The 71,478-nt window shown below is 45.7% G+C and overlaps 4 protein-coding genes across 5 annotated transcripts; all 4 read left to right on the top strand.

Moving 5' to 3' along the window:
• The first annotated feature begins 37,276 nt into the window (after window positions 1–37,276).
• LOC109774447 (protein GLUTAMINE DUMPER 3) lies at window positions 37,277–38,146 on the top strand. Of its 2 annotated transcripts, XM_045227218.1 has the most exons (2): window positions 37,277–37,874; window positions 37,982–38,146. In XM_045227218.1, the coding sequence occupies exons 1-2, from the start codon at window positions 37,389–37,391 to the stop codon at window positions 38,039–38,041; spliced, it is 546 nt and encodes a 181-aa protein (XP_045083153.1). In that variant the 5' UTR covers window positions 37,277–37,388; the 3' UTR covers window positions 38,042–38,146. The 2 variants fall into 2 exon arrangements, with proteins under 2 accessions (XP_045083153.1, XP_020188755.1); XM_020333166.4 differs by having other exon boundaries at window positions 37,277–38,146.
• A 2,427-nt stretch (window positions 38,147–40,573) lies between these two features.
• On the top strand, window positions 40,574–42,310 carry LOC109774442 (transcription termination factor MTERF15, mitochondrial). The gene is made up of 2 exons (XM_020333161.4): window positions 40,574–42,107; window positions 42,200–42,310. The coding sequence occupies exon 1, from the start codon at window positions 40,834–40,836 to the stop codon at window positions 41,803–41,805; it is 972 nt and encodes a 323-aa protein (XP_020188750.1). The 5' UTR covers window positions 40,574–40,833; the 3' UTR covers window positions 41,806–42,107; window positions 42,200–42,310.
• Window positions 42,311–52,916: 10,606 nt separating this feature from the next.
• On the top strand, window positions 52,917–57,466 carry LOC109774441 (probable N-acetyl-gamma-glutamyl-phosphate reductase, chloroplastic). The gene is made up of 15 exons (XM_020333160.4): window positions 52,917–53,245; window positions 53,329–53,439; window positions 53,937–53,999; window positions 54,087–54,227; window positions 54,513–54,620; window positions 54,745–54,831; window positions 54,983–55,033; window positions 55,121–55,192; window positions 55,463–55,582; window positions 56,020–56,080; window positions 56,172–56,252; window positions 56,354–56,433; window positions 56,559–56,648; window positions 56,768–56,896; window positions 56,995–57,466. The coding sequence occupies exons 2-15, from the start codon at window positions 53,383–53,385 to the stop codon at window positions 57,100–57,102; spliced, it is 1,248 nt and encodes a 415-aa protein (XP_020188749.1). The 5' UTR covers window positions 52,917–53,245; window positions 53,329–53,382; the 3' UTR covers window positions 57,103–57,466.
• Window positions 57,467–63,255: 5,789 nt separating this feature from the next.
• LOC109774446 (uncharacterized) lies at window positions 63,256–65,214 on the top strand. The gene is made up of 5 exons (XM_020333164.3): window positions 63,256–63,814; window positions 63,906–64,127; window positions 64,223–64,288; window positions 64,388–64,453; window positions 64,553–65,214. The coding sequence occupies exons 1-5, from the start codon at window positions 63,320–63,322 to the stop codon at window positions 64,643–64,645; spliced, it is 942 nt and encodes a 313-aa protein (XP_020188753.1). The 5' UTR covers window positions 63,256–63,319; the 3' UTR covers window positions 64,646–65,214.
• The last annotated feature ends 6,264 nt before the right edge of the window (window positions 65,215–71,478 follow it).

Here is a 71,478-nt window from a genome sequence, read left to right as displayed (position 1 = left end):
TTGCTAGACAACAGTGAACCTACGAGCTATGGAGAAGCGATGGTGGGCCCGGATTCCGACGAATGGCTTGAGGCCATGAAATCCGAGATAGGATCCATGTATCAGAACAAAGCATGGACTTTGGTGAACTTGCCCAATGATCGGCAAGCCATTGAGATAAATGGATCTTTAAGAAGAAGACGGACGTGGACGGTAATGTTACCGTCTATGAAGCTCGACTTGTGGCAAAGAGTATTTTCACAAGTTCAAGAAGTTGACTACGATGAGATTTTCTCATCCGTAGCGATGCTTAAGTCCGTCGGAATCATGTTAGCATTAGCTGCATTTATGAAATCTGGCAGATGGATGTCAAAACAAGTTTCCTTACCAGTTTTCGTAAGGAAAGGTTGTAGGTGATACAATCAGAAAGGTTTTGTCGATCCTAAGGATGCTAAAAGGTATGCTAGCTCTAGCAATCCTTCCATGGACTAGAGCAAGCATCTCGGAGTCAGAATATACGCTTTGATGGAGTGATCAAAGTTTTTGGGTTTATACAAAGTTTGTTAGAAACTTGTATTTACAATAAAGTGAGTGGGAGCGCTACAACATTTCTGATAAGTATATGTGAATGACATATTGTTGATCCGAAATGATGTAAAATTTCTGGAAAGCATAAAGGGTTGTTTGAAAGGAGTTTTTCAAGGGAAGACCTGGATAAAGCTGCTTACATATTGGGCATCAAGATCTATAGAGATAGATCAAGACGCCTGATGATACTTTCAAAGAACGCACACCTTGACATGATTTTGAAAGAGTTCAAAATAGATCAGGAAAGAAGGAGTTCTTGGTTGTGTTACAAGGTGTGAGTATTGAGTAAGACTCAAGACCTGACCACAGCAGAAGAGAGAGAAAGGACGAAGGTCGTCCCCTATGCTTTAGACGTAGGCTCTACAGTGTGCTATGCTGTGTACCGCACATGAAGTGTGCCTTGCCATGAGTTGGTCAAGGGGTACAATAGTGATCCGGGAATGATCACATGACAGCGGTCGAACTTATCCTTAGTATCTAGTGGACTAAGGAATTTTCTCGATTATGGAGGTGAAAAGGAGTTCGTCGTAAAGGGTTACGTCGATGCGAACTTTGACACTAATCCGGATGACTCTGAGTAGTAAACCGGATTCGTATAGTAGAGCAGTTATTTGAAATGGCTCCAAGTAGCGCGTGGTAGCATCCACAAGATGACATAGATATTCGTAAAGCACACACGGATCTGAAAGGTTCAGACCCGTTGACTAATAACCTCTCTCACAAGCATAACATGATCAAACCAGAACTCATTGAGTGTTAATCACATAGTGATGTGAACTAGATTGTTGACTCTAGTAAACTCTTTGGATGTTGGTCACATGGTGATGTGACCTGTGAGTGTTAATCACATGGTGATGTGAACTAGATTATTGACTCTAGTGCAAATGGGAGACTGTTGGAAATATGCCCTAGAGGCAATAATAAATTGGTTATTATTATATTTCCTTGTTCATGATAATCGTTTATTATCCATGCTAGAATTGTATTGATAGGAAACTCAGATACATGTGTGGATACATAGATAACACCATGTCCCTAGTAAGCCTCTAGTTGACTAGCTCGTTGATCAATAGATGGTTACGGTTTCCTCACCATGGACATTGGATGTTGTTGATAACGGGATCACATCATTAGGAGAATGATGTGATGGACAAGACCCAATCCTAAGCCTAGCACAAGATCGTGTAGTTCGTTTGCTAAGAGCTTTTCTAATGTCAAGTATCATTTCCTTAGACCATGAGATTGTGCAACTCCCGGATACCATAGGAATGCTTTGGGTGTACCAAACGTCACAACGTAACTGGGTGGCTATAAAGGTGCATTACAGGTATCTCCGAAAGTGTCTGTTGGGTTGGCATGAATCGAGACTGGGATTTGTCACTCCGTGTAAACGGAGAGGTATCTCTGGGCCCACTCGGTAGGACATCATCATAATGTGCACAATGTGACCAAGGAGTTGACCACGGGATGATGTGTTATGGAACGAGTAAAGAGACTTGCCGGTAACGAGATTGAACAAGGTGTCGGGATACCGACGATCGAATCTCGGGCAAGTAACATACCGATAGACAAAGGGAATTGTATACGGGATTGATTGAATCCCCGACATCATGGTTCATCCGATGAGATCATCGTGGAACATGTGGGAGCCAACATGGGTATCCAGATCCCGCTGTTGGTTATTGGCCGGAGAACGTCTCGGTCATGTCTTCATGGTTCCCGAACCCGTAGGGTCTACACACTTAAGGTTCGATGACGCTAGGGTTATAGGGAATAGATATACGTGGTTACCGAATGTTGTTCGGAGTCCCGGATGAGATCCCGGACGTCACGAGGAGTTCCGGAATGGTCCGGAGGTAAAGATTTATATATGGGAAGTCCCGTTTTGGCCACCGGAAGAGTTTCAGGCGTCACTGGTAATGTACCGGGACCACCGGAGGGTTCCGGGGTTCCACCGGGAGGGACCACCAGCCCCGGAGGGCCCTATGGGCTGTATGTGGAGAGGGACCAGCCCCTTAGTGGGCTGGGCGCCTTCCCTCCTAGGGCCCATGCGCCTGGGGGTTTGGGGAAACCCTAAGGGGAGGCGCCCCCCTTGCCTTGGGGGGCAAGGCAACCCCCCTGGCCGCCGCCCCCTCCTCAGATTGGATCTAAGGGGGCCGGCCCCCCTCTCCCTTGCCCCTATATATATGTGGGGGGTGGGAGGGCAGCATCAACCCAAGTTCTGGCGCAGCCCTCCCCCTCTTCCATGTCTTCCTCCTCTCCTGCGGTGCTTGGCGAAGCCTTGCAGGATTGCCACGCTCCTCCATCACCACCACGCCGTCGTGCTGCTGCTGGACAGAGTCTTCCCCAACCTCTCCCTCTCTCCTTGCTGGATCAAGGCGTGGGAGACGTCACCGGGCTGCACGTGTGTTGAACGCGGAGGTACCGTTCTTCGGTGCTTAGATCGGAATCAACCGCGATCTGAATCGCTACGAGTACGACTCCTTCATCCGCGTTCTTGCAACGCTTCCGCATAGAGATCTACAAGGGTATGTAGATGCACTCCCCTTCCCCTCGTTGCTAGATTCCTCCATAGATTGATCTTGGTGATGCGTAGAAAATTTTGAATTTCTGCTACGTTCCCCAACAATGCCACCTCTCCCTGTCATCCTTGGTCACAGTCACCCTCCTCCCCGCCGTCCATGGCCAAGGGCAGAGCAATACCTACGGAGCATCAGTCTGTGTATGAAACATGGCTGCTAGACCTCGTTGTTGATTGTCACGAGTCTTGCTTACCATACCATGTCATCATGCCAACAAAAGAGTGAAGAGGATAAGAACTCATCTAGACAAAGAATTTCCCAAACCGAATCCTATGGAGGGAAAATTTAACTGACTTTCTATTAGGAAATATGTACTTTTCGGTTCCTAATCAAGATTAGCATCATTACAAGATTACTAACATGAAAAATCGCATTCGACAGATTTGGATCATCTAGAATGTAAGCATGTGGACTAAAGGCACATGCCAACAAGAGAGATTCAGAACATACGACTTCACCGGAAACTCCGGCACTACAACATATTTGGCCATCAAGGTGAAGACGATATGGTCGTTCCACGTAGAGGAAGCAGGCGGACAGATGTCGATGATGTACTCGGTCTTGAACGAGTCATCGCGCCAAGACACTCCCCAAAAACATTATCACCCCTCACTGGTGTAGGTTCTCAAGGGACGTGGTTTCAAAAGCCTGCTCTCCTTGATGGCTATGCATGCAACTGCCAGGACTAGGAACTCGACTATAGTGTGTGTGTGTGTGTGTGTGTGTGTGTGTGTTCTGTGTACTGCTATGAATTCTGCATGTAACCTGTCTCCTCTGGATCTCCTCTACATAAAGGCGTACGCATGGTATAGTGAAGAGATGTAACTAACACATGATGGAATAACTCTTTCGAAGTAGAAAATGTGTCCACAATGAGCTCGAGTATTAGCACGTACACGCAGAGCAAAGCAATGCACTACCATGCAAAGTTTTAGTTATTCCAACAAGGCACATACCATTAGCTCGAACTCAAACTAGATTCGTGAACGCGGTGTGCGTGCATTGCATGGCGTGGCATGAAGTGGGTGAGCGCGCACAGTGTTGATCTTTTTGCTCATGCTACAAGGAGTAGTAGACCAACCCACCTTTTATAGTACTGCTTGATACGTCTCCAACGTATCTAATTTTTTATTGTTCCATGTGAAGGAAATATGCCCTGGAGGCAATAATAAAGTTGTTATTTATATTTCCTTATATCATGATAAATGTTTATTATTCATGCTAGAAATATATTAACCGGAAACTTAGTACATGTGTGAATACATAGACAAACAGAGTGTCACTAGTATGCCTCTACTTGACTAGCTCGTTGTATCAAAGATGGTTAAGTTTCCTAGCCATAGACATGAGTTGTCATTTGATTAACGGGATCACATCATTAGAGAATGATGTGATTGACTTGACCCATTCCGTTAGATTAGCACTTGATCGTTTAGTATGTTGCTATTGCTTTCTTCATGACTTATACATGTTCCTATGACTATGAGACTATGCAACTCCCGAATACCGGAGGAACACTTTGTGTGCTACCAAACGTCACAACATAACTGGGTGATTATAAAGGTTCTCTATAGGTGTCTCCAATGGTGTTTGTTGAGTTGGCATAGATCGAGATTAGGATTTGTCGCTCCGATTGTCGAAGAGGTATCTCTGAGCCCTCTCGGTAATGCACATCACTATAAGCCTTGCAAGCAATGTGACTAATGAGTTAGTTGCGGGATGATGCATTACGGAACGAGTAAAGAGACTTACCGGTAACGAGATTGAACTAGGTATTGAGATACCGACGATCGAATCTCGGGCAAGTAACATGCTGATGACAAAGGGAACAACGTATGTTGTTATGCGGTTTGACCGACAAAGATCTTTGTAGAATATGTGGGAGCCAATATGAGCATCCAGGTTCCGCTAATGGTTATTGACCGGAGACATGTCTCGGCCATGTCTGTATAGTTCTCGAACCCGTAGGGTCCGCACACTTAACGTTCGGTGACGATCGGTATTATGAGTTTATGTGTTTTGATGAACCGAAGGTAGTTTGGAGTCCCGGATATGATCACGGACATGACGAGGAGTCTCGAAATGGTCGAGACGTAAAGATCGATATATTGGAAGCCTATATTTGGACATCGGAATAGTTCCGGATGAGTTCGGGCATATACCGGAGCACCGGGAGGTTACCGGAACCCCCCGGGAGGTATATGGGCCTTATTGGGCCATAGTGGGAGAGAAGAGAGGGAGGCCTAGGAGGGGGCGCCCCCCCCCCAAAGCCCAATCCGAATTGGGTGGGGGCTGGCCCCCCTTTCCTTCCCCCTCTCTCCCCCTTCCTTTCCACTCCTAGTCCAACTAGGGAAGGGGGGAATCCTACTCCCGGTGGGAGTAGGACTCCCCATGGGGCGCGCCATAGGAGGGTCGGCCCTCCCCCCTCCACTCCTTTATATACGGGGGAGGGGGGCACCCCATAGACACACAAGTTGATCATTGTCTTAGCTATGTGCGGTGCCCCCCCTCCACCATAATCCACCTCGGTCATATCGTCGTAGTGCTTAGGCGAAGCCCTGCGCCGGTAGCTTCATCATCACCGGCATCACGCCGTCGTGCTGACGAAGCTCTCCCTCGACACTCAGCTGGATCGAGAGTTCGTGGGACATCACTGAGCTGAACGTGTGTAGATCGCGGAGGTGTCGTACTTTCGGTACTACGATAGGTCAGATCGTGAAGACGTACGACTACATCAACCGCGTTGTCATAACGCTTCTGCTTACGGTCTACGAGGGTACGTGGACTACACTCTCCCCTTTCGTTGCTATGCATCACCATGATCTTGCGTGTGCGTAGGAAATTTTTTGAAATTACTGCGTTCCCCAACAGTGGCATCCGAGCCAGGTCTATGCGTAGATGTTATATGCACGAGTAGAACACAAGTGAGTTGTGGGCGATAATAGTCATACTGCTTACCAGCATGTCATACTTTGATTCGGCGGTATTGTTGGATGAAGCGGCCCGGACTGACATTGCGCGTACGCTTACACGAGACTAGTTCTACCGACGTGCTTCGCACACAGGTGGCTAGCGGGTGTCAGTTTCTCCAACTTGAGTTGAATCGAGTATGGCTACGCCCGGTCCTTGTTGAAGGTTAAAACAGCACATACTTGACAAAAAAATCGTTGTGGTTTTGATGCGTAGGTGTAACACCCCGGATGTAACTTTCCATATTTGTAACTCCAACTCTTGCCATTTTCGGCTATGTGTTTTGATATTCCCTTCGTGGTTGGGTTTTGTCTCTTGTTTTGCATTTTGTCCATGTCATGCATCTCATATCATGTCATCATGTGCATCTCTTTTGCATACGTGTTCGTCTCATGCATCCGAGCATTTTTCCCGTTGTCCGTTTTGCAATCCAGCACTCCCACATGCACGCGCGCACCCCCTCTTGTTTCTTTTCGTGAGCGGGTGTTAAAACGTTCTCGGAATGGACCGAGGTTTGCCAAGTGGCCTTGGTACACCACCGGTAGACCACCTATCAAGTTTCGTTCCATTTGGAGGTCGTTTCATGCTCCAACGGTTAACCGGGTAACCGCAAAGTCCTTTTGTGTGTTGCAGCAAAACCCCCTCCAAAACAGCCCAATAACCCCTCTAAGTCCCTTCCATACTCTAGGTCGTTCAATCATGATCGTGTGGGCGAAAACCGCACTCCATTTGGAGCCTCCTAGCTCCCTCTACCTATAAATATGTGCACACCTCCTCCAAATCCCGGATGAAACCCTAGAAGATTTCCCTCTCCGCCGCCGGACGAAACCCCCCACCGACGGACACGTCCGCCGCCGATCCCCCGTCCAACCGCGGGCCGCCACGTGGCAGCCACGCCCACATAGCCGCCGGCCCGCCCGGGGCCCAGGCGGGGCCCTCCCGGCCCGCGCGTCCCACGCCCCGGCGAGCTCCTCCGCCGCGCCTCGGCTCCTCCGGCGCCGGACCGCGCGCCCCTCTCCGAGCTCCTCTCCCTCCTCTCCGCTCCGGCCGGCCAGCTCCAACTCCGGCGCGAGCTCCGGCGAGCCCGAGCCGCGCCCGATCCAGATCTGCGAGACGGTTGACTTTTCCCCTCCCCTCAAATTCTCCAAGTCCCGTAAATGTTGCATTCTGTTGCATACTTCATCGCAACATAACTCTTTTCATACTGCTCCATTTCATGTGTGTAATATATCGAAATGTTCGCCTCGAGATGATCTTCATTTTGTTCCATTATACCATATTCATTTGAGTCCATCTTGATGCCCAAATCTCTGGTGCAAGTGCTATATGCTGTTAACTGCTGTTACTTATCAGAACTTGGTGTTTTGTTATTTTTGTTGCATTTAATGTGTGCATCTTATGAGTAGGAGTTCTACATGTGTTTTGATCTATGCCATGCCATCTTAACAGAGGTGTATGCCATGTATTTTTGTGATCTCTGTAGTGACTAGCACAAGCATGCAAACTAGGCTTCGTGATGTTTCTGTTTTCAGAGACTTAGAATTTCACTGTCTGTTACTGCTGTTATTTTGTTGCTATGTATCCATGTGGCTACAGAGAGATCCATGCTCCTTTTGGTGATGTTTAGTAAGGATGTTTTGTAGATATAGTTGTGATATATCCATCCATGCCCTTGTTTGCAATTATGGAGTGCCCTAGAATGTCTCAATCTTGCTCTACTTTTGCTATAAAATGTTCCTGGCAGATTGTTTACGTGTTATTCAATTTTGCCAAGCTTGTTGTAGTTGATCCTTTCATGCAATGTACTTTATCTTGCCATGGATAGCATCATAAACATGCCATATTGCTGTAGGTATGCTTGTTTTGTCATGCATTGCTTTGTGATGAGTGCATCAAGCTCACAAAGATGCCTTCATAATACTGTTTCTGCCATGCTCTGTTTTCTGCTAAGTCTGACCTGTTAACGAAACTTGCTATGTTTACATGGTTGCCATCATATCTTCTGGTCCTTTTTGGCTCATGGTCAGTAAGTGACTTGTGTTCTATGAATTTAGTAGATTCATTCCATGCCTTGTTTTGCTATGTTAGGTTCCTGTAGCATGTGTTTTTCTTACTCTGAACATTGCTACCTGATGCCGTTTATGCCATGTCCAGTAATTTCACCAAGTCTGTGAACCTAATATCTTTTGCACTTTTGTCATGCTTGTTTGATCCTGTTAGTGTGTGATCTAGTCGTAGCTCAGTGTTCATATTTTGTCAAGCATCTTCTATAGATTACTGTCATATGCTTTGTTGCTATGTTGGAGTGCTGTAGAATAGTTACTTGATGTATTCTAAGTGCTATCATGCTGTTAATCGCAGAATCGTGTCATTCTTGTTTTGCTTGCCATTTGCAAACCGTGCATCCGTTTCCGGTGATCTTTATATCGATTTCGACCGAAATCATCTCTTCTTTCCAGTGGCATGCTTGGTTTGCCAAGTTACTGCCTTGTTCATTCTTTTTTTCCGAAGCACGCATATGCATCGCATACCACATCTCGCATATCATACATGTTTTGCATCATGTTGCTTGTGCATTTCCCGTGATTGATTGTGATTCCGTTGCTTGTGTTCTTGTTTTGGGTAGAGCCGGGAGACGAGTTCGTGAACGAGGAACCTGTTGAGTACGCTTACGAGGATCAAGCTTTCGACAACTCTGAGAACCTTGCAGGTAAGATGACCATACCCTCGAAATCACTTCTATCTTTGCTTTGCTAGTTGTTCGTTCTATTGCCATGCTGCGCTACCTACCACTTGCTATATCATGCCTCCCATATTGCCATGTCAAGCCTCTAACCATCCTTTCCTAGCAAACCGTTGTTCGGCTAAGTTACCGCTTTGCTCAGCCCTTCTTATAGCATTGCTAGTTGCAAGTGAAGTTGAAGCTGGTTCTGTCGTGGAATTATCACGGCAGATGTCCTTGAGCTAGGACTTAGTCGTGGAGCCATCGCAACTAGGAAGCTTGAAGGGGTTATGCGGGACAAGGAACACGAGGGTTATACTGGTTCAGCCCCTTACGGTGAAGGTAAAGGCTTACGTCCAATTCGAGGTGTATTGATTAGGGTTACGATCGCCAGGGAGCTAAACAGCTATGCCCGGTTCTCGATGAGGTTGTTGTTGTCCCTAAGCCGCTGCCGGGTCCTCCCTTTATATAGGGAGGCTGACACCCAGCAGCCCTTAGAGTCCCGGCCGGCTCATAAGAGCGTCCGGCTCGGACTCTAAACAATACTTGCCTTACACTACAAGTCTACTATAACAATGATGATAACTACGGGCTTTAAGCCATATCCGGGTCTCAGCCCACCTCTGGCCCATTATCTTGAAACTTGGCTCCGGGCTTCTGGCAACGACCCTACGAGTAACCCGGCCCCTCCTGGCGGGTGACTCTAAGGTCTATATCCTCAACATTAGGCCCCAGATTGATTTGAGCCGGCTCGTGTCAATCTTCAGCTCTGCAGACAGAAAAAATCTCCGGCTTACTATTCATGTGAAGGCCATAACCCGGAGTGACGTCATCCTCTGGACTCCGGATAATCCGCCGTGACGTCATCCTCCATTAAGTCCGTTTTTTACTCCGCCAGATCCGCAACGGATCTTCGCTTTTACTGTCGTTCCGAAAATCGAGGCGCCGTGAGGGGGAGATAACCACGCCGTGGCCTCCTTGAATCCCGCGCCCACTTATGACTCTACCTTATAAATAGGCCGGCCCAGCACTTTCTTCTCACACTCTCCCTCTTCCTCCTCGCGCCGTCGCTCCTCTGCTCGAGCTCCGCCACTGCCGCCGCCGTCGCGCCCCTGGTCTTCATCAACCCGGCCGCTGCATCACCCTGATTCGGACCAGACTCACGGCGGCGACCTCCGCTCCTTCCAACTCCGGTGAGTCTCCTCTGCCCTGTTAGAACAGATCTGTGGTAGGGTTCTTTCAGTTCTTCGTGTTCATCACCATTGCCCACAGACTCGGTAGTTCTTGTTGCCACTGTAGTTAGTTGATCTTTAACCTTGTGTAGAACCACTGCGGTAGACGTTTGGAACCCATTTCATCTGCAAGAAATCCTCTTTTTACTGCATAAGAACTGTGTTCAACCTCAAGAACTTCTCCTGCCTCCGCTTTTTAGGTCTAGAAATTTTTCTCTGCTTCAACTATTTTGATCCAAAAAAGTTACGGTAGTCTGTGAAACCTGTTTACCACACTTAGTAAAAACTGCAACCATTGAATCTCGGTGGCTTACATGTCCGGCTTAAAGAAAACACGCGCCGTAGAACTTTCCGATTTAAGGAGAACCATGCTCCGTAGACTCTTCCGGCTTAACTGTAGTAACCCGTAGATGACTAACTTATTCTGAACGCTCCTATGGCTTAGATAACCCACCATATCTGAATACATATCATTAGTCCCCTTCATAAGCCGCCATCTTAGTTTGAACAATAGATCCCCGGCTTATAATTGACCCGGATACTTTCCTCTTTATTATAGACCACCAACCTTCACCATGCCTCCCAAGGCTCCTATCACTTGCAACTGGATGAGATCCAATGTCACTGACGAGACCCTGGCCAACTTTGTTAAGTCCGGATATCTGCCCAAGAAGGAAGTGATGTCCTACCGTGCCCCTAACCCGTCAGAAGAAAGACCGCAGCCAAGGGACAGGGAGGTAGTGATCTTTGCGGACCATATGAGCCGGGGCTTCGCACCGCCCGGCTCAAAATTCTTCCGGGACGTGCTCAACTTCTTTGACCTCCGGCCTCAGGATATAGGACCCAATTCCATATCCAACATCTGCAACTTCCAAGTTTTTTGTGAAGTATATCTTGGAGAAGAGCCGAGTCTGCTGCTCTTCAGAGAGCTGTTTTATTTGAACCGCCAAAATGAGTGCGCCAACGGGCCAAGTCTAGAGTTAGGCAGCATCTCCATCCAGCGACGTAGGGACTGTCTGTTCCCTTACGCAGAGCCGCCAAGTCACCCCAAGGACTGGAATATGACTTGGTTCTACTGCCAAGACACATCCCCGGCTGACGAGAGCCCGCTGCCCAGCTTTCGCCCAACCCGCCTAGAGCCGACTCATCCGTTATCCGACAAGCTGACTGCCGCAGAACGCCAGCCTCTGCTTCCAACGATCAACAAGATCAAAGCTCTGCTAGGCAACGGTCTGAACAGAATAGACCTGGTCCGGGTTTGGATCACATGGCGGGTGATCCCATTAAGTCGCCGCCCCGGCTTAATGTGTGAGTACACCGGGCGAAAGGATGACCCGCAGAGGCACAGCCGCAATGATCTTCTAGAAGACGTTGCTGAAGAAGAGACCAAGGCTCTGTTAAACGAGAGCTTGGCCGACTGTGGAAGGATCGGGCTAGCCCCGTTCTGCAAGACCAATCCAGCCCCTGCGGTAAGCCGCTGACTTTAACCTTTCCACTTCTTTTACATGTCACCTTGCTCTGAACCGTTTTAAGAATTTATTACTGTACTTCTCAGGCTGATGACAAGTTCTGGCGGGTCAAGTATGACCGTGAGGCGTCCAAGAAGGCGAGGAAGGCGAAGAAAGCCGCCAAGAAGGCCGCCCCTCGTAAAAAGGGAAGCAGACCCACCGCTTCGGAGCTGCTGCAATTAAGCGACAGCTCCGAGTCTGAGGTAACCCTTAAACCTTTAAACTCTTGCCATACTTGTTGTTTATTGATGTCCGCCTTATCAACATTTTGCTTATTGACAGGATGACACCGGCGCCAGTAACCCGGTGATTGAAGAGGTAACATCATTTTCCTCCGACTCGGAGCCTTTACCACAGCTGAAAGTCCGAAAAGTAACCCGGAAAGTAAGCTTTTCTCATCCATTAGCTCATCAAGACCCTCAATTTCTTCTGAAGCAGCAGGTTCATGAAAGCCGGCGTCACACCCGGGCCCGCAAAGACACCGATCTCTCCGCCGGGTTACCCGACGCAACAAGGAAGCGTCGCACTGAGGTTTTTTCTCATCTGTACCCTTTTCATCCGTTGGCGGGTGTCATCCGTCAGCCACTCAACTCTTCTGACTCCAATTACCAGGAGACCTCCCCCTCTTCGGGTGACTCCATGCAGTCAAGTCTGCCGGCCTTCAAAACTGCGCCCGGGTAATAATAATCTCCTTACGTTATTTGTCTGCACGTACTCTTTGTATACCTAACACTTCTGCCTTTTCAGTGCCCAGGCAAAGCTCACCAAAAGAGCAAAGAAGACCAGGTCAGCCGGAGTGCCAGACTTGCCTGAGCCGGAGACGACAGCTCAAGAGCCGCCAGCCGCCTCCGCCGTCGAATCCACCATTCCCATGGACACGGCGCCTGAAGCCCCTGCCCCGACCACCAAGACAACGATCGAAGCATCAGCTAACCCGGAGGCCTCCGGCTCAGCCCCACCAACTAACGACCCGGACGTGGTAATTACCCGAACGGAGTATGTTGAGCCGGGGAGGCCAACCGCGCTGGCCAAATGCTCCGCGAAGGGGGAGTTGCTGCAACCCCACCGGGTGAATCTGGATCTCTCCAGCTACACCGATTTAAGCATTGGGGAGCTCGTCTCAGGCTACATCAGCCAAGTTCACAAGAGCCAGGACGCCGAGATCGCCATGGTCAACCAGATCCAACAAAAATCTGAGGTAACCTTCTGCTGTCTTCTTACTTTCTGCATAGTGATCCTTGTCATGCTAGCCCCCAAGTCTAGAACTTATACTTGAATATGTTGTAGACTTAGATTCCGGCTTACTCAACTGAACCGGCAGTACATAGATAGAGACGTTCAATATGCATTAGCCCCCAAGTGCCAAGTGTCTTTGCTTGGAAAGTGCTTGGGACTTATATAATGACTGTTAATAACCCGGAAATATATGCAGGCTGCTGGCAAGAAATTTGAGTCGGACCTGGCGGACCTCAAGAGCCGGCTAAAGACACAAGAGATGGAGACCCGGAAGGCGAACGCCAAGTTTGTCTCCAGCATCGCCGCTCAGGAGAAACTGAAGACTGAATTCGACGCTGAGCGGAAAGCCTGGGCTGAGAAAAAGCCGCACTGGTGACCCGGGCAGAACAGGCGGAGAAGGCCCTCACTGAGAAGACCGCTGAGCTCTCCGGCCTAAAGCGCCAGGTTTCCCAAATGGTGGCTGCTATCTTTGGTAAGTCGCCTCACCGGCTTTCATCAAGTCTGTGCATGTTATGATTCATCCTTGTCACCGGCTTGTCTGACCTTTATGAAACAGGTCCCAGGAGTGCCAACCTCAACCAGACTGAAGTGTTTGCCTCCTTATTGGTAAAGGATGCAGCGGTACGAGCCTATAGAACAGATCATGTTCAAGTAACTAGGAAGCTTGAAGGGGTTATGCGGGACAAGGAACACGAGGGTTATACTGGTTTAGCCCCTTACGGTGAAGGTAAAAGCTTACGTCCAGTTCGAGGTGTATTGATTAGGGTTACGATCGCCAGGGAGCTAAACAGCTATGCCCGGTTCTCGATGAGGTTGTTGTTGTCCCTAAGCCGCTGCCGGGTCCTCCCTTTATATAGGGAGGCTAACACCCAGCAGCCCTTAGAGTCCCGGCCGGCTCATAAGAGCGTCCGGCTCGGACTCTAAACAATACTTGCCTTACACTACAAGTCTACTATAACAATGATGATAACTACGGGCTTTAAGCCATATCCGGGTCTCAGCCCACCTCTGGCCCATTATCTTGAAACTTGGCTCCGGGCTTCCGGCAACGACCCTACGAGTAACCCGGCCCCTCCTGGCGGGTGACTCTAAGGTCTATATCCTCAACAGGTTCCATGTTGGAACATGGATATTTTTGGAATATCACAATATCTCTTATTTAATTAATGCATCTATATATTTGGTAAAGGGTGGAAGGCTCGGCCTTATGCCTGGTGTTTTGTTCCACTCTTGCCGCCCTAGTTTCCGTCATACCGGTATTATGTTCCTTGAGTTTGCGTTCCTTACGCGGTTGGGTGATTTATGGGACCCCCTTGACAGTTCGCCTTGAATAAAACTCCTCCAGCAAGGCCCAACCTTGGTTTTACCATTTTCCAACTAAGCCTTCTTCCCTCGGGTTTTCGCGAGCCCGAGGGTCATCTTTATTTTAACCCCCGGGCCAGTGTTCCTCTAAGTGATGGTCCAAACTAGAGCACCGTGCGGGACCGTCCCTTGGCAACTTGGGTTACGTTGGTACCTGTACGCTTCGCTTATCTGGTGTGCCCTGAGAACGAGATATGTGCAGCTCCTATCGGGATTTGTCGGCACATTCGGGCGGCTTTGCTGGTCTTGTTTTACCTTTGTCGAAATGTCTTGTAAACCGGGATTCCGAGACTGATCGGGTCTTCCCGGGAGAAGGTTCATCCTTCGTTGACCGTGAGAGCTTATAATGGGCTAAGTTGGGACACCCCTGTAGGGTATTATCTTTCGAAAGCCGTGCCCGCGGTTATGAGGCAGATGGGAATTTGTTAATGTCCGGTTGTAGAGAACTTGTCACTTGACTTAATTAAAATACATCAACCGTGTGTGTAGCCGTGATGGTCTCTTCTCGGCGGAGTCCGGGAAGTGAACACGGTTTGAGTTATGCATGAACGTAAGTAGTTTCAGGATCACTTCTTGATCATTTCTAGCTTCGCGACCGTTGCGTTGCTTCTCTTCTCGCTCTCATTTGCGTATGTTAGCCACCATATATGCTTAGTGCTTGCTGCAGCTCCACCTCATTACACCATCTTTTCCTATAAGCTTAAATAGTCTTGACCTCGCGGGTGTGAGATTGCTGAGTCCTCGTGACTCACAGATTCTACCAAAACAGTTGCAAGTGCCGACAATGCCAGTGCAGATGACGCAACCGAGCTCAAGTGGGAGTTCGATGAGGAACGTGGTCGTTACTATGTTCCGTTTCCTGATGATCAGTAGTGGAGCCCAGTTGGGACGATCGGGGATCTAGCATTTGGGGTTATCTTATTTTCATTTGGTTTTGACCGTAGTCGGTCTATGTGTGGATTTTGGATGATGTATGAGTTAATTTGTGTATTGTGTGAAGTGGCGATTGTAAGCCAACTCTCGTTATCCCATTCTTGTTCATTACATGGGATTGTGTGAAGATAACCCTTCTTGTGACAATACCACAATGCGGTTATGCCTCTAAGTCATGCCTCGACACGTGGGAGATATAGCCGCATCGTGGGCGTTATAGTAGGTAAGAACGGTTCTTGCTCAGCCCGTAGCAGCCACGTAAAACTTGCAACAACAAAGTAGAGAACGTCTAACTTGTTTTTGCAGGGCTTGTTGTGATGTGATATGGTCAAGACGTGATGAGATATAAATTGTTGTATGAGACGATCATGTTTTGTTAAAGTTATCGGCAACTGGCAGTAGCCTGATGGTTGTCTCTTTATTGCATAAGATGCCAGCACCATATAATTGCTTTACTTTATCGCTATGCGATAGCAATAGTTGCAAAAGCAATAATTGGCGAGACGACCATGTGACGACACATTGATAGAGATCAAGATGATGGAGATCATGGTGTCATGCCGGTGACGATGGAGATCATGACGGTACTTTGGAGATGGAGATCAAAGGCACAAGATGATGATAGCCATATCATGTCACATATTCTGATTGCATGTGATGTTTATCTTTTATGCATCTTATTTTGCTCAGTATGACGGTAGCTTTTTAAGATGATCTCTCACTAAATTTCAAGGTATAAGTGTTCTCTCTGAGTATGCAACGTTGCGACAGTTCTTCGTGCTGAGACACCACGTGATGATCGGGTGTGATAAGCTCTACGTTCACATACAACGGGTGCAAGCCAGTTTTGCACACGCAGAATACTCGGGTTAAACTTGACGAGCCTAGCATATGTAGATATGGCCTCGGAACACTGGAGACCGAAAGGTCGAGCGTGAATCATATAGTAGATATGATCAACATAGTGATGTTCACCATTGAAAACTACTCCATCTCACGTGATGATCGGACATGGTTTAGTTGATTTGGATCATGTGATCATTTACATGACTAGAGGGATGTCTATCTAAGTGGGAGTTCTTAAGTAATATGATTAATTGAACTTTAATTTATCATGAACTTAGTCCTGATAGTATTTGCATACCTATGTTGTAGATCAATAGCTCGCTATGTAGCTCCCCATTTATTTTTGATATGTTCCTAGAGAAAAACTATGTTGAAAGATGATAGTAGCAATGATGCGGACTAGCTCCGTGATCTAAGGATTATCCTCATTGCTGCACAGAAGAATTATATCCTTGATGCACCGCTAGCTGACGGACCTATTGCAGGAGCAGATGCAGATGTTATGAACGTTTTGGCAAAGCTTGGTATGATGACTACTTGATAGTTTAGTGCACCATGCTTTACGGCTTAGAACCGGGACTTCAAAAACGTTCTGAAATGCCACGGAACATATAAGATGTTCCAAGAGCTGAAATTTGTATTTCAGACTCATGCCCGAGTCAAGAGGTATGAGACCTCTGACAAGTACTTTGCCTACAAGATGGAGGAGAATAGCTCAACCAGTGAGCATGTGCTCAGATTGTCTGGGTACTACAATTGCTTGAATCAAGTGGGAGTTAATCTTTCAGATAAGATAGTAATTGATAAAGTTCTCTAGTCACTATCACCAAGTTACTAGAACTTCGTGATGAACTATAATATGCAAGGGACAACGGAAACAATTCCCAAGCTCTTCGTGATGCTAAAATCAGCAAAGCTAGAAATCAAGAAAAGCATCAAGTGTTGATGGTTAACAAGACCACTAGTTTCAAGAAAAGGGCAAAGGGATAGAAAAGGAACTTCAAGAAGAATGACAAACAAGTTGTCACTCCTGTGAAGAAGCCCAAAGCTAGACCCAAGCTTGAAACTGAGTGCTTCTACTGCAAAGGAAATGGTCACTGGAAGTGGAACTGCCCTAGATACTTGGCGGATAAGAAGGATGGCATAGTGAACAAAGGTATATTGGATATACATGTTATTGATGTGTTCTTTACTAGTGTTTATAGCAACCCCTCGATATTTGATACTGGTTCAGTTGCTAAGAGTAGTAACTCGAAACGGGAGTTGCAAAATAAAAAGAGACTAGTTAAGGGCGAGGTGATGATGTGAGTTGGAAGTGATTCCAAGGTTGATAAGATCACCATCGCACACTCCTTTTACCTTCGGGATTAGTGTTGAACCTAAAATAAATGTTATTTGGTGTTTGCGTTGAGCATAAATATGATTGGATCGTGTTTAATGCAATATGCTTATTCATTTAAGTCAAAGAATAATTGTTGTTCTATTTAAATGAATAGAACCTTCTATGGTCATACACTCAAAATAAATGGTTTATTGAGTCTCGATCATAGTGATACACATATCATAATATTGAAGCCAAAAGATGCAAAGTTAATAATGATAGTGCAATTTATTTGTGGCATTGTCGTTTAGGTCATATTGGTGTAAAGCGCATGAAGAAACTCCATGTTGATGGGCTTTTGGAATCACTTGATTATGAATCACTTTATGCTTGCGAACCATGCCTCATGGGCAAGATGACTAAGACTCCTTTCTCCAGAACAATGGAGCGAGCAACTGACTTATTGGAAATAATACATACTGATGTATGCGGTCCGATGAGTGTTGAGGCTCGCGGCGGGTATATTTATTTTCTGACCTTCACAGATGATTTGAGCAGATATGGGTATATCTACTTGATGAAACATAAGTCTGAAACATTTGAAAAGTTCAAAGAATTTCAGAGTGAAGTGGAAAATCATCGTAACAAGAAAATGAAGTTTCCACGATCTGATCGCGGAGATGAATATTTGAGTTACGAGTTTGGTCTTCAATTAAAACAATGTGGAATAGTTTCACAAATTCATGCCACCTGAAACACCACGGCATAATGGTGTGTCTGAACGTCATAACCGTACTTTATTGGATATAGTGCAATCTATGATGTCTCTTACCGATTTACCACTATCATTTTGGGGTTATGCATTAGAGACAGCTGCATTCACGTTAAAAAGGGCACCATCTAAATCCATTGAGATGATGCCGTATAAACTGTGGTTTGGTAAGAAACCTAAGCTGTCGTTTCTTAAAGTTTGGGGCAGCGACGCTTATGTGAAAAAATTTCAACCTGATAAGCTCAAACCCAAATCGGAGAAGTGCATCTTCATAGGATACCCAAACAAAATTGTTGGGTACACCTTCTATCACAGATCCGAAGGCAAAATATTCGTTGCTAAGAATGGATCCTTTCTGGAGAAGGAGTTTTTCTCGAAAGAAGTGAGTGGGAGGAAAGTAGAACTTGATGAGGTAACTGTACCTTCTCCCGAATTGGAAAGTTGTTCATCACAGAAATCAGTTCCAGTGATGCCTACACCAATTAGTGAGGAAGTTAATGATGATGATCATGAAACTTCAGATCAAGTTACTACCGAACCTCGTAGGTCAACCAGAGTACGTTCCGCAACAGAGTGGTACGGTAATCCGGTTCTGGAAGTCATGTTACTAGACCATGATGAACCTACCAACTATGAGGAAGCGATGATGAGACCAGATTCCGCGAAATGGCTTGAGGCCATGAAATCTGAGATGGGATCCATGTATGAGAACAAAGTATGGACTTTGATTGACTTGCTCGATGATCGGTGAGCCATTGATAATAAATGGATCTTCAAGAGGAAGACAGACGCCGATAGTAGTGTTACTACCTACAAAGCTCGAATTGTCGCAAAAGATTTTTGACAAGTTCAAGGTGTTGACTACGATGAGATTTTCTCACTCGTATCGATGCTTAAAAGTCTATCCGAATCATGTTAGCAGTTGCCGCATTTTATGAAAATATGGCAAATGGATGTCAAAACTGCATTCCTTAATGGATTTCTTAAAGAAGAGTTGTATATGATGCAACAAGAAGGTTTTGTCAATCCTAAAGGTGCTAACAAAGTGTGCAAGCTCCGGCGATCCATCTATGGACTGGTGCAAGCATCTTGGAGTTGGAATATACGCTTTGATGAGTTGATCAAAGCATATAGTTTTATACAGACTTGCGGTGAAGCCTATATTTACAAGAAAGTGAGTGGGAGCACTACAGCCTTTCTGATAAGTATATGTGAATGACATATTGTCGATTGGAAATGATGTAGAATTTTCTGGGAAGCATAAAGGAGTTTTTCAAAGAAAGACCTCGATGAAGCTGCTTACATATTGAGCGTCAAGATCTATAGAGATAGATCAAGACACTTGATAAGTTTTTTTAATGAATACATACCTTGACAAGTTTTTGAAGTAGTTCAAAATGGAATAGTCAAAGAAAGAGTTCTTGCCTGTGTTGCAAGGTGTGAAGTTGAGTAAGACTCAAAGCCCGACCACGGCAGAAGATAGAGAGAGAATGAAAGTCATTCCCTATGCCTCAGCCATAGGTTCTATAAAGTATGCCATGCTATGTACCAGACCTATTGTATACCCTGCCCTGAGTTTGGCAAGGGAATAAAAAATTTGATCTAGGACTAGATCACTAGACAGCGGTCAAAATTATCCTTAGTGGAATAAGGAAATGTTTCTCGGTTATGGAGGTGACAAAGACTTCATCGTAACGAGTTACGTCGATGCAAGCTTTGACACCGATCTGGATGACTCTAAGTCTCGATCTAGATACGTATTGAAAGTGTGAGCAATTAGCTAGAGTAGCTCCGTGCAGAGTATTGTAGACATAGAAATTTGCAAAATACATACGGATCTGAATGTTGCAGACCCGTAGACTAAAATTTCTCTCACAGGCAAAACATGATCATACCTTATTACTCTTGGGTGTTAATCACATGGCGATGTGAACTAGATTATTGACTCTAGTAAACCTTTTGAGTGTTGGTCACATAGCGATGTGAAGTATGGGTGTTAATCGCATGGTGATGTGAACTATTGATTTTAAATCACATGGCGATGTGAACTAGATTATTGACTCTAGTTCAAGTGGGAGACTCAAGGAAATATGCCCTAGAGGCAATAATAAAGTTGTTATTTATATTTCCTTATATCATGATAAATGTTTATTATTCATGCTAGAATTGTATTAACCGAAAACTTAGTACATGTGTGAATATATAGACAAACAGAGTGTCACTAGTATGCCTCTACTTGACTAGCTCGTTAAATCAAAGATGGTTAAGTTTCCTAGCCATAGACATGAGTTGTCATTTGATTAACGAGATCACATCATTAGAGAATGATGTAATTGACTTGACCCATTCCGTTAGCTTAGCACTTGATCATTTAGTATGTTGCTATTGCTTTCTTCATGACTTATACATGTTCCTATGACTATGAGATTGTGCAATTCCCGAATACCGGAGGAAGACTTGGTGTGCTACCAAACGTCACAACGTAACTGGGTGATTATAAAGGTGCTCTACAGGTGTCTCCAATGGTGTTTGTTGAGTTGGCATAGATCGAGATTAGGATTTGTCACTCCGATTGTCGGAGAGGTATCTCTGGGCCCTCTCGGTAATGCACATCACCATAAGCCTTGCAAGCAATGTGACTAATGAGTTAGTTGCGGGATGATACATTACAGAACGAGTAAAGAGACTTGCCGGTAACGAGATTGAACTAGGTATTGAGATACCGACGATCGATTCTCGGGCAAGTAACATGTCGATGACAAAGGGAACAACGTATGTTGTTATGCGGTTTGACCGATAAAGATCTTCGTAGAATATGTGGGAGCCAATATGAGCAACCAGATTCCGCTATTGGTTATTGACCGGAGACGTGTCTCGGTCATGTCTGCATAGTTCTCGAACCCGTAGGGTCCGCACGCTTAACGTTCGGTGACGATCGGTATTATGAGTTTATGTGTTTTGATGAACCGAAGGTAGTTCAGAGTCCCGGATATGATCGTGGACATGACGAGGTGTCTCGAAATGGTCGAGACATAAAGATCGATATATTGGAAGCCTATATTTGGACATTGGAATAGTTCCGGGTGAATTCGGGCATATACCGGAGCACCGGGAGGTTACCAAAACCCCCGGGAGGTATATGGGCCTTATTGGTCCATAGTGGGAGAGAAGAGTGGGAGGCCTAGGAGGGGGCGCCCCCCCAAGCCTAATCCGAATTGGGTGGGGGCCCGGCCCCCCCTTTCCTTCCCCTCTCTCCCCCTTCCTTCCACTCCTAGTCCAACTAGGGAAGGGGGGAATCCTACTCCCGGTGGGAGTAGGACTCCCCATGGGGCGCGCCATAGGAGGGCCGGCCCTCCCCCTCCTCCACTCCTTTATATACGGGGGAGGGGGGCACCCCATAGACACACAAGTTGATCATTGTCTTAGCCGTGTGCGGTGCCCCCCTCCACCATACTCCACCTCGGTCATATCGTCGTAGTGCTTAGGCGAAGCCCTGCGCCGGTAGCTTCATCATCACCATCATCACGCCATCGTGCTGACGAAGATCTCCCTCGACACTCAGCTGGATCGAGAGTTCGTGGGACGTCATCGAGCTGAACGTGTGCAGATCGCGGAGGTGCCGTACTTTTGGTACTAGGATCGGTCGGATCGTGAAGACGTACGACTACATCGACCGCGTTGTCATAACGCTTCCGCTTACGGTCTACGAGGGTAAGTGGACTACACTCTCCCCTCTCGTTGCTATGCATCAGCATGATCTTGCGTGTGCGTAGGAAATTTTTTCAAATTACTGCGTTCCCCAACACCATGCTATTATAGTATCAATCTTGGATGTTTTGTATACATTTATAAGCAGCTTTATATCACTTTTGGGGACTAACCTATTAACTTAGTGCCTAGTGGCAGCTGCTGTTTTTTTGCTTGTTTTTGACTTTGCAGAATATCAATACCAAACGAAGTCCAAATGCCACGAAACTTTTTGAAGATTTTTTTCTGGCAATAAAAGACCCTAGAAGCTTCAGGAGGGGACGAGAAGACGAAGGAGTAGCCCACAAGGCACCAGGGCGCGCCCTGGTACCTTGTGGGGCCCACAAGCCTCCGTTTGACCTAACTCCGCCTCTGTAAATTCTCAAAAATCAGGAAACCAACAGGGGAGTCCATGAAATACTTTTTCCGCCGCTGCAAGCCTCTGTTCTCATGAGATCCCATATGGGGACCTTTTCTGGCACTTTGCAGGAGGGGGTTCAATCACGGAGGGGCTCTACATCAAGCTTGCTTCCCTTCCGATGATGCGTGAGTAGTTTACCGAAGACCTACGGGTCCATAGTTAGTGGCTAGATGGCTTCTTCTCTCTCGATGTTCTTCAATACAATGTTCTCCTTGATGTTCTTGGAGTCCTATCCGATGTAATTCTTTTTTGCGGTGTGTCTGTTGGGATCCGATGAATTGTGAGTTTATGATCAGATCTATCTATAAATATTATTTGAGTTTTCTCTGGAGTCTTTTATGCATGATTGTTATAGCTTTGTATTTCTTCTCTGATCTATTGATTTGGTTTGACCAACTAGATTGATTTATCTTGCAATGGGAAGAGGTGCTTTGTGATGGGTTCGATCTTGCGGTGCTCAATCCCAGTGACAGAAAGGGACATAACATGCATGTATCATTGTTATTAAGGGTAAAAATATGTGGTTTATTCATACGTGAGTTCATCTTGTTTACATCATGTCATCTTGCTTAAGGCTTTACTCCGTTTCTTGTGAACTTAATACACTATATGCGTGATGGATAGCGGACGATGTGTGGAGTAATAGTAGTAGATGCAGACTCGTTTCGGTCTACTAATCTTGGACGTGATGCCTATATACAATTCCATTGCCTTGGATATTGTCATAATTATTTGCTTTTCTACCAGTTGCCCAACAGTAATTTGTTTACCCACTGTATGCTATTTTCTCGAGAGAAGCCTCTAGTGAAAACTATGCCCCCTGGGTCTATCCTTTATCATATTAAAATCCTAAAAATACTTGCTGCAATTTGTGCGATCTATTTATCTATCACCATACAATTTAATCTTGCAATTAACCGCCAAGGGATTGACAACCCCTTGTTCGCGTTGGGTGCAAGGATTTATTATCTTGTGTGTTGGTACTGTTTATATAGTGTTGCTTGATTCTCCTATTGGATTGACAACCTTGGTTTCATAACTAAGGGAAATACTTATCTCTACTGTTCTGCATCATGCCCTTCTCTTCGGGGAAATTCCAACGCAGCTCACAAGTAGCACCGTTGCTCTTCCTCGACTAACAACATGGTAGTAAACTTACACACTTGGCATGCAACTCAAATGGCTTTGAGATTTCAGGCTTTTAACAGGGCTAAGGTATAAGATATAGTTGGTCGAGACCCATAAAATTTAACAAGAACCCATCAGATTTAGTAGGCACATTGGATTTCGTTTGTTCACAATTCTATATTTGATACACCTGCAGTTCAGTGGAGAACGATTAAGGTTGAGCCCCACCTAGCAGATAAGCATCTAAACTTATCAACAACTGAACAATGAAAGACTTGCCACTGCATGTATTGCAACCCGACAACAACTGCATGACCCCCAACAGGGCTGCAACTAGGGCAAGTAGTTTTTATCTTATTTTGTTGGCTAGTTGCTTGATAGAGATTGCAACTGCAAATGTTGCAACCTGATTATAACTGCACGGGCCACCAACACGACCTCACGTGTTACAACCAAGAGTGCAACTCCAGTAGCCCCAGTGTAACTGCCGAGACTAGGAACTCGACTAGTGGTGATGAATTTTATTCACTTTATTTCAAAAAACATGAATTCTTTCCAAAAATCAGTAAACATTTTTAAAAGCTTGTGATGTTCACAAATTTGTGAACTTTTTAAAAAGTTCACGGATATTCTTTGAATTGGCAACCATTTTTTGATTTGGCAAATATTTTTAAACCCACGAATATATTGGTAGAATTCGTGAACATTTTTTAAATTAGCGCAGACCGACCAGTCCACGTGAAGGCAGGGAAGGAAACAATTTTCCTGTCTGTAGCGCACAATACTTTTTTGTGAGAATATGCACTCATGGGCTGTTTTGTATAACCCACACACATAAGCCCATGGGTTTTATTTTCTTGAGGAAAACAGAGAGCCCTATATTTCATTTCCAGAAACATCAACAATCTTTCTATGCTAAAAAGAATCAACAATCTTTCTCTATTACATTCTTGATACGGAATGGCACATTGTTAGCCAGAAAAAAAATCATCATAACTGTGCATAATCGGCCAGCTCATGTCCAACCATGTTGCTCTCTCTATTGATCTTGGTCACGTTGAACAAATTCAAGTTTTCAACATGCGAAGAGCATTTTTCTAAGTGGCCCACCACCTTACTATCTGTTTTTAGCATTTAATGCCTCGGCAACTCTTCATGCAGTCAGTTTGTAATAGAGAGATATATATTAAAAAACGTTGACCATGTACAGAAAAAAAAGTCAAATGTGTATAGAAGAAATGTTGACCATGTATTCAAAGAATGTTAAACTTGTCTTTGTAAAATGTTAAATGTCTATACAAAAAATGTTGACCATATATTAAAAAAATATCAATCTTGTAATTGAATAAAATGTTAATCATGCATTTGAAAAAATGTTAATCAAGCATTTGAAAAAAATGTTAAATGTGTATAGAAATAGTTTTTGACAATGTATTCAAAACATGTTAATATTGTATTTGAAAAATGTTAATCAAGCAATTGAAATTTTATAAAAATGTGTATAAAAATGTTGATCATGTATTAAAAATGTAAACTTTTATTTGAAAAACATTCAACATATATATAATGCTTCGATATATACCAAAAGTGTACAATTTGTACGGAAAAATTAGACATAAAAAATAGAATGTTTCAAAAAAATTCAATCATTTATTTAAAAATATTAAAAGTGTATATAAAAATGCTTCTGATGTACACAAAAAATGTTGAATGCGTACTGAAAACCGATATTGTCATAAAAAGAAAAGGAAACAAAGAAAAGAGAAAACCAAAGAAATAAACAAAAAATAGAAGAAAAACTCAAGTGAAAACCAGAGAAAATGACAAAAACACAAAAAACAGAAGGAACACGTGAAAGCAAAGAAAACTGATAAGAACCGAGAAAAAGGAAGAAAAATGATGAGAAAATATAGAAAAGAAAAAAACCAATAAAAAGAAAAAGAAGATATAGCTCGAAGAAAACCGGTAAAAAAATAAACCACAAATAAAACAAAGAAACGTCCGCAGCATAAAACCCCGAAAGTCATGAGCGGAACGTTCGAACAAACCAGTGAAGTGCTTGTCTTGGGAAAAAGAACCAGAAAAACAGGCCGGCCCAGTCTCGCGCGTGAGAGCTATATCCTTTTATGCGAGAGTGTCCCCCATCTCGCCTAAAGCGGTATATAGCTCTCTCGTGGTGCAAGTCGACCAAAACTGCCTTAGGTTACGTCTGAGAATCAAAACAGTTTGGAAGCCCATGAGCAATTCAAAAAACAGTTTGAAGCCCACGAAATCATTAATTAAGAAGCATTCTTTGTAAATGTCACTTTCACTTCACCAGGTTGCGACAGGTGGCGGACATGCAGTGCACCATTTGTGGTTTATTCAAAACACTGTACCTCCTGTCGCAACAAGGAAGTTTTACCTTTTTCCGTAGATCCGTTTATTCAGAACACTGTACCTTTTAAACCGTGCGTTCAAATCTTGAACTGTTTTCACCGTTGGATTACTCGCGTCGAGATCTTCAAAATTAGATCCCATATTGAAAGGTTTTCACGAACTTTTTTAAACAAAAAAACCGGACAGGGAGCACGTTTTATTTTCTTGACGAAACAAGGCACGATTGTGCCTCTCGCGGAAGGTTTTTCATTTCCAACAGGCACAGTCGTGCCTCTTGCGAAAAAAAACGCGTTTTTTCTTTTCCGAGAGGCACGGCCGTGCCTCTCGCGGAAGCAAATCCGTGCCTCTCGCGGAAGCAAAACCGTGTCTCTCGCTGAAGAAAAAAACAAAAACGCGTTTATTTTTTTCGTTTCCGAGAGGCACGGCCGTGCCTCTCGCGAAAGCAAATCCATGCCTCTCGCGGAAGCAAAACCGTGTCTCCCGCTGAAGGAAAAAAATGATAACGCGTTTCTTTTTTTTTGTTTGTGAGAGGCACGGCCGTGCCTCTCGCGAAAGTAAATCCATGCCTCTCGTGGAAGCAAAACCGTGCCTCTTGCGGAAGGAAAAAACGTGTTTTTTCCCGTTTCTGGGAGGCACGACCGCCGCGGAAGCAAATCCGGGCCTCTCACGGAGAAAAAAATGTGTTTCTTTTACGTTTCCGAGGGACACAATTGTGCCTCTCGTGGAAGCAGAAAAACGCATTTTTTTTGCACAACATTTTTCCCCCAAATGTTTTTTGTTCCAAAAGTTAACAAAGACCGGTGGAAAATCAAAAAGCCAAAAAGCAGAAAATAAAACATCTAAAAAGCCGAAAATGCGTACAGAAAAATAATATTTTTTTCCCGAAAGGAGCCCAGAGCGCGGCACGTGGTAGCGGCTGAGAGCGCGTCAAGGATCACCCCAAATGACCCTTGGAGAGGCTTCCGAAGGAGCGCTCCTTCGTTAGTTGCTTCCGGAAGCTCATGCGTCATGTTGAACCTTAGTCATTGTACATCGGGCCCAATAAATAAACAAGAAACAAGGGAAGTTATTTTTCATGGTAATACGTTTCCCATTTATATCATAAGGACTTACATGTTGACCTGGTAAAACAGAAAAAAAAAATAGCAGAATGTTAGCCTTTGCATGAAGGAACCCCAGCCAAGAAGTGATATTACAAACAAGACCGAAAAAAACCTCTGAGCATGACACCAACGCCCGTCATGTGGCTCTGACACCACCACAGCAACCACCTAAGGAAAAAAATAACGGATCACCTCCACAGCCGAGCTCGACGCGGCTCCATCCCTGATATGCAACTTTCTAAATCTGGCTTGCCAAAGGCGAAACCTTTAGTTAAACGAATCCGACCGGGCCAACACTTCAGACACGCTATCGAACTCCAGATCTGGCACCCCCACATGACTAAGACGTCGGAGGAGGAAATCATACCTGCAATCCAGATACCACAAACCCAGCACACGATCCACCATCTTTCAGATTCCGTCGATGCAGACCACAATCTGCATCCGCTCCTGGACTACCTCCCAAGCTCCGCGCCAACGCTGGATCAAACGTCGTCGCAATGACAGAGCCCGAGGACACAGGTCCCCCACGAGGATGCCACTGCCGCCGCACCATCCTTACTTGAACAAACTTAATTCCAAATCCATCCCCAACCATAGGACCAATTGCCTCGGCGGAGTAGGATCTGAAGAGATTTTATTCTGCGCCGCCGCTGAGCCAAGACGATGAACAACCTAAAAACTAAGCTACTTTGGCCTAAAACTATCCACACGCGTGGATCCGACGACCCCCCTCACCACCGATGACTGAGGTCGTCAGCGGAGGGGAGTTGTCGGAGGACGGAGGCGGAGGAACTCCCTGGCGACGGGTGCTGCCGAGATCGCCTTTTCCTTCGGGAGGAAGAAAGAATGATACGTGTTGCCCAAAAAGTAGTGACAACGTTCAGGCACAACTATACCTTGTTGGGGATCGTAGATGAAATTTAAAATTTTCTACGCATCACAAAGATCCATCTATGGAGTTTACTAGCAACGAGGGGAAAGGAGTGCATCTACATACCCTTGTAGATCGCGAGCGGAAGCGTTCAAGTGAACGGGGTTGATGGAGTCGTACTCGCCGTGATCCAAATCACCGATGACCGAGCGCCGAACGGACGGCACCTCCGCGTTCAACACACGTACGGAGCAGCGACGTCTCCTCCTTCTTGATCCAGCAAGGGGGAAGGAGAGGTTGATGGAGATCCAGTAGCACGACGGCGTGGTGGTGGAAGTAGCGGGGATCCCGGCAGGGCTTCGCCAAGCGCAAGCGGGAGGGAGAGGTGTTGCAGGGGGAAGAGGGAGGCGCCAGGGACTGTGGTACTGCTGCCCTCCCTCCCCCCCCCCCCACTATTTATAGGGGCCCTGGGGGGGCGCCGGACCCCTGGAGATCCCATCTGAGGGGGGGGCGGCGGCCAAGGGGGTGGCTTGCCGCCCAAGCCAAGTGGGGCGCCCCCCCCCCCACCCCAAGGGTTTCCAACCCTAGGCGCAGGGGAGGCCCAAGGGGGGCGCACCAGCCCACCAGTGGCTGGTTCCCCTCCCCACTTCAGCCCATGGGGCCCTCCGGGATAGGTGGCCCCACCCGATGGACCCCCGGGACCCTTCCGGTGGTCCCGGTACAATACCGATAACCCCCGAAACTTTCCCGGTGGCCGAAACTGGACTTCCTATATATAATTCTTCACCTCCGGACCATTCCGGAACTCCTCGTGACGTCCGGGATCTCATCCGGGACTCCGAACAACTTTCGGGTTTCCGCATACTAATATCTCTACAACCCTAGCGTCACCGAACCTTAAGTGTGTAGACCCTACGGGTTCGGGAGACATGCAGACATGACCGAGACGACTCTCCGGTCAATAACCAACAGCGGGATCTGGATACCCATGTTGGCTCCCACATGTTCCACGATGATCTCATCGGAAACCACGATGTCGAGGATTCAATCAATCCTGTATACAATTCCCTTTGTCAATCGGTACGTTACTTGCCCGAGATTCGATCGTCGGTATCCCAATACCTTGTTCAATCTCGTTACCGGCAAGTCACTTTACTCGTACCGTAATGCATGATCCCGTGGCTAACTCCTTAGTCAGATTGAGCTCATTATGATGATGCATTACCGAGTGGGCCCAGAGATACCTCTCCGTCATACGGAGTGACAAATCCCAGTCTCGATTCGTGCCAACCCAACAGACACTTTCGGAGATACCCGTAGTGCACCTTTATAGCCACCCAGTTACGTTGTGACGTTTGGCACACCCAAAGCACTCCTACGGTATCCGGGAGTTGCACAATCTCATGGTCTAAGGAAAAGATACTTGACATTGTAAAAGCTCTAGCAAACGAACTACACGATCTTTGTGCTATGCTTAGGATTGGGTCTTGTCCATCACATCATTCTCCTAATGATGTGATCCCGTTATCAATGACATCCAATGTCCATAGTCAGGAAACCATGACTATCGGTTGATCAACGAGCTAGTCAACTAGAGGCTTACTAGGGACACGTTGTAGTCTATGTATTCACACATGTATTACGATTTCCGGATAACACAATTATAGCATGAACAATAGACAATTATCATGAACAAGGAAATATAATAATAACCATTTTATTATTGCCTCTAGGGCATATTTCCAACAGTCTCTCACTTGCACTAGAGTCAATAATCTAGTTACATTGTGATGAATCGAACACCCATAGAGTTCTGGTGTTGATCATGTTTTGCTCTAGGGAGAGGTTTAGTCAACGGATCTGCTACATTCAGGTCCGTATGTACTTTACAAATATCTATGTCTCCATTTTGAACACTTTCACGAATGGAGTTGAAGCGACGCTTGATATGCCTGGTCTTCCTGTGAAACCTGGGCTCCTTGGCAAGGACAATAGCTCCAGTGTTGTCACAGAAGAGAGTCATCGGGCCCGACGCATTGGGAATCACCCCTAGGTCGGTAATGAACTCCTTCATCCAGATTGCTTCTTGCGCTGCCTCTGAGGCCACCATATACTCCGCTTCGCATGTAGATCCTGCCACGACGCTTTGCTTGCAACTGCACCAGCTTACTGCCCCTCCATTCAAAATATACACGTATCCGGTTTGTGACTTAGAGTCATCCAGATCTGTGTCGAAGCTAGCGTCGACGTAACCCTTTACGACGAGCTCTTCGTCACCTCCATATACGAGAAACATATCCTTAGTCCTTTTCAGGTACTTCAGGATATTCTTGACCGCTGTCCAGTGTTCCATGCCGGGATTACTTTGGTACCTTCCTACCAAACTTACGGCAAGGTTTACATCAGGTCTGGTACACAGCATGGCATACATAATAGACCCTATGGCCGAGGCATAGGGGATGACACTCATCTTTTCTCTATCTTCTGTCGTGGTCGGGCATTGAGCCGTGCTCAATTGCACACCTTGCAATACAGGCAAGAACCCCTTCTTGGACTGATCCATATTGAACTTCTTCAATATCTTGTCAAAGGTACGTACTTTGTGAAAGACCAATGAGGCGTCTTGATCTATCTCTATAGATCTTGATGCCTAATATATAAGCAGCTTCTCCAAGGTCCTTCATTGAAAAACACTTATTCAAATAGGCCTTTATACTTTCCAAGAATTCTATATCATTTCCCATCAATAGTATGTCATCCACATATAATAAGAGAAATGCTACAGAGCTCCCACTCACTTTCTTGTAAACACAGGCTTCTCCATAAGTCTGTGTAAACCCAAACGCTTTGATCATCTCATCAAATCGAATGTTCCAACTCCGAGATGCTTGCACCAGCCCATAGATGGAGCGTTGGAGCTTGCATACCTTGTTAGCATTCTTAGGATCGACAAAACCTTCCGGCTGCATCATATACAATTCTTCCTTAAGAAAGCCGTTAAGGAATGTCGTTTTGATGTCCATCTGCCATATCTCATAATCATAGTATGCGGCAATTGCTAACATGATTCGGACGGACTTCAGCTTCGCTACGGGTGAGAAAGTCTCATCATAGTCAACCCCTTGAACTTGTCGATAACCCTTAGCGACAAGTCGAGCCTTATAGATGGTCACGTTACCATCCGCGTCTGTCTTCTTCTTAAATATCCATTTATTTTCTATGGCTCGCCGATCATCGGGCAAGTCTGTCAAAGTCCATACTTCGTTTTCATACATGGATCCTATCTCGGATTGCATGGCTTCAAGCCATTTGTTGGAATCCGGGCCCGCCATCGCTTCTTCATAGTTCGAAGGTTCACCGTTGTCCAACAACATGATTTCCAGGACAGGGTTGCCGTACCATTCTGGTGCGGAACGTGTCCTTGTGGACCTACGAAGTTCAGCAGTAACTTGATCCGAAGCTTCATGATCATCATCATTAACTTCCTCCCCATTCGGTGTAGGCACCACAGGAACATCTTCCCGCGCTGCGCTACTTTCCGGTTCGGAAGGGGTGACTATCACCTCATCAAGTTCCACTTTCCTCCCACTCACTTCTTTCGAGAGAAACTCTTTCTCCAGAAAGGACCCGTTCTTGGCAACAAAGATCTTGCCTTCGGATCTGAGGTAGAAGGTATACCCAATGGTTTCCTTAGGGTATCCTATGAAGACACATTTTTCCGACTTGGGTTCGAGCTTTTCAGGTTGAAGTTTCTTGACATAAGCATCGCATCCCCAAACTTTTAGAAACGACGGCTTAGGTTTCTTCCCAAACCATAATTCATACGGTGTCGTCTCAACGGATTTTGACGGAGCCCTATTTAAAGTGAATGTGGCAGTCTCTAAAGCATAGCCCCAAAATGAGAGCGGTAGATCAGTAAGAGACATCATAGATCGCACCATATCCAATAGAGTGCGATTACGACGTTCGGACACACCATTTCGCTGAGGTGTTCCAGGCGGCGTGAGTTGTGAAACTATTCCACATTTCCTTAAGTGTGTGCCAAATTCGTGACTTAAATATTCCCCTCCACGATCTGATCGTGGGAACTTTATTTTCCTGTCACGTTGATTCTCAACCTCACTCTGAAATTCCTTGAACTTTTCAAAGGTCTCAGACTTGTGTTTCATTAGGTAGACATACCCATATCTACTCAAGTCATCAGTGAGAGTGAGAACATAACGATAACCTCCGCGAGCCTCAACACTCATTGGACCGCACACATCAGTATGTATGATTTCTAATAAGTTGGTTGCTCGCTCCATTGTTCCGGAGAACGGAGTCTTGGTCATCTTACCCATGAGGCATGGTTCGCACGTGTCAAATGATTCGTAATCAAGAGACTCCAAAAGTCCATCTGCATGGAGCTTCTTCATGCGCTTGACACCAATGTGACCAAGGCGGCAATGCCACAAGTATGTGGGACTATCGTTATCAACTTTACATCTTTTGGTATTCACACTATGAATATGTGTAACATCACGTTCGAGATTCATTAAGAATAAACCATTGACCAGCGGGGCATGACCATAAAACATATCTTTCATATAAATAGAACAACCATTATTCTCGGATTTAAATGAGTAGCCATCTCGCATTAAACGAGATCCAGATACAATGTTCATGCTCAAAGCTGGCACTAAATAACAATTATTGAGGTTTAAAACTAATCCCGTAGGTAAATGTAGAGGTAGCGTGCCAACGGCGATCACATCGACCTTGGAACCATTCCCGACGCGCATCGTCACCTCGTCCTTCGCCAGTCTCCGCTTATTCCGCAGCTCCTGTTTTGAGTTACAAATATGAGCAATCGCACCGGTATCAAATACCCAGGAGCTACTACGAGTACTGGTAAGGTACACATCAATTACATGTATATCACATATACCTTTGGTATTGCCGGCCTTCTTGTCCGCTAAGTATTTGGGGCAGTTCCGCTTCCAGTGACCACTTCCCTTGCAATAAAAGCACTCAGTCTCAGGCTTGGGTCCATTCCTTGGCTTCTTCCCGGCAACTGGCTTACTGGGCACGGCAACTCCCTTGCCGTCCTTCTTGAAGTTCTTCTTACCCTTGCCTTTCTTGAACTTAGTGGTTTTATTCACCATCAACACTTGATGTTCCTTTTTGATCTCCACCTCCGCTGATTTTAGCATTGAATATACCTCAGGAATGGTCTTTTCCATCCCCTGCATATTGAAGTTCATCACAAAGCTCTTGTAGCTTGGTGGAAGCGACTGAAGGATTCTGTCAATGACCGCGTCATCCGGGAGATTAACTCCCAGCTGAGAGAAGCGGTTGTGTAACCCAAACATTTTGAGTATGTGCTCACTGACAAATCTATTTTCCTCCATTTTACAACTGAAGAACTTGTCGGAGACTTCATATCTCTCGACCCGGGCATGAGCTTGGAAAACCATTTTCAGCTCTTCGAACATCTCATATGCTCCATGTTTCTCAAAACGCTTTTGGAGCCCCGGTTCTAAGCTGTAAAGCATGCCGCACTGAATGAGGGAGTAATCATCGGCACGTGATTGCCAAGCATTCATAACGTCTTGGTTCTCAGGGATGGGTGCTTCACCTAGCGGTGCTTCTAGGACATAATCTTTCTTGGCAGCTATGAGGATGATCCTCAGGTTCCGGACCCAGTCCGTATAGTTGCTGCCATCATCTTTCAGCTTGGTTTTCTCTAGGAACGCGTTGAAGTTGAGGGCAACGTGGGCCATTTGATCTACAAGACATATTGTAAAGATTTTAGACTAAGTTCATGATAATTAAGTTCATCTAATCAAATTATTCAATGCACTCCCACTCAGATAGACATCCCTCTAGTCATCTAAGTGAAACATGATCGGAGTCAACTAGGCCGTGTCCGATCATCACGTGAGACGGACTAGTCAAGATCGGTGAACATCTTCATGTTGATCGTATCTTCTATACGACTCATGCTCGACCTTTCGGTCTTCCGTGTTCCGAGGCCATGTCTGTACATGCTAGGCTCGTCAAGTCAACCTAAGTGTATTGCGTGTGTCCCGAGGCCATGTCTGTACATGCTAGGCTCGTCAACACCCGTTGTATGCGAACGTTAGAATCTATCACACCCGATCATCACCTGGTGCTTCGAAACAACGAACCTTCGCAACGGTGCACAGTTAGGGGGAACACTTTCTTGAAATTATTATAAGGGATCATCTTACTTACTACCGTCGTTCTAAGCAAATAAGATGTAAAACATGATAAACATCACATGCAATCAAATAGTGACATGATATGGCCAATATCATTTTGCTCCTTTGATCTCCATCTTCGGGGCGCCATGATCATCTTCGTCACCGGCATGACACCATGATCTCCATCATCATGATCTCCATCATCGTGTCTTCATGAAGTTGTCATGCCAATGGTTACTTCTACTTCTATGGCTAACGTGTTTAGCAATAAAGTAAAGTAATTTACATGGCGTTATTCAATGACACGCAGGTCATACAAAAAATAAAGACAACTCCTATGGCTCCTGCCGGTTGTCATACTCATCGACATGCAAGTCGTGATTCCTATTACAAGAACATGATCAATCTCATACATCACATATATCTCATTCATCACATATATCTCATTCATCACATCCTTTTGGCCATATCACATCACAAGGCACATGCTGCAAAAACAAGTTAGACGTCCTCTAATTGTTGTTTCGTGTTTTTTTACGTGGCTTCTATAGGTTTCTAGCAAGAACGTTTCTTACCTACGGCAAATCACAACGTGATATGCCAATTTCTATTTACCCTTCATAAGGACCCTTTTCATCGAATCCGTTCCGACTAAAGTAGCAGAGACAGACACCCGCTAGCCACCTTATGCAACTAGTGCATGTCAGTCGGTGGAACCTGTCTCACGTAAGCGTACATGTAAGGTCGGTCCGGGCCGCTTCATCCCACAATACCGCCGAAACAAGATAAGACTAGTAGTGGCAAGAAAAATTGACAACATCTACGCCCACAACTGCTTTGTGTTCTACTCGTGCATAGTAACTACGCATAGGCCTGGCTCATGATGCCACTGTTGGGGATCGTAGCAGAAATTTAAAATTTTCTACGCATCACCAAGATCCATCTATGGAGTTTACTAGCAACGAGGGGAAAGGAGTGCATCTACATACCCTTGTAGATCGCGAGCGGAAGCGTTCAAGTGAACGGGGTTGATGGAGTCGTACTCGTCGTGATCCAAATCACCGATGACCGAGCACCGAACGGACGGCACCTCCGCGTTCAACACACGTACGGAGCAGCGACGTCTCCTCCTTCTTGATCCAGCAAGGGGGAAGGAGAGGTTCATGGAGATCCAGCAGCACGACGGCGTGGTGGTGGAAGTAGCGGGGATCCTGGCAGGGCTTCGCCAAGCGCAAGCGGGAGGGAGAGGTGTTGCAGGGGGAAGAGGGAGGCGCCAGGGGCTGTGGTACTGCTGCCCTCCCTCCCCCCCCCACTATTTATAGGGGCCCTGGGGGGGCGCCGGCCCCCTGGAGATCCCATCTGAGGGGGGGGCAGCCAAGGGGGCGGCTTGCCCCCCAAGCCAAGTGGGGCGCCCCCCACCCCCAGGGTTTCCAACCCTAGGCGCAGGGGAGGCCCAAGGGGGGCGCACCAGCCCACCAGTGGCTGGTTCCCCTCCCCACTTCAGCCCATGGGGTCCTCCGGGATAGGTGGCCCCACCCGGTGGACCCCCGGGACCCTTCCGGTGGTCCCGGTACAATACCGATAACCCCCGAAACTTTCCCGGTGGCCGAAACTGGACTTCCTATATATAATTCTTCACCTCCGGACCATTCCGGAACTCCTCTTGACGTCCGGGATCTCATCCGAGACTCCGAACAACTTTCGGGTTTCCGCATACTAATATCTCTACAACCCTAGCGTCACCGAACCTTAAGTGTGTAGACCCTACGGGTTCGGGAGACATGCAGACATGACCGAGACGACTCTCCGGTCAATAACCAACAGCGGGATCTGGATACCCATGTTGGCTCCCACATGTTCCACGATGATCTCATCCGATGAACCATGATGTCGAGGATTCAATCAATCCTGTATACAATTCCCTTTGTCAATCGATACGTTACTTGCCCGAGATTCGATCGTCGATATCCCAATACCTTGTTCAATCTCGTTACCGGCAAGTCACTTTACTCGTACTGTAACGCATGATCCCGTGGCTAACTCCTTAGTCACATTGAGCTCATTATGATGATGCATTACCGAGTGGGCCCAGAGATACCTCTCCGTCATACGGAGTGACAAATCCCAGTCTCGATTCGTGCCAACCCAACAGACACTTTCGGAGATACCCGTAGTGCACCTTTATAGCCACCCAGTTATGTTGTGACGTTTGGCACACCCAAAGCACTCCTACGGTATCCGGGAGTTGCACCATCTCATGGTCTAAGGAAAAGATACTTGACATTGGAAAAGCTCTAGCAAACGAACTACACGATCTTTGTGCTATGCTTAGGATTGGGTCTTGTCCATCACATCATTCTTCTAATGATGTGATCCCGTTATCAATGACATCCAATGTCCATAGTCAGGAAACCATGATTATCTGTTGATCAACGAGCTAGTCAACTAGAGGCTTACTAGGGACACGTTGTAGTCTATGTATTCACACATGTATTACGATTTCCGGATAACACAATTATAGCATGAACAATAGACAATTATCATAAACAAGGAAATATAATAATAACCATTTTATTATTGCCTCTAGGGCATATTTCCAACAGTAGCCATGGGCAGCCCGACCCGGACAACCCGACCCGAAAAAGCCCGATCTGACCTGGCCTGACGTTGCTCACGGGCGAGACTTGGGCCTAGATATTGAGCCCGAAAGCCGAGCCGGACCGGGCCCGAGCCCGCCATATTTGTGATTCAACGAAGAGGCCCGACCCGAGGCCCGACGGGCTTTTACACTAGCGAGCAGGGCTTGGGGCTTGATTTCTAGGCCTGACGCCTGGGCTGGGCTGGGCCCAGGCCTGGGTTTTCTCCGTTGGGCTTGGTTAGGCCCGGCCCGAGGGATGGCCGGGTATAGCCACAACTAACTACTTTGTACACGTGAACAACCTGTGGTTGGATGGTTAGAAGGACTGTGGTATTCCCAGCCCACCAGGGTTCAAGTCCTAGTGCTCGCATTTATTCCTGGATTTATTTCAGGATTTCCGGCGATGTGCATTCAGTGGGAGGAGACGTTCCCGTCGACGAGAGGTGCCTAGGTGACTTCGTAGGCTCAGTCTTTCGGAGGTGCTCATAAGGGTAGGGTGTACGTGTGTACGTTCATATGGGTGAGTGTATGCGCGTGTATATAAGCGCTTGCGTCTGTACTGTTTTAAAAAAACTACTTTGTACACAGGGACAGGGGTGCCACGTCAAATGGTCGACACATAATTATATCTCATCTAGATTTGTTTCAGCGCTTCCTTTAGCAAATCTACGGCAAATTCGTCCCCTTTTTCCCTTTCCCTCCTTATAAATGACCTCTAACGCTTCACTACGCTCCCACACTACTACAGCAAGCAACAACCAGTCAAGAAGAGCAGAAAACCAACCACACATGCTTGCTCCTAGTGCTGAGGAGCAACATATCAACAAGAAGTGCAGAAACAATGAGACCAGGGGCAGGTTTCAATGCGACGGCGGCAGCAACAAAGGCTGCGGTAGCCCCTCTGGCCGCCGGCGCCGCGCACTCCGCGTGGCACTCGCCGGTGCCGTACCTCTTCGGTGGCCTGGCCGCGATGCTGGGACTCATCGCCTTCGCCCTTCTCATCCTCGCCTGCTCGTACTGGAAGCTGTCCGGGTACCTGGAGGGCAGCGCCGGCCGCGGTGACGCCGAAGGTTCCGCCACCGACGGCGCCAAGCCGGTGGCCTCGGACCTGGCGCCAGCAGCGTGGGAGGAGAAAGTACTGGTGGTCATGGCCGGGGACGTGGAGCCGACGTACCTGGCCACGCCCATGTCAAGCAGAGACCGTAGCGGCAAGGGAGGAGAGGAAGAGAAGAAGGTGTCCATGGTCGCCATGGCTAGCACCAAGGATGCTGGTAATGGTGAGCACAGTCAGAACCAGAGAGAACGAGACGACCACCACTTCCCCGAGGTGTGAGTTTTGCATCCTGTTCCTTTTTAGGCTTAGGTGAGCTGGCAGTGAAGCCTTTTGATTCTTCCAAATAGGAGAAAGTTCATCTGCAGTTCTGGACTATGCAGGGAGAGCGTAACCCCGATCAGAGCCATGTTTTTCGTGGGGTTCTTCAGTTTTTGCAATGACCAAATCGATTAGATCAGCAATCAAGGTCATGTTTTTGCGGATTTATCTCTAACTTTTGCTATAACGGGAGTGGAATTAGAGCATGAGAAATGCAGCTTTTGATACCAAGCTTTTTGTTACCTGAGAAATAGTTGGTGCTCTATTTCCTTTCCTGTTGTTTTCTTGCTCTGAGTAATGGAAATGAGCATATTTTTCTTCTTTCTCCCCCTGCTTTCTATCGTGGCCAATAGGCCCCGTGTGTGTGTGTGTGTGTGCGTGTGTGTGTGTGTGTGTGTGGAGGAATCAGCAGGTAGGGCACACACATGGCATGTACGTATGAGTAAACCAAGGGCAAAGTGGATGGGAATGAATCGTTCGTTTCAGGCAGGACAGGACGCGGTGCGTCGATGGGCATACTTCTCATGATTGCGAATATATGATGTGATCAGGGGGGTGCTCTCAGGAGAGGAGACTTGCTTGAGCTGCTTGTTCCCTTGTGGGCTTGTGGCTAATATTGTTTTCAGGATATCCTGAGTCAGCCAAACCTGGGAGACAGGGTCTAGTGAGCAGATTCTTGAAGACGATGTAAGACATCCTCCATGATGTGAACTGTTGACCTGCACGCATCACTAGGAGTCTAGGATGAATGTATGCTGCTATCACCAATGGTATGATTAGTGCTTGGAACGGTACCTTGGCGCCCAGACCAAACCACGTCTACAAAAGTTTGAAACGGCCGCCGGCCGAAGAGGTACGGCACCGGCGAGTGCCACTACGCTCCCCAAACCCTTCTTAGCGGACGGCCAAGTTATTGACCGGTCATAAAATTCCGACTCAGACGGACTCCTCAAACCGGTCCTATATGTCCACGTTGGCCGGCACCCCTCATATCCGGTCCAAATCTGAGATAGGTATAGGAAGGTCCGGAGGCGTCCGCCACGTCAGATCCAATAGGTAGGACGCATCATATTTGCATCAAATTGGTCCACCAAATCCACAAGACCACAACCCTCCTTCCTCGTTCATTTTTCACGCCCTAGCCATCACCACCATCCACCCTTGCTCCCCCATCCACGCCGCCACCCCACCCGCCGCCCTAGATGTCATCGTCGGGTACCCCGTCCACCACCGCGGCCACGGATGTTGCCTCGGCGTCGTCCATGAGCCTCACGTTAGTGGTGCCGAGCTGCAAGCCGGAGAACGTCGCCCCGAGGGAGCGGCGATGGAAGCAGCACAAGAGGGAAGCGACGACAAGGAGTTTCAGACAAGGATGTTGTGGACCTCAAGGAGGATGTGTCCCCTCCGTTGTGCCTGGTCGCCCACACCCGTCTATCCAGCCGCCGACAATGAGGTCGTCGTTCGCCCTGCCCATGATCGACATCAATCCAATGACCGATTGGAGGATTCCAAACGGGTTTATGGGACCGCAGGGGACGGACGACTAGGTGTGCGACTCGCCGCAACTCCATGGATGCACACAAGCACGGGTATCGCCGACGGCAGCAGGTCTACTCGTGTCATGTTCGACGGAATGTCCCAGCTGGAAGGGGTAAATATTTTGCTCAATTTTGTATGGCTTTGTTCATTACATTTGCTATGCATCGTATACGTTAGTTGCATATGCCATTGAATGAATTAGTTGCATATTCCGTTAGTTTATTTGAAATCATGATCGTTTTAGGGGAATACATGATCAAGATGATCAACGAGGGTCAAGAGCCTATGGCCGGTATGGAATATGAGTTGAGGGATTCAAATTTTCTTACGTTTGATATTGGGGTAACATCACGTACGCAAGGCACCCAAGGCAAGAACAAAAAAACGACAAAGGCACCCCAAGCAAGAGGTTCGGACTTCACAACATTTGAAGATGTTTTGTTGGTTAAAATTTGGTTGGCCACAAGCATGGACCCTATATGTGGGGAAGAGAAAAAGGACAACAAGTATTGGGAGAAGATCCACAGATTCTATCATGAACACAAGAAAAATGTGAAGCCACATCCTATCATTACCACCCACAATGATGTTTCTCTTCAACATAGATGGTCCACCATTTAGGAAAATGTGAACAAGTTTGCCGCGCACTATGCTTCCGTATTTGGCCGGAATTAAAGTGGGATGAGAGCCCAAACTCATGTAAGTAAAATTGCGAAGTTTTTTGTGAAGTGGCATGCAAATTTCCGGGGCGTCGTGGGTTGTAAACTTTCGCGCACTATCATCTTTTTTCATGCATGCTTCATGATGAAGGGGCATGCTTGCATGTTGAGAGGCATATGATAGTGAGGTGGACCTTTTCTCATGATATTGTATGCTTGCATGTTGAGAGAAATAGTTTGTGATGCTAACCGTATGTTTTTAGGGGTAGTGAGGGCTAGCTTTTTTTTCGAGGCAAGTGAGGGCTATTTAGAAGATGTCTGCCTGGGCCTGAAAGTGTGGCACGTGTGCCAGCACGGCACGGCCCATTTGTAAACGGGCCGCCGTGGGTCGTGCCGTGCCAGGCATGTTTTACGGGGGACGGGCCGTGCCGACCCATTTGGTCAGGTCTGCTCCTCGTGCGATCCGGAATCCCCTCCTCCCTGGTTCGTCGGTCCAGCCAGTAGAAGCGGCGGCGCCCTCCTCGTTGCTGTAGCAGGGCGAGGCAGCGCTCGACCTCCGCCTCCTACCCCCACTGCTGGGCTCAACCCCAGGGCTCCTCTTCTGCGTCCCGACCAGTACCTCAACCAAAACGAGCTCAGATTTCTCAATTTCCATTCGGAAATCAGGACCGTGGTCATCTCCGTCGCCGCCGCCTGCCGCCGCCATCGCCATCGCCATGGCTTTCGCTATACGGGCCATTCACCACCGCCTCCCCCGCTCTCTCCACCACTCCAATCCCCTCTCCACCTCCGCCTCATCTCATGACCTCCGCGAGCTCCTCCGCATCCAACGCATCCTCAGTGACCCCGCAGCAACCACCCAACCCCCGCAAACGCAACAACGCCCACGAGCCGCCGCCACCGCCGACCTGCACCAACTGCTCCACCGCGCGGCCGGCCTCAGCACCGCCGAGGCTACCTCCCTGCTCCACCGCATCCCTAACACCCATCGTCTGGAACACCTTCTCCAAGAACTTCGTGGCCTGCGCCTCCCGGCGGACGAGATCAAGAACGCCCTCGGGTCCGACCCCGACGGGCTCCTCTCCATGGAGCCGGGCGAGCCGTCCCGCCTTGTCGAGCTCCTGGACGAGCTCCGCTGCCGGGCGGCCATCAAGGACCAGGTCCTCTCTCACGGCGTGCTCAGCGCCGCAATCGCCACTAGGCGGCGGGTCGAGCTACTGCACGAGCGCGGGCTGAGCCGGCGGGACGCGCTGAGGGTGATCTCCGTTGAGCCTCGGGCAATTTTATATAGCCTGGAGGATGTGGAGAGGAAGGTGGAGTTCTTGGTGGGCAGGATGGGGTTTGAGATTGGTTGGCTGGTGGAGTACCCGGAGTTCTTGGGGATAAATCTCGACAGGTCGATCATCCCGCGGCACAATGTGGTGGAGTATTTGGCGTCCGTGGGTGGTCTTGGGGACCCCATTGAGATGAAGCATTATGTGAGATTCAGCCGCCTCAGGTTCTACAATCTGTTCGTGAAGCCATACCCGGAGTGCGAGAGGATTTTCGGGGGCCTGGTCAGGGAGAGAAAGGATGAGGTGAGGCGGCGGCATCCGGTGGGATTGTGGAAGCTGTTTAAGCCGACGAAGTATGAGAGCACTGAGGAGAATGTGAGGGACATGAAGCTGGTTGTTGAATCACTTCATTAGCTCTGTTGAGAACAACAAATGGTATGATTTGCAGTGCATTCTGCCAGCAAAATGTCATCTGTGTTGAACAAACATAGAACCAGTTGGAGTTTTGGGACACCATGTCTTTGGAAGGCATTCCAGCATAGAGCGGGAGCTTAATTAAATTGAGTCCTAGGCTCCTAGCTTCAGGTTGAGGTCAATTATAATGCCCTAATCATGGTATGGTGATCAGAGCTGGTCTCATTGGGAAACAAACAAGATAATAGTTTGATGGAATCTGGCAACTTACAGAAGGCTCATCTCAAGTTATCAACAAATAGGTAAGAGAGGCAGTCATTCTCTATATTTTGAATCAGTGATCATCGGGGGAAAATACCTGATAAGTTGCCAAATTGATTATTAATGTTGGCAGACTTGTGAACTTGTATGGTCTTCTCGGAGAAAGGTTATTGTGATACAAATTATATAAGCGGCTAATTGTCTCCTGAAGTTTTTGCAAAATCAAACTGAGTGAATAAGCAGATGACATAGTGTGTGCTGTTATGCTTGGAATTTGTGTACGAAGATGACAGATGATAGCAAAAAAGTGATGTATCTGGAAGAAAACAGCAGTGAGGCTAATACTCAGTTTTAGTATTGTCATTAGAAGCGAGGAAAAAATCAAAGGTACTCAGGTAGTATGCTCTTGTTGCTGGTTCTTGCATGATCTGTTTAGCACAGATGATGTAGGATTTGTAAAATGGTCATGCTTCCTAACTTGTACTCCCTCCGTTCTAAAATAGATGACCCAACTTTGTAATAACTTTGTACTAAAGTTAATACAAAGTTGGGTCATCTATTTTGGAACGGAGGGAGTATCTGTTAACATAAGGTTGGTGGTCACTGTAGAGAGACTAGATGCCTTTATTTCTGTAGTCTTCAGTTTTCAGTTTCTAGTGGAGCACCCGGTATGTGGAGATCATAACTCTTTCTCTACCGTATTTATTTCATAGGAAATGCCAAGATGATACTTGCCATTTCCAGTGCATATAAATACACGGGGATAACTCTTCGTTCTTTTGAACTTCAAAAGCTGACATCTATCTGTCGTAGTGCTCACTATCCTTAATGCACAATATCACTAATGATACGTATCTAATACCTTTTTCTTCTTGAAATTTTCAGTTTGCAGAAGTTAAAATCTGTTTGCGGTCTATAACACCAGGTCTATTTTTTATTTGAATTGTTTATTTTGTGTTGGTCTATTACATTGTGGGAGTAACTTTATAGTGCATGTAGAAAGCGAGGAGAATTTCTGTGTGATGAGAGAGAAGCATTTTTTTCTACTTTAAAGTGCATTGAAAAGATAGAAGTACACTTTTTTTGTGGACAAATTTTGAATGCTAAATGTCCGTTTATTTGAGGACGGAAGGAGTATTGTATAAACTGAAATTAGTGGTGGTGATAGTGAGTTCAGTCTCCACTTCGCTCCAATCTCCCTTATCCATAAGAATCCACCAGACCGCTCCTGGTTGGAAGGTCACTGGGCATGTATACCAATCATGACGAATCTTTACTAGTGGCGATACACCAAACAGTTTTAGATCTGAATTCAAATACGATCAGAAAAGAGTTTAGGAGAAAAAAAATCACGAGCAAGGAGTCTCGGTTCATCTACAATAACCTTCTCTCTCCCTCACCACATTTTACGTTTTTTAACAATGATCTACAACTTTATTCAAACTCGTCAAAATTACAAATACAATGCTACGGGTCATAGATCCAAGAAACTGCAAAGTAACTCCAATAACTAAGAACGATAAAGAAATTTTTCAGAAATATCTTTAGTAAATAGAATTGTCAAGGCTTTGGTAAACAGACTCTGGTCAGATCGGAGCAGCAACATCGTCACTCACACATTTGCACGAACTTTACTCCCTTTATTGGTTTCAAAACACTTATGTTGTCCATCCAAAAGAATGAGAAGCCATGAACTTTGAACATATTTTCAGCCGGTAATGATCCCTTAGAGGTATTCAGACCACATTATTTTCATCGAAACTTTGAAGTCTGAATGAATCACACTAATAAACACAAAAAACACTAATACAAACTCATCAAATCTATGTGATCAAATACGCATGCAAAGGTGTTAAAAAATGCATGCAAAGGACATATAAACCCAAAACCCACAAGGTCAGACACTAATACAAACTCTCTTTTTTTTGCAACGGGTACTTTGAATGGGCCAGACTTCCAGGGAGTACCTGGGCCACGTGCTGGCCGGGGAAACGTGCGTGACAGATACGCAGCAGCAGCAGCACGCCTCCCGTGGCGCCGCGCTCCAGCCCCGCCTCTCGTCTCCTCCGGCGGCCGCGGCGCGCACCCCCCCCCCCCCCCACCACCCCCCCCCCGCCCCCCCCATCGCAATTGCTCCGTCAACCTACTACCCCGGCTCGGAACCCTCCCCGTTGCCGCAGCAGGGCGAGGCAGCGCTCGACCTCTGCCTCTGTCAGGACCTGCACCGCGCAACTACTGAAGAAGAGAAGAAGGAGCAACAGGAGATTCAGATAACGAACGGTCAAGATGCGAGGATACCGGTTCAGAGCAGATCAACGGCTCAGATGTAGCCTTCACCGTTTATCTGTTTAATTCAGTTACTGTAATATAACCGTTACTACAGTTTACCGCAGCTGAGTTGATCATGTTATAAGTCCGGCTCCGAGGCTTGGTCGGGCAAGTAAGGAATATTCGCTATCTCATAGTAGTAGGTAGAACCCTAGCTATCGTATGGAAGACGGGGTATCTTCTCTCGCAATCCTCCTCTGTATCCAATTTTCCCCAAGTAATTGCATCGATCTGGAGAGAATTGAGCGAGCTATTGATTCCTAAGTGATCCGGGTCTTACAAAGGTATTAGAGCGCCGGTGGATTCCTCGGCGATGACTCGACGGCGGCGAATCGGGCTGTGGAGAACAGGAGGTTGGGATATCTCGTAAAATCCATCCCGTCCCTCCCAGTTCGCGGCGGCGGTGTTGCGTGGCGGCGACAGGCGGCGGTGACATTCGGGCGCAGATCACCGAGTCCGATCCGGTTGCTGAGAGGCATTCTCTCGGTGGTAAAATTCCGGGATCTGAAGGGATCCGTGCGCCAGAGAGGAGATCCGTCAGCGAGGCTAACGGGACTGTCTCAGTCGCATAATAAGTGAGCAAGATGGCGGACACTAGAGCCAAAGTGCAGATCACAGTAGATCGAGTGGAAAAGGAAGTAGCAGATCTACGGGCAGAGGTAGAAGGCCTACAGGAACTCAAACAAGAGGTAACTAAACTCAGATCCGAGATGGTGACGATGCCAAAGGTCGAAGCAAAGTTGTCTGAAATGAATGAGAGAATTCAACAGACACTATAGTTGATTTTGCAGCAGATGAACATCAATCGTCGGAAAGCAGAGATAGTGACTCCAGATCCCAAAGCTCCAGAGCAGTTTAACCAGGAAAAGGACAGTGATCATATATCAGTTACTGTTCCAGGCAGCACCACCGTGCCAGTGGCTCCAGTTTCTCGAAATCTTGAACAAGAATTCAGAGTTTCAGGAAAAGTTCCAGTAACTAACATCACTGACATTACTACAGAGTTGTCACACACTCAACTGATGTCTGAAAGTACCAGAGTGTACAGTGATAAGCAACAGGAACCAGGAGTAAGGGGGCAAGTCAGAAATGCTACAACAAATCCAAGTGCAACAATACAAGCTCATACATTGGGGTTCTCAGGCAACAGTGGGCAATTTGCTCCTATAGGTGCTCCTTTGTTTTCTCCACCACATACTTACAATCCTGTTACTGGTCAATATATTAACATGACAACAACTGCTCAAGGAGTTCCTCCTGTATAACAGGCAATGGGAAACTTGTATGATATTCAGAGAAATCAACACTCAACTCAATTAGGGGGACCCTCTTATTTTGCAGAAGCTGTATTAAAAGGCCCCAGACTGGAAATTCCACTATTCAGTGGAGAGGATCCTATTGGGTGGCTAATAGCTTGTGAAAAATTCTTTGATATGTCTAGAACACCTTATGAGCAGTGGGTGAATCTGGCTACAGGACATCTGCAGGGCAGAGCATCAAACTGGTTAAAGAACATTTGCGTTCCCTGGCAAATGGTCACATGGCAACAGTTTTGTCAAATGATAGCTGACAGATTTTCAGAAGCTAGTGTTCATGAAGCTGTAGAATTGTTGAAAAATATACAACAAACAAACACTGTGGCTCAGTATATTGACAATTTTGAACAGTGTGTGGCTTTAGTCAAAAGAGATCATCCTTGTCTCCAAGAGAATTTCTTATTAAGCTGTTTCATTGGAGGTTTGAGAAGTGATATCAAACATGAAGTATGTGGACAAAACCCACTGGGATAATTGAAGCATATTGGTATGCAAAGGTCTATGAAAAAGTTGTAGCTGCCAGAAAAAATCAAAATCCCCCAATGTACAGAAACAGGAACTATTCAGCTTCTTACAAGCAACCTGCAAATTCATTACAAGTGCAAGTCCCAAGTCAGGAAAAGTACACTGTTCCTTTTCCCAAAGATGCTAGAGCTTGTTGGTATTGTAGGGAACCATGGTCAAGGCAACACAAATGCAAAATTGGGAAAACATTGCACATTTTGCAAGAGATAGATGATGATGAGGACAGTGACAACGCAGAAGACAGTGCTGGTATGGAACAAGCATATCATACAGCTCCAAACACTCCGGATAAGGAAAAAAGCAGTGATCCCACTGTAGAGAAACCTGCACAAGCAATGCACATATCTGCTAATGCAGTAGAAGGAACCCCAAGCCCTAATACCTTCTCTCTGATCATAGAGATTGCAGGAAGAAAAGTCACAGCCTTGTTTGACAGTGGATCTTCAGATACATTTATTAGCACTGAATTTGCTATTAAAAGTAACTGCCACCAACTACCTATACAGCCCAGGAAAGTGACGGTAGCTGGAGGGGGCAAACTCATATCCCTGTCTAAAGTCCCTCAGATGGATTTCCAAATCCAAGGCAAAACCTTTTGTAGCAGTTTCAAAGTGCTGGATCTCCAATCTTATGATATCATATTGGGTGCTGACTGGATATATCAATATAGTCCCATTTGTTTGGATCTGGTAGAGAGAATTTTGATTGTGACCAAACAAGGGCAACCAATCACATTATTTGTTCACACAATTCCTAAGAAGAAATGCATCATCTCAGCAGCTAGGATGGAAACTGCTAACAAAAGGTGTGATGGGTATATTTTGCAGATTCAGGAAGTGGCAACAGACAACAACAAGCAACAGATACCACCACCACCAACACTCCAACCTTTGCTACAGAAATTTGCTGACATTTTTGCAGAGTCAGACAAACTACCTCCACAAAGAGATTGTGATCACAGGATTGTATTACAAGAAGGAGCAAAACCACCAAACTTAAGACCTTACAGAGTACCTCATTATCAGAAAGCAGCCATGGAAGAGATTATTAAACAGTTGATTAAAAAGGGAGAAATTCAGGAAAGTTTTAGCCCTTTTTCTTCACCTGCAATCATGGTCAGAAAGAAAGATGGGGGATGGAGACTGTGTGTGGACTACAGGGAACTTAATGCAATCACCATCAAAAATAAATTTCCTATGCCAATTATTGAAGACCTCTTGGATGAATTACATGGAACACAAGTGTTCTCTAAGTTGGATCTTAGATCTGGGTATCACCCGATCAGAATGGTTGTAGAGGATATTCCAAAAACTGCCTTCAGAACTCATACGGGTCACTATTGTTGGAAATATGCCCTAGAGGCATAATAAATGGTTATTATTATATTTCTTTGTTCATGGTAATTGTCTATTGTTCATGCTATAATTGTATTGTCCGGAAATCGTAATACATGTGTGAATACATAGACCACAAAGTGTCCCTAGTAAGCCTCTAGTTGACTAGCTCGTTGATCAACAGATAGTCATGGTTTCCTGACTATGGACATTGGATGTCATTGATAACGGGATCACATCATTAGGAGAATGATGTGATGGACAAGACCCAATCCTAAGCATAGCATAAAAGATCGTGTAGTTTCGTTTGCTAGAGCTTTTCCAATGTCAAGTATCTTTTCCTTAGACCATGAGATCGTGCAACTCCCGGATACCGTAAGAGTGCTTTGGGTGTGCCAAACGTCACAACGTAACTGGGTGACTATAAAGGTGCACTACGGGTATCTCCGAAAGTGTCTGTTGGGTTGGCACGGATCGAGACTGGGATTTGTCACTCCGTGTGACGGAGAGGTATCTCTGGGCCCACTCGGTAATGCATCATCATAATGAGCTCAATGTGACTAAGGTGTTAGTCACGGGATCATGCATTGCGGTACGAGTAAAGAGACTTGCCGGTAACGAGATTGAACAAGGTATTGGGATACCGACGATCGAATCTCGGGCAAGTAACATACCGATTGACAAAGGGAATTGTATACGGGATTGATTGAATCCTCGACACCGTGGTTCATCCGATGAGATCATCATGGAACATGTGGGAGCCAACATGGGTATCCAGATCCCGCTGTTGGTTATTGACCGGAGAGGCGTCTCGGTCATGTCTGCATGTCTCCCGAACCCGTAGGGTCTACACACTTAAGGTTCGGTGACGCTAGGGTTGTAGAGATATATGTATGCGGAAACCCGAAAGTTGTTCGGAGTCCCGGATGAGATCCCGGACGTCACGAGAGGTACCGGAATGGTCCGGAGGTGAAGAATTATATATAGGAAGTCCAGTTTCGGCCACCGGGAAAGTTTCGGGGGTTACCGGTATTGTACCGGGACCACCGGAAGGGTCTCGGGGGTCCACCGGGTGGGGCCACCTATCCCGGAGGGCCCCGTGGGCTGAAAGTGGAAGGGAACCAGCCCTTAGTGGGCTGGGGTGCCCCCCTTGGGCCTCCCCCCATGCGCCTAGGGTTGGGAACCCTAGGGGGGAGTTCCCCCTTGCCTTGGGGGGCAAGGCACCCCTTCCCCCCCACTTGGCCGCCGCCCCCCCCTTGGATCTGATCTCCAGGGTCGGCGCCCCCCCAGGGGGCCTATATAAAGGGGGGAGGGAGGGCAGCACACAACAGCCTTGGGCGCCTCCCTCCTCCCCTGCAACACCTCTCTCTCTCTCTCGCAGAAGCTCGGCGTAGCCCTGCGGAGACCCGCTACATCCACCACCACACCGTCGTGCTGCTAGATCTCCATCAACCTCTCCTTCCCCCTTGCTGGATCAAGAAGGAGGAGACGTCGCTGCACCGTACGTGTGTTGAACGCGGAGGTGCCGTCCGTTCGGCACTCGGTCATCGGTGATTTGGATCACGGCGAGTACGACTCCGTCATCCACGTTCATTGGAACGCTTTCGCTCGCGATCTACAAGGGTATGTAGATGCACTCATTTCCCCTCGTTGCTAGTATACTCCATAGATGCATCTTGGTGAGCGTAGGAATTTTTTAAATTATGCTACGATTCCCAACAACTATGAGTATAAAGTAGTTCCTTTTGGACTATCTTGTGGGCCAGGAACTTTTCAGGGCCTCATGAACACTGTATGTGAAGAAATCAATGAACCAGAAAAAGAGAAATTCATTCTAGTGTTTTTTGATGACATGTTGGTGTTCAGCGAATCACTAGAACAACATTATTCTCACTTGGAAAGAACTTTTGAAATCTTAAGAAAGCATGAACTTTATGTCAAGCTGTCCAAGTGTACATTTGCAACAACTCAAGTGTCATACTTGGGTCACATAATTTAGACAAGGGAGTAGCCACTGATCCAGGAAAGATCCAGTCAGTAGTGGAATGGCCAGAACCTGAGAATATTAAATAGCTCAAAGGATTTCTAGGTCTGACTGGTTATTACAGAAGATTTGTGAAGAATTATGGACAAATGTGTAGACCACTACATGATATGTTGAGAAAAGATGCATTTCAGTGGGGACCTGAGCAAAGCAAAGCCTTTCAAGCATTAAAAACCACTATGACCAGTTGCCCTGTTTTGGCACTACCAGATTTCACTCTACCTTTCACAATAGAGGTTGATGCTTGTGCAACAGGTATTGGAGCAGTTTTAATGCAACAAGGCAAACCACTTGCTTTCTTGAGTAAAAGCTTAGGACCAAGGTCTGCTGCCCAGTCAATCTATGAGAAGGAAGCAATGGCCATTTTAGAAGCACTGAAGAAGTGGAGACACTATGTGTGGGGACATCCTTTGATCATAAAAACAGATCAACAGTCCTTAAAATATATGACTACTCAGAGATTAACTGAAGGAGTCCAACACAAGCTGTTACTTAAACTTCTGGAGTATGATTATACCATTGAGTATAAAAAGGGAAAGAAAATAAAGTGGCAGATGCACTTTCCAGAAGGGACAATGTACAACACATACAGTGCAACAATATCACTGTAGTGATTCCTTCTTGGACTGAAGATGTGAGGAAAAGTTACCAAGAAGATCAGGACACTGACAAAATTTTGAAGAAAGTGGCTGCAGATGTGGAGGAAAATCCCAAGTTTACCACTCACAATGGACTGTTAAAATATAAAAACAGAATATATGTGGGAGCCACCACTAACTTTAGATTTCACTCATCTGCCATAGGGGGCCACTCGGGAATTAAAGCCACTTACTATAGAATCAAGAAAGTCTTTTACTGGCCAAACATGAAGAAAGATATTGAAGTTTTTGTCAGTCAATGTCCTGTGTGACAACTTAACAAAGTGGAACACATTTACCCTCCTGGATTACTGCAACCCCTACCTATTCCTGACATGGCTTGGTCCCACATCACAATGGACTTCATTACAGCTCTACCAAATTCTCAGGGCAAGGAGGTTATTCTAGTGGTGGTGGACAAGACTAACCAAATATTCACATTTTATCCCATTAGCTCATCCCTACACAAATGACAGTATTTGAGGCACTCATGGATAATGTGATTAAGTTGCATGGCCTGCCTATCTGTATTGTGTCTGACAGAGACTCAATCTTTACCAGTGCTTTATATCAAGAGTTGTTTCAAGCTTTTGGAGTTCAGATCAGATTTAGCACTGCTTCTCACCCACAAACAGATGGACAGACAGAAAGGGTAAATCAATGCTTAGAAGCTTATCTATGAGGGATGGTTTTCCAAGAGCCCAAGAAGTGGATGAAGTGGCTACCATTGGCAGAGTTATGGTATAACACCAGTTACCATTCTTCATTAAAGTGCACACCATTCCGGGCACTATATGGATATAAACCACCTCAGATTGGAGAATTTGCTGCCACACAGCCACTGTCTCCAGAGGCAGTTCTAACAGTTTCTGAAAGAGAGCACATGATGCAAAGACTGAAAGCAAACCTGGAACATGCACAAAGTAGAATCAAACATTTTGCTGACTAGAAGAGAACAGAGAGGCAGTTGGAAGTAGGGGATTTGGTATTTCTCAAAATACAACCCTACAGACAAAATGCTTTTGGTTTGAGAGGATCTCTGAAACTAAGGTCAAAGTTTTATGGCCCTTACAAAATCCTGGAACGGATTGGGGAAGTTTCTTACAAGCTACAATTACCAGAGGGAACTAATATACATCCTGTGTTTCACATTAGCCAACTCAAAAAACACATTGGTCACCGAGCTGTACCATTGCCCCATGTGCCACTAGTCACACCAGAAGGGTATGTTAAGACAATTCCTGTGGCAGTGTTAGACCGCAGAGTGATACAAAGGAACAAGACACCAGTAGGCCAATGCTTGGTCCAATGGGAGAGTTTGGCTCCAGATGATGCAACGTGGGAAGACGCAGCGTTCCTCAACAAGACATTCCCTGGCCACAAGCTTTTTCGCCTCGAGGACAAGGCGATTGTTATGGCGGCGGCATTGTTAGGACCTGCACCGCGCAACTACTGAAGAAAAGAAGAAGGAGCAACAAGAGATTCAGATAACGAACGGTCAAGATGCGAGGATACCGGTTCAGAGCAGATCAACGGCTCAGATGTAGCCTTCGCCGTTTATCTGTTTAATTCAGTTACTGTAATATAACCGTTACTACAGTTTACCGCAGCTGAGCTGATCATGTTATAAGTCCGGCTCCGAGGCTTGGTCAGGCAAGTAAGGAATATTCGCTATCTCATAGTAGTAGGTAGAACCCTAGCTATCGTACGGAAGACGGGGTATCTTCTCTCGCAATCCTCCTCTGTATCCAATTTTCCCCAAGTAATTGCATCGATCTGGAGAGAATTGAGCGAGCTATTAATTCCTAAGGGTGTGTTTGGTTTAAGAACGAAGTAGAATGGAATGTCATGGTTCCGTTCCACTGGAATGGGTCGGTTCCGTTCCCGTGTTTGATTGGGGATATTTGATGGAATGGAATGGTTACGTTTCAATGTTTGGTTTGAGGGATATAATGAAATGAATTCAGTTCAACCCATCTTTATAAAAATGATGAGGCTGCCTCTTAAATTCATATATATATACAAAATGAACAAGTATAAAATCTTTATATTTCTAGAAATATATTATTGGAATTTTCAGAAGCATTTACATCGAATTGTACTTTCAATTGAATGTTTGCAATGACTTCTGCTATTGAGAGGACAAAGACACGGGTAAAAAATCATCAACGAGCAAACAATCAAGGAAATTTGCTCACAGATGAAGCGCAACAAAACTCTTGCTGTTGACCTCGAGATAGTTGCACAACAAGAGCAACCCCTGTCCATCCCATAGATCAGGTCCCAGAAGTAGTGCTCGTCGCTGTTGTAACCCACGTCAGATCAGGTCGTCGCCGTCCCTGGCACCTCAGCTCGTCGCCGTCGCCTAGCAGACCAAGTGGAGAGAGAGCCGTGAAGGAGAGGGGTTGGAGGAGAGGAGGTGAGTGCGAGGGTGAGAGGAAGCAGGCGAGGGGAACGAGCGGTTCCGCGTCGCCGCTCAATTTCGAGGTATCACCTCGTTCCGGATATCGGCCGAATATTCGGTTTGTGGGAACGAGTCCGTCCCCGGTCCACCTACATACTGAACGCGAGAATGTGGCCCAAAAACGGGTCCGACCCGTGACATTCCAGCCTGTTCCTGCAAGCAAACACACCCTTAAGTGACCCTACCCCGGCTCGGAACCCTGCCGCAGCAGGGCGAGGCAGCGCTCGACCTCCGCCTCCTACCCCCACCCACACTGCTGGGCTCGGCCCCGGGGCTCCCCCGGCCAACACTCCAAGAACAGTTCCCACGAGGATAGTACGTGCCCTCACTCTCGGACTCGAAACATCGGCCCGCTGACAGCCCGCCCCCTCCGACCTTATTTACCAAGCCTGCTGCCCACCAGACCCCCGTCCACCTACCCAATCCACGACCGTGAGAAACGGCGGTCAGAGCTCAAGCGACCACCAACCAAGCCCATAGCCGCCGCCGCCGCCGCCAGGGACCCCTCCCCCCTTCCTTTCCCCCACGAGGTGCATTTATACGCTCGCACACCTTCCTGACACTTCCTGTAACTCCCGCTTTCAGCTCACTCCGATCAATCTCGATTTGCCAGCCCTCCGCGACGCCGGCAGGTCGCTGTTGAGCCTGACTACTCCCCGTAGCGGACATGGGATCGACGGCGCTCGGTGGTGCGGCTCCGGCGCGCGCCGGATTGGCCCCCAAGGTGACGCCCGCTCTTTCGTTCCATTTCTATCATGTGCAAGCTCTGATTGCTTGGGGAATTGAATAGGGGCGTGCCTGAGTTGGTTCGGACCGTGTTGACCAGCTCTGGCCGTGTATTGGTTGGTTCTCACCTGTCAGTTGAACCCGATTAGCTGTTCTAGGGCGGTCGTTTCTTCCCCCCTCTGTAGAGCATGTGTAATAAACATATGCCCTAAGCGTGACAAGGGAATTACATCGAACTAAGGTTTTAGTGAAACTGATTGCTTCGGTACCAGTAAGCAAATTTGAATTTGCTAACTGAAATGTCTGAGAATGGTATGATTGCATCTTTTAAATGGGGATATCAACTGTACCTTAGAGCCAGTGTATTGGTCATAACGGGTGGTCCTTTTGACCCAACCGTGGCATCGTTCCAGCAATTGCATCCTGTTTCTGTTTCGTCATGAAATTGCTTATTTTTAACTTGAGCGCTAAAACGATTTCTTATTTCTCGTGTAGAGTGGAGTCCTTGGATCTACTTTCAAGCCATGTGGTGGTTTCAAGCTCAAAACAACTACTAAGGTGAGTTTTATGCCCTCTTATTTTCTTATAAAGATTTGTTTGTGTAGTGTGGTATTCCACATACTAATAAAAGTGTCTACATTGAAGGTTGGACGCTCTTCAGTTTGTGTGAGGGTATCCATTGCTTCTTCACCACAAAAACAGTACTCTCCTAAGACATCAGCAGTTAAATCAGGGGAGGAAGTGCGCATTGCGGTGCTAGGAGCCAGCGGTTATACCGGGGCTGAGGTTGTTCTTTTCTCCCTGTCATTTTCCATTTGTGTTGACTGCTTATCATCCAGGACCAGGGTTAGATTGTTTCACCCGACAACCATATAAACAAGGGCACATTCTTGGCCCCTATTACCAAAAATGTGGCAGGGTGGGATTGGTTTGGTTGCAAACCCACCTTTACTCCTATGCAATTATCTTCTTTTTTGCTTTTCCGATGCAACATTCTGGTGCTAGGATTCTGATATTTTGATCCTCTTATGGCTCAGTTACTAATGTGGTACGGTACATTTTTGCCAACAGATTGTTCGGCTTCTAGCAAACCACCCTCAGTTCCGTATCACAGTGATGACCGCAGACAGAAAAGCTGGTGAACAGTTTGGATCTGTATTTCCTCACTTGATAACACAAGTAAGAACTTTTCTTCACTTCCTCCACATTTGATGCGTCATTATTGTGCATGAAGAATTAGCTGAACCTTTCAGCAGTAGCACATTTCGGTATGGCATATATTGATCCTCTTTTAATATTGCAGGACCTGCCAAATTTAGTTGCGATTAAAGATGCAGATTTTTCAGATGTTGATGCTGTTTTTTGTTGCTTGCCACATGGAACAACACAGGTTGGTATCTTCATCATGATTTTTCTGAGATATTTTCTGTCAATTGCTGAACTTATGAAGGCATCCAGTTATATGCTCTGCTGTCAATTGGGAGATCAGATTTTGTACTGGACACACTAAGAGCAATGCCTGATCGCAAGTTTTTTATCAGGAAATTATTAAAGGCTTACCCCAACAACTGAAGATTGTTGATCTCTCTGCGGTATGCTCTACACAAACTCATGCTTTATCTGCATAGGTCCTCGGTTGCTATTGAACATCCAATCATTCTGACTTACCATGCTTGCAGGATTTCCGATTGCGTAACATCAATGAGTATGCTGAGTGGTATGGCCATGCTCATAGGGCACCAGAACTTCAGGTTTTCTTGACTACTATACCCTACAGATTTTTTAATATACCAGCCATTGGTCACACAAATTTTGAAGCTACCAAGTTCTGAAGTGCCAGTTTCAACATTTAATTACCAACTTGGATTCCTATTGACATGTTCCATCGATTTCTTTGTATATTACATTTGGGCTTCAGTTAGATTCCTTTGTAGCCTATGATGTTTTTTACTCCTCTCCTGTCATTATGTGTGTTTGTTATAAACTCATTTCCTTTGTGGTCTGTGTATCTTTATATTCAGGAAGAGGCTGTTTATGGTTTGACGGAGGTTCTTCGAGATGAAATAAGAAATGCACGGCTTGTTGCCAACCCGGGATGTTATCCCACGTCTATTCAGCTCCCTCTTGTTCCTCTAATAAAGGTTAGAATCAATAGAAGTTCTTAGTCCTCCCATTCTTTGATCAAAGCAACACAAGTTTAGACTCAATAGCCCCCACTTGTGCGATATATTTACAAATGTACAAAGAATCTCCATTTTCTGTAGCAAAGGAAGTAAATTTGTCAAAATATTCTGCCTAGTCATGCTCCTTTATGTAAATTTAAAAATGTCATCAGTTTAATATTACCTCCGTTCCAAATTATAAGATGTTTTGGATATTTCAATATGGACTACATATGGACTGAAATGAGTGAGCAAACACACAAATATACATCCGATTCAGAAATAAGTTAGAACATCTTATAATTTGGAACGGAGGGAGTAGTCTTCTTAGTATCTAGGTTGCGGACATACGTTGTCTCCACATGGGATTCAGAACAGGATCAGAGGTTCTAACCATATTTTATTTTACCTTGCAGGCAAAACTGATCAAGCTGAGCAATATAATAATTGATGCAAAATCTGGGGTTACCGGGGCAGGTATTTTTTGAAGATACGATGACTTCAAAATATAAGCTTGTAATGACTGGATCAATAACCAAACTGCTCCCCATGACATGTATTTCTTTAGGACGTGGAGCTAAGGAAGCAAATCTGTACACCGAGATAGCTGAAGGCATTCATGCTTATGGAATAAAAGGCCACCGTCATGGTAATCCTTTTTTTCCAAACATCTCAAGTCTGACATTTGTTCTCCCTTTGGTAAAGTGGCTTTAGTATGGCCTTACTGACAATGAGATAAAACCATTTCAGTTCCTGAGGTTGAACAAGGATTGTCAGAGGCTGCTGAATCCAAAGTTACTATCAGCTTCACTCCAAATCTTATCTGCATGGTAAGCACATACTCAAAGACAACTCCAGGTTCTGCAGTTTGTTCTGTGCTGCACCTGCACTAAAGGCATAAAAAATGTGTGGAATTCAGTTGTTAAATCAAATCATTTATCTGTATGATGAACAGAAACGTGGGATGCAATCTACTATGTTTGTTGAAATGGCACCTGGAGTGACTGTCAGTGATTTGTATCAGCATCTCAAGTCTACTTATGAGGTTTGTTTGTTTGACCATGTGGATTAAATTATCATTCTGCAGAGAGCTCCTATTTTACAGTTTTACCACATAAATGCTTTTTCTTTTGTTAGCATCATTCTGCGTGTGCATCTTTTCAGGGTGAAGAATTTGTCAAGCTGTTAAATGGCAGCAATGTTCCTCACACACGCCATGTTGTTGGATCAAATTACTGCTTCATGAATGTCTTCGAGGACAGAATTCCTGGAAGGGCAATCATCATCTCTGTCGTAAGTGCTGCATCAATCTATAAGTTGCTCAAGGTTAGCGAAATGTTGCAGATTTAAAGATGCAAAATCCTTATTCTTCTTGTTCTTCAACACTGCAGATAGACAATCTTGTAAAGGGAGCATCTGGCCAGGCCGTGCAGAACCTCAATCTGATGATGGGACTGCCTGAGAACATGGGGCTGCAATATCAGCCCCTATTTCCTTGATATGTTGTGCCTTTGTTGTGCTCTTTCTCGATGATGCTTTGGAGTTAAGCACCCATCTCTGTTTTCCGTTGAGAAGCAAAGAGCTGAATGTCGGAGTGTAACCAAACTCGCTCAACAGCAAAACTTGGTTTGTGCTGGTGTAGTATTTAGAGAGGAGCAACAATTAGCAGTTGAATAAGAGTATGAACTGAGTGGCTTGGTGTAATGAAAGTCCAAAGGCTATTATATCCTACAGTGGATTGTTGTCATGAGATCAATAAAGCAGTGTAAAACCCGATTCAGAGACATCAACCATTGCTGTCAGCATTGGATAATAGTTAGAAGTGTGTTACTTTTAAATATTAAAGGATAAATTAGTTTTCAAGTTATTTGTCAAATTTTATCTTGTGTGACGTGACCAGATCCTAAACTTTACCACAATAATGCAACTAACTGGTCATTGTGTTTCTGTCCTTTCTAGCCTATCAAAATACCATGATTTATTTCTGAGTCAACTTTGAATCTATCTAATTAGTTACCATCTGTTGTTTGGAATGCCATGGTAAAGCTCCAGCAGTTAATTCTGTTAATGTAAATGGGCTTGCAATAAGGTTGACTTTGTGTGGCCCGTATGCAGTTGTGACTCAAGAGGAGCCTGGCAGCATAAATTTTATTTGAGAATTGCTTGTGTTCATTTGATTTCATATTTACATGATAAATGTGTGTAGATGCATCGAAAGAGGAACCCAGGGATTATTATTTTTATTTCCCATTGTTCTTCTATGTCTGGTTGATTCTTTCGTTATGCTGTTGGGTGCTATCCACACAACAGATCTTTGTTATTTTGACATATGTTAGGGGCTGCAAGCCTGTCATGAACTCTGAACTTATAAATTGATTTTAGAAATGTATGGTCAGGTTCCAGTAGTTCTTCAGCCAGAAGTTTTAATTACTTTCTTCATTTTCTGGAGTGATGATAAAAAAATATAGCTCCAAATATTATAATTTTGTCATTTTTTTACTGGTCAATCTGATGTTAATGTTGCAAAATCTAAGAACATAATAATTTGATGCGACTGTACAAACTTGTCAAAGATATAGGTACATATATCGATCTTCTACAAAATATCAATTGGTAAATATATGACTATGAGGGAGGCTGCAATGATAAGTCTAAGTTGTTCATTGCATTAAGGAGGGTTAGCCACTCAGCCTACATACCTACGTAAGAGGCAATGCAAAGAAAACTGATGTTGCATGTAAGTAAATTTGAAGCCTAATGGTGAAATAGGAATATTATCCTTTTGAGTATTGTTCTTCAAGGGCTCTTAACTCTTTACTTCTTCAGTACCACTTATTCCTAAATTTTCTTGCTAATGGGTCTTGTTAGGAGATGTATCTAGGCCCTCCTAGCAAAATTTTGAGTTAAAAATTAACTGTTGATGCTTTCTTTTTTGGTTGTGCTAATCGAAGATGCTATGTTCTGTTTGACTTGAAATGGCTGTAGGCTTGGAAACACTTCTGCACTACTTTATTAACCTTTGACCTTCAGGCTTCAGGTCTTTATGCATATTCTCTGACTTCTTGTTCGTTCTCTGGTTTATTAATGTATTTTTGTTTTGTTTGACTTCTCAGTTTTTTGCATTCACAATGCATATGAAATATGAAAGTATGATACATGTTCTTCTGTTTTTAATCAACTTGTTTGGGGGTATTTTCGGGAGTGGTAAAATGCAGATGTGGTTTGGGTTAGCCAAGATCATTGCAAGTCTTTATAATATGTGTTTCACACTTATTTGATATACCTACAAGATAAAATGAAACCGTCCTTCATGTTTTTCTCATTCTGTGTTGCTTTATTTTCATGATAATATCATCATAGCGTGGAAATATCAAAATAAATTTTATCCACTTGAGCTTAAATAGGTAAGGAATGTTTATGCAGTTATTTTAATGTATGTTTATTGAGAATATTCGTATTATCTAAAAGAATGTTTATGCAGTTATTACAATGTATATTTATTGAGAATAATCGTATTAACTAAGGTAGATAGGTTTCAAGTGCATGCTGCAGCAGAACCTACTGGAACTTTTACTTATAAACACTTTGACCTCAGTTTCATTTGAGTTATGTTACTGTACTAGTTAATTTCCTGTAGCATGGCTGCAGCAAACTTTTTTTTCGTAGCAGCGACTCTGCAGGTAAGGTCTTTGTTTTGGATGCTATTTCACATGGTCGATGTACTTTTCTTCACCATTTCTTGTTACGTAAATGTATATAGTTCAGTAAATTAGTATTTATAAGTAAAAAACTTTCCATGTATCAAAAGTCTTACTCCCTCCGTTTCTAAATATAAGGCTTTCTAGAGATTCCAATGCGGACTACATGTGGAGCAAAATGAGTCAATCTACACTCTAAAATACGTCTATATACATCCGAATGTAGTCCATATTGAAATCTCTAAAAGGTCTTATATTTAGAAACGGAGGGAGTAAATGTTATTGTCTGACTAGTTAATTAGCAGGTTGTTCACAATGTATATAATTCAGTAAATTAGTATTTATAAGTAAAAACTTTCCATGTATCAGAAGTCTTACATGTTATTGTCTGACTAGTTAATCGAATACTCTGAAATATATTGTATCGGAGAGTTGTGTTCCTGGGTATCTATCATATTGACACTTCTATGCAAGTCAATCAGTAATATTCCATTAATTGGTTCGACTTGCCATTATCCTTTTTCTCAATTGAAAGTGACACACCATTTTATAAACTGAAAGTAACAATGAGAAATATGTTGTGTAAACATTTGACCAAAGAATCAGAATTTGCTGCCAAGTGAAGCTGCCATCCCCATTGGGTAAATTTCCATGATACAGTGTTCCAAAAAGATCCATTATTATAGTGCACATAATGTTATCCTAGTTAACATGCAAAAATAATAATATGAAATTCGTCCTTGATATGTAGAACCAAAAAGGGGATAGTGATCACTTGGAAAAAAGGGGATAGTAATATTTGTGCGCATGAGCAGTACTCATACTCAGGTTCCATACATAAGTAGCTTTATTAGTGTTATTTAATCTTAATAAGACAACAACAAGGTTATTTCTCCATACATATTTTATTAGTGGTAGTCCTATGCTTGATCTGTGGGCTAAGGAGAATTTCATGTTTGTCCCTTCAGATTTGAATGGGTTCAGAGGAAACAATTTTGTAATTTCGCTTCCTCATGATGCAATTGGACCTTCTAGAAGTCGGAAAGTTACTTTGTATTTTGGGTATGTTCTAGGACTCCATATTCTTCATTTCTATGTCTATCAGAGACACAAGATTACTATTTAGGTATTTCACAAATCATTCTGCAATTTGGCTGCAGAATGTTTGGAAGTTCCTGATTCTTTCATGCAGCTAAAAGGGCAACAACAAACAGGTCTATAAACAAAACACATTATCTTGCTCCTTCCAATTCATCTCCCTTTGCCAGCATCTTAGATATCATTGTTTATTCCATCCTTGATCCTCTGTGTGGAACAAAGAGGCAAGAAGAATAAGTCCTTTTTTGGTGGCGAAGGGGCATTGCACAAGTACAGCTCATTCCTTGCACGACTGGTAGATTCGAGTCATGTGCAGCTCCTAATTCCCTGAATATACGGAAATCAGTTCCAGTTGATGAGGATATCAGCATCAGATCATCCAATGACTCAGATTTGTCGGGTCATTGCAAGACTGATGTTGTGCAGAGTCATTTAGATTTCACATGCTCTCTGATTTTGAAGATATGCCATAATCTGAAAAGAGTATTGAAAGTGCCCACCTGTGAATCTGTGATGTCTCTGGTAATCTTGGCTGAAACTTTTACCTGGTTGACCACCAGACAGATGTCATATTATACTGATGATAGTTACAACTGTACAGGTTTTCTCAGTTCTCAGTTTGCCTAGATCTGTATTGCACTCTTTGGGTGCTCGGAGCTTCTTTCTTCTATACACTCGTTCGCCAGCTGTGTACAGGTTTTCTCAGTTCTTTTTTTTTTTGACAAAGGGTGGATTTTATTAACTCAAAATGAAGTATCAAGTGGATACAAAGACAATGAGCACACACCCGGCCTCTGCATAACAAAGATGCACACAGCCAACATCAACGCACACACTGGCAAAAGGCAAAGTCATATAAGACCAAAGCTATGCCCAAGCGAGGAAAAAGAAAATAACTCGAAGCGATCAAAACAGTGATCACCAAACTACAACAACGACTGTATCCGCACCAACCGTCTTTCGACACCATAAGGACAACGATGTTCTTCAACAACAATGCCTTCAGGAAGGAAACGACGCCATCACCGAATCAAACCACTATAGGCCACATTTTAGGTTTTCACCCCGAAGAACAGATCTGAGCAATTCCAAACAATGCCTTCAACAAGGTAACGACACAAATACATCATCATTGCCAGGTATAAGCAATTCATGTCATACCTAGGGTTTTCACCCCGGAGCTCGAGACCTGGTACTGAAGAAGCACCACCAAATCGAAGTCAAACCTATGTTGTCGCCGCCACTTTTCCATTGTCCGAGCGGCTACATGTCATGGGCAAATTCCCATCGTCTGTGCTGCACAATCATATCCTTTGCGTCAAGTCATCATCCGTAGATTGGATCTCATCACTGTCCAAGGCAAACTGATTGAAGTGGGAACCGTCAAACCCACAACGGAGCATTCCGACTACATCCCACGACCACACCAGTATGAGTTGCCGGCAACGGCCATCAGATCTGGAGATAAACCCTCATGAAGACAGTTCGGTGGTCAACGCAAACTGCAGCTCAAGAGGCCATTGATGCTGCCACGATAAGGTCTGAAGGATCCGGCGCTGAATCGAAGCACGGGAACCCCAGAACTGCCCCAGATCCATCGCACCCCTGAAACGCCATCGCAGGCACAAATCATGGTCGTGGCTCCGGCTACCTTCCCAAATCCCATCGTGAGATGTCATCCCATGAGAAGGAGCTGCCAGATCCACCGGGACGGAGCAGCCAGCAACCGGAGCCGAGGAGCACGAACTGCCAGTCCGATCCGACCGCACCTAAAATGGGGGAGAATTTCACTTCCCCGGCCTCTGCACCAACTAGGGATGCATACGGCCATTTTAGTATGAGTACCAAGATAAACATGGTCCTCAGAATTTTTTAAATGAGTATCAAGATATTTTTTGATGAGTGGTTCCACCACACACCAAACTTGATCCTCAATAAATGGGGAAAAACCCCTGTGCATCACCTGTCAATTCTAGGAATTGAACTCGGGTCGTTAGGCTGCACAACCGCATGCCCAACCACAAACTTGATTCTCAGTTCTAAGTTTGTCTAGATCTATATTGCACTGTTTGGGTACTTGGAGCTTCTTTCTTCTATACACTCGTTCGCAAAAGGTAAATGATTGGTGCAATTTTTGTTTATCAGTGGCTGTGCTTCGATTTGATGATGTAGTAGTATCATAAGTATGAAACAGAATTGAAGGTTGCGGGCAGATGCTGTTGAAATAGGGGTGATGGAAAGCTGTACATTTTGAGTATAAGATGGCAAGCAATCGGGATACACGGAGGACTAGAGGCATTGTCCAATCCCTTTTAAGCATTTAAGAATGTCCAGATTCCCTCCATCAGGGTCGTGCAAGCCTCTCCTTGCAGCTCTCTAGTTTATTGGGAGTGGATTATTCCATTCCAACAACATTCTCAACAATACATAATGCCTGATCCTGTATTAATTGCTAAGACAAGCCCATGTTTGTCCTGGCTTTGATTTGAACCTGGGAGGCATGCTTTTTTCCCTTGTCCTATTGGTGCATCGACGCTGCGGGGGAATTCTCTGCAATCATTGAAACCGGCCTTGGGACACTTGCCACTCGAGCTCTGATTGGCTTGACTTCTGAAGATGTGTGATCTTGGATAATTCACTATCTTGTTGTCTACCAACTAGCAGTTGAAGTTTTCTAAACTCATTATTTGCCCATCCCCAGGCCATACTTGGAAGGGTCGTTGTCAGCACAGGTCATACCCAGCCGTGGGTGTCCATTTCTCTAAGCATGATCCTGCATTTCTTAATCCTGCAGCTGCTCTGTTTTCCTTCAGCATTCTCATCAGTATAAATGCACCTGTCCTAACCTGCATTTTTGCTTCAGGAAGCACAAGTGTATCAAACAGCCAAGTCCTCTCTCACACCCTACACTTATATCAGGATGGAGTCTGGAGGAGTGATTGCTGAAGCAGGCTGGGACTCGCTTGGCCTGACGTCGCAGGCCGAGGAGTCGGAGATGATGGAGCAGCTGCTTGGCACCTTCCCCTCCAACGGCGAGGAAGAACACCAGGAGCTACCTTGGTCTGTTCAGGCCACACATGCATACTATGCCCACTGTAACGGTAGCTCTAATGCATACAGTTCCGCTAGTAGCAACAGTGTTGGTAGTCTCGTCCTTGATGTGCCGTCGGATTATGGGGGCTTCTATTTGGGCGACTCAAATGGGATCGGCTCCTGCACCGCAGCACTTGACCTGAACATGGTTCAGGAGCAAGGTGCGGCTCAGTTTATGGATGCCATCTTCAACCCTTCATATGGGAATGGCCATTCAAGCTGCGACGATCTTGGAGACTCGAGCATGAACCTGCTTGACTCCATCGACACGTCCAACAAGAGGAAGCGCCAGGATCAAGGGAAAATAGCTGACCAAACAAGTGTGAGTGTTCAATGCTTTGTTCTTTTTTGTACAAGGGTCGTTTTAGTTGCCCGGTGCGAATGCTTACTGCTTGAATCTTTTTGAAATGCAGGGTCGGAAATACTCGAGGAAGGCCGACTCGAAGCGGACAAAGAAGGCCATGCAATGTGAAGGCGACGATGGCACCACTGCTGACACAAGCAAGCAAAGCTTGAGCTGCTGCACGTCTGAAATTGACTCAAATGCTTTTCAAGAGCCTCCTGTTGCCTCTAAGCCGAAGGGCAAGGCTCAGGCTGGCCGCCAGACAACTGATCCCCAGAGCCTCTATGCAAGGGTATGCTACACATCATCCTCTCAGTTTTCTGCTGAGCAATGTTTTACTGTTAATTAAAATTAACAGTTACTCATGCTCTTGTTGGTTGGATACAGAAAAGAAGAGAAAAGATCAATGAGAGGCTGAAGGTACTACAGAACCTTGTTCCGAATGGAACCAAAGTAAGCATCTCAGCAACATGTCCTTCATAGTTTTTTGGGGGAAATTACTGTAAAATGAAGGGCAACAACTCAAAGATCAACACTTGTGCTATCTTGCAGGTAGATATCAGCACTATGCTTGAAGAGGCAGTGGAGTATGTGAAGTTCTTGCAGCTTCAAATCAAAGTGAGACTATTCCACAGTTCAGTTCAGAACTTCATCCATTTCGAATGCATGTGTTAAGACTTCAGAGTTACTTAATGGTTTATTTGCTACTATGTGCAGCTCCTCAGCTCCGACGAAATGTGGATGTACGCGCCGATTGCGTACAACGGGATGAACATTGGAATCGACTTGAACCTCTCTCAGCACTGTTAAGACACTTCTAACAGTCTTAAAAAACAGCAGTTATATACTTAAAAACGTGATTTGGGTTAATTGGCTCAAGTGTTCGTTACTAACGTGCAAGTGGTTTCTGATCAATAAGCTATACTGGGCAGCTGTATCTCTCTCAGGCGTAAATAGAGGCCGAATACAATGTCCTTCATAAGCTTTTTTGTAACTTCGGTTACTAAAGGAGTGGCATGTATGTTTGGCCCGAAAAATACGCGAAAAAGACGGATACTGAATGTCGGAAGAGGCTCCGCAACTTGTGAAGACAAGGAAGGGCAACCTGTTCTGTTTCTCCTTACTTCAGATGCGACTTCGCATGAGAAGGCTGTGTCGTTTTTCTTCTTTTTTCAGGTTTGCTCTAGTAGCAAATTTGTGTCTTCACTGAAATACAGTGTTTATAGGGTAATATAATGTGGTTAGCTGGAACTTGGCGGTTGTCAGACAGCTAATAATGCAAGATCGTGGCATGATGTGGCAGTTGTCATATAACATGTTCTGTAATGATTACTGTGATCACGTCATTTTCTGCTATACAGTTTGTGTTGAAACCTCAATTCTTGCTGTTGTCGTGACAAAGCGTGGTGCCTTCCTCATATTCTTTTCATCGTTGGATGTTAGTGGAATACTTGTATACTGTTGTATTGCTGGTGTCATCCAATCATTGGTCCGGCATTATTTGGTCCACCTGTTGGTTCACGTTTCTTTAATCGGTTATAAGTTTTCTGGTCCCTTTTACCCTGTTTTCATAGGCAATACAGTCCATGATGCTCGTCTTGTACTTGATCCGTTCACAAATATAAGATATTTTGGATATTTGAGTGAACAAACACACTAAAATGTGTCTATATACATCCAATTCAAAAAAAAATGTTACACTTGTGTGAACAAACATTCTCTATGGTGATATTTGGGTCTCTAGTTCTGAGTGCCACCTGCAATATAGCGCCTTGAATCTGAGTAATAAAATTTGGATTTGCAAAAAATCAAAAACCAACTTTTTAAATTTCAAAAATCACACATTTACATAAGGATCAAAGGATGTATACTTAATGTCCATAAATTTTCCTGATGAAATATGTTTTGATGTGAGCTACATAAAAAAAACATGAAATTCATGATTTTTAGCACGTCAAAACATATTTCATCATGAAACTTTACACACATGGAGTATATATTCCTATGTATATGTGTAATTTTTTTGACAAATTTTGAAATTTGAAATGTTAATTTTTGAGGTTTCCAAAATTCAGGCTCCATGGAGCCTGAGTTCTATTAACAACCGTCCAACGCTATTCATCAACATAGTAGTAACAGATAGTATTACCCATGAAGTAATATAAAAAAGTTCATACTTGTCATGGAATTAACACGTCAGATGTCCTTAGTGTCAGGACTTAGTCGTGAGGCCAACGCATCTATGTGGTAGCTTGAGAGGGGTTGAGCGGAATCGAGAGACGCAACACAAGACAAGGATTTAGACAGCTTCGGGCCCCGGGAAACATCATCCGGTAACAACCCTACATGCTGTTTGAGGCTAGGTCTCATTATGATCACGGGAGAGTCGCCGGGAACCGGCTCTCGGTGTCTAGCCCTAGAGATTGTTTCTTGTTACTTGTCCCTCTTTGGGATGCCCTGCCCCTCCTTATATAAGTTAGAGGGGCGGGTTACATGCGGAGTCCTAATAGGACTACAACTAGTCTATCTTCTCTTACAAGTTGATTACAAGTCCGGGTCTTGCTTCCTCGTAAAGGAAATATTCGTCATCCCTTTCCTTTTAATCCGGCCCATCATAACGTGAGCTGGCCTTCTGGGCTTTGGGCCTTGTTGTCCATCTGACCCGCCCGCCGGGTTACTAATGAGTCGCCAAGATCAGGCAGGTTATCTGTGAATCGCCAAGCTCCGGGCGGGTCACCAGTGAGTCGCCAATTCCGGCCGGGTCATACCGCGGGGTATATCCCCGACATTAGCCCCCAGTTTGATTTGGATTCATCCATGTTAAACTGATCCTATAAAATAAACACAAGAACAAACTTGATAGGTTCTGCTCCGGGTTAAATTTTTGTAAGCCGGCACCTGATCATCTTTAAATCCTTGTCATTTCCTTCTTGATACATGCCCATGAACTCATCGCAAATCTCCTTTAGTAGATATGTTCAAACTTTGTGAATGCAAAAAATCCAGATACTTCTTTTAAGAAATCCGGGTCAATAGGCCAGCTTCAGAGTCAATTTGCTGGCATTGGTCTCTTGTAGAGAAATATTGTAAGAAATAATCCACTTGAGTCGGCCTTCAATGCTCTGACTTGACAAAAATATTGGTCTTGAAATATTCAACTGATATTCAGCCGGCTTAAAGATGTAGATCTTGCCGATTTATGATTTGCAAAATCACCGGGTTATAAAAACTGATGGTTCCGGGTCATAATTGTCACCGACGCCGGTTTATGATTTTTGCAGACACCAGGTCAATCTAATTTACTCAAAACTGAGAATTTGAAGATATTTCTCCCTTATATCCATATTACCTGTAGCCCCCAAGGGCCGGTTTAATCAGCATGAATAAGCCGGGACTTATCACCATGGCTTTAAATAAAATCCAGTTGTGTAGCCCCCATGAGTCGGCTATAGTCATAGTAGTGTAGCCGGGTCATCCTAGAATTGTCTTGAATTGTTGCCAGGAGCAATTGGTAGCCCCCAAGGGCCGGCTCATTACGATGTGATGAGTCGGGTCTTCAATGAAGTGAGCAAAAAATGACTTTGCATTAGCCCCCAAGTGCCATGGTGCATGCTGGCAGTGACATGGGACTTGCACATTTGATGTAATCTCAACTTGAATAATGTAGCCCCCAAGTGCCGGGTTGTAAGCCTACAGCGACTCGGGACTATTCCTATCATTGTAGAATAAATCATATCCATTGATAAAATAATAGCCATTGCGCTGAAGCGACTTTGAAAACCTTAATCATAATATTAGTTTCTGATAACCATAATAAAAATCCAGCCATGTTGGCTATTAAAGATTTGACTAACCCGGTTTGAAAACCTCAATCATTCAAATCATAATGAAAATCCAGCCAAGTTTGGCTATTTAAAGATTTCAAATACCTTATCTGTTGACAAGTAAATCCGGAGTTTAAATACCCGGCGGCTCTTGGCCGATGGCGATTTATTACGCCTTCATTGTAAGCCGGAATTTTTATAACCCGGCTATTTATAGCCTTTGAGAAAATCAAGAATTGATAACCCTTTTGAGACACCAATGTCAATCTTTCAATGATGGGCTTGAACTGAATCATTTATGTAAGTCATAGCTCTGTAAATCCTGCACAGAGTTTAAATAACATATGCCCTGGCGACTTAACGTCAAAAGCCAGGGCGGGTAACCACCCGAATGTAGTCTTACCCTGCACACAACTAGATCACAAGATCCCTATGATCCCTTGAATGATACCGCCGGTTTATGTGACCCGGACAGTGAGGGTGAGAACCCAATGCTGTAAAAGCCGGCACACATGATATTTGTGACAACTCAAATATTTGTGATTACCAAAACTGTATGAGAAACAGATAAAATTTTTGAGGCTTCTGATTCGAATACGATCAGTAAACCGTTCCAATGGGGTTAAGCTAAGATTCGAATACGATCATATAGCCCCCAGTGGCGTTGGCGTTGCCGATCAAAGTGGGTATCGACAGCTATGTTCTCTTTGGTTCGAATACGACCTATGTTTGAACAGGAAGCCCCCAAATGACCTTAAGAGTTGTTTAGCGACGCTGATTCGAATACGATCCACGTCGATTCCCAAAGGGGTTGAGCTATGATTCGGATACGATCAAGAAGCCCCCAAATAGGTTCAGCAGTTTGCCAATCAAAAGGGTATCGACAGCTATGTTCTCTTTGGTTCGAATACGACCTATGTTTGAACAGGAAGCCCCCAAGTGACCATATAAGTTTAAGCATTGCACCGATCAAGAGGGTACTGATAGTTATGCCCAATGAGCAGGAAGCCCCCAAGTGACCATATAAGATAAGCCGTAAGGCGGAATACCTATGTTTGAACCGCGCATCATGGCAGCCAGTTCTTTTTGGCAACCTTTAATTTTTCCTGAGAACTCGAATCTTGCGAGAGATTAATTCTTTTCGAACCGGAACTTTGAACCGGATTTGAGAGCTTAAAAACTTTGTAAGAGACAAATTTACCTTGAGCCGGATGTTTGAACCGGATTTGAGAGCTTCAAAGCTTTGCGGGAGAGAGATGTCTCTTGAACCGGATTTTAAACCGGAATCTTTATTTTAAGCCAGATATTTTTCTGACGGCCTTTAAATTTGCATCGATAGAGTAGTAAACTCCAGGGCCGGGTTATTTTTTCCTCCAATGACCCGGAATTCTTGAGCCTGCTGAAGCTGGCACGATTTGTTGAGTCATGTCATTGTAGCCTCCGAGTCTCAAGACGACTCAAGGAGTTGGCTTGAGATTCTCCATATTTGACCATAGCAGAAGGTGTGTATCATTGGCGTTGATAGCGCGATGTGAATCCACAGAACGTTGAAAATGACTGTGGTGGGTTATAAATGATCCCGTATGAGCTGTGTCAGCAACTCGGCCAATGGTTCCTTCCAACTGGCTGTTTGAAGTTAACCGAACTATAGTGGCGGCGATTTGTGCGCCTGCCCATTGAACCATGCAGTGCAGACGGCGGCTGATAACATATGATAATTTGCCTCCAATTTGTTGGAAGAAAACCGGGCTTCCCAAGTAGTGACCTGCTCTTATTCAATACACAGCTCATGCAGACAGGTGCAGCTCGGTGTGTTGATGCTGACCAGGCCGCGAGAGGCGGACGGAAAAGGCGACCGCAACATCTGAGGCGGCACAGACAGATGAACCGGCCGTGGCGTTGTAAGCCGGTGCGGACGGGCAAGTTGTCCTCCTTGTTGTAAGACGGCGTGGTCGCAAGAGACGGCCACGACATTGTAAGTCGGCACGGTCGCGAGAGACGGCCACGGCGTTGTAAGCCGGTGCGGGAGTCCGTTGAGTAACGATGACCATCTGTGCTCAAAAGATGTTGGCATGCCTCCATCTCCGCGGTATAATACCACCTTTTATCATAAATAATTGCCCTGCATAAACAATATTGCAGACCAAGGCAAAGATAAACTTGTCCTTTGACAACAACGACATGTGCTAATAAAACAAACTTGGATGGATATCGCTTGATTTGTTTGGACGACGGATGATCCGTTTATCGCGACAGAGGTGGCTCAGGCAGACCGGCGACTTAATATAACCCCGGCGGCTCAAAACGGCAAGGGCGGCTCAACGCGGCTCCGGCGGGTTGATGTAGATTAAGCTGCACGGGCGGTGACTTGCGCACACATGTTCCATCAGTAAGCGGGCGCAGACGCCGGTGCGTGATGGTGCTGACGTACACTTCATAGGCACAATATGGCACCACCTTTGCTGCACATAAAAATATACAGACCAAAGTAATTGTTCCTTGATGAAAACAATATGTTTAATAAAATATACTTAAACGGATAGATATCACCTGATGTATTTTGAACAGCAGACATGAAATGTCCGCTAGAATCTGTCTAGGATGTCTTGTACTGTGATTTCAACCTTTGAACAGACAAAGTACTACCAGTACTTGGCCTTATGTGGGATGCAGCAGTAACTTGGAACGGAGATGAACCAGTAACAGCGGCATGCGGCGGAGCGCGTCTGAAGTGGCACAAGGCCGTGGCGGGTCGTGGCCACGGCGACAGGCTACAGCTGAAGCGAGCGTTGATACTGCAGAGACCCAGGTAGTTACTGTAGCAACGGCGGGTTGAGGCTGGTGCTACAGCTGCAGAGGGGCGTCGGCGGCTCGCGGCAAGTGCGGCCCGGCAAAACGGGCGGCTCTGCGGCTGAGAGGCGCTGGCCGAGACCAACTTGGTGGCAGACCCGGCAGTAGCCGGCGCACGCGGGCCCGGTAGGGGTGGTGAGATGGTGGCGCGGCATGGCAACCGTTACAGTGGGTCGCGGGCGGAGGCTACTTGCTGGTAGCAGTAGTGGCGAGGCTGGTCACAGAGGCGGCGGCTCGAGGCCGTGGGGATTTGTAGGTGGAAGCTCACGATTCGCTGCTCGTGGTGCGGCGGTTTAACGGCGGCTGCGGGGCGGCTCTCGGACGACGCGTCGACAGCGGCTCACGGCCGGGGTGCATCAACGGTGGAAACCGAGGCGCGGTGCGAGCCGACGCATGGATTATGGAAAGAGCACACGGGCGGCCCCATCTGCGAACCGGCGGGCACACCGGTGGCTTAGAGGCGATTTGGAGTCCGAGAGGAGGCCGGGGCAGCTTTGGTATGGCTGCGGGCTGGTGTCCCGGCAGAGGCGGAGGCGAGTCACGGCAAGGGCGACATGAAACGGCCGGGCGGCTTGGCGCGACCCCAGCAGTGGTAGTAACCCCAACGGGGCAAGCCACGGCGGCGGGAGAGTACGGCCGTGCGGGGCGGGGCAGGACGGAGCCAGCGTGGACGGATCACACACAAAGTGAGGCAGCACGCTGCAGAGGCCGCAAGTCTGGGGCGGCTCAGCTCCGGCGGCTGATGCGATGTGGTGGATCAGGAGGCCCGCAAAGAGATGGAGTGATCGATCGGACGCGGTGGGAACGGTGCCTCGAGGAAACCCCTCGGGAGGCGCAGTCCGGCTCGGAGCCAGCAGGTGGTCGGTGCAGGTAGCCAACGGCAGCAGCAAGTCGGAGCAAAGTGATCCACGGAAAAGAGCGACGCGGGGAGTCGCGATGGAGGAGGTGGCGGCTCCTAGGTGCGTCCCT

The sequence above is a fragment of the Aegilops tauschii genome, chromosome 4 (genome assembly GCF_002575655.3).
Source record: "Aegilops tauschii subsp. strangulata cultivar AL8/78 chromosome 4, Aet v6.0, whole genome shotgun sequence".
Taxonomy (NCBI): Eukaryota; Viridiplantae; Streptophyta; class Magnoliopsida; order Poales; family Poaceae; genus Aegilops; species Aegilops tauschii.
This window is presented reverse-complemented; position numbering and strand designations above follow the sequence as displayed.

Excerpts from the sequence above, each read along its gene's own strand:
- LOC109774447 (XM_045227218.1), top strand. The coding sequence starts at position 37,389 with ATGAGACCAGGGGCAGGTTTCAATGCGACGGCGGCAGCAACAAAGGCT. Across the intron at positions 37,875-37,981 it reads ACGACCACCACTTCCCCGAG|GGAGAGCGTAACCCCGATCA; the intron begins GTGTGAGTTTTG and ends TGGACTATGCAG.
- LOC109774442 (XM_020333161.4), top strand. The coding sequence starts at position 40,834 with ATGGCTTTCGCTATACGGGCCATTCACCACCGCCTCCCCCGCTCTCTC.
- LOC109774441 (XM_020333160.4), top strand. The coding sequence starts at position 53,383 with ATGGGATCGACGGCGCTCGGTGGTGCGGCTCCGGCGCGCGCCGGATTG. Across the intron at positions 54,228-54,512 it reads GCGGTTATACCGGGGCTGAG|ATTGTTCGGCTTCTAGCAAA; the intron begins GTTGTTCTTTTC and ends TTTTGCCAACAG. Across the intron at positions 56,897-56,994 it reads GGGCAATCATCATCTCTGTC|ATAGACAATCTTGTAAAGGG; the intron begins GTAAGTGCTGCA and ends TCAACACTGCAG.
- LOC109774446 (XM_020333164.3), top strand. The coding sequence starts at position 63,320 with ATGGAGTCTGGAGGAGTGATTGCTGAAGCAGGCTGGGACTCGCTTGGC. Across the intron at positions 63,815-63,905 it reads AAATAGCTGACCAAACAAGT|GGTCGGAAATACTCGAGGAA; the intron begins GTGAGTGTTCAA and ends TTTGAAATGCAG. Across the intron at positions 64,454-64,552 it reads TCTTGCAGCTTCAAATCAAA|CTCCTCAGCTCCGACGAAAT; the intron begins GTGAGACTATTC and ends TACTATGTGCAG.